General features: G+C 37.4%; 1 protein-coding gene across 3 annotated transcripts; it reads right to left on the reverse strand.

Annotated features, from left to right (window-relative positions):
• Positions 1–8,195: 8,195 nt before the first annotated feature.
• Positions 8,196–47,649, reverse strand: LOC134342381 (bcl-2-associated transcription factor 1-like). 3 transcript variants are annotated; one of them, XM_063040435.1, is made up of 12 exons: positions 47,478–47,649; positions 36,069–36,213; positions 33,340–34,242; positions 31,691–32,428; positions 27,035–27,207; positions 20,511–20,616; positions 19,997–20,081; positions 18,324–18,505; positions 17,758–17,935; positions 13,199–13,354; positions 12,149–12,361; positions 8,196–8,631 (listed from the first exon to the last, which is right to left on the reverse strand). In XM_063040435.1, the coding sequence occupies exons 2-11, from the start codon at positions 36,176–36,178 to the stop codon at positions 12,152–12,154; spliced, it is 2,841 nt and encodes a 946-aa protein (XP_062896505.1). In that variant the 5' UTR covers positions 36,179–36,213; positions 47,478–47,649; the 3' UTR covers positions 8,196–8,631; positions 12,149–12,151. The 3 variants fall into 3 exon arrangements, with proteins under 3 accessions (XP_062896505.1, XP_062896504.1, XP_062896506.1); XM_063040434.1 differs by having other exon boundaries at positions 33,340–34,260; positions 47,478–47,648; XM_063040436.1 differs by lacking the exon at positions 12,149–12,361 and having other exon boundaries at positions 33,340–34,260; positions 47,478–47,647.
• Positions 47,650–51,335: the final 3,686 nt, after the last annotated feature.

Genomic DNA, 51,335 nt, shown 5'->3' on the forward strand with positions numbered 1-51,335 from the left:
ATAAAGATGTACGCAGCAGTCCATCTGGCCCTTGAATGTGTTCTGTCACTCGTTGGATAACATAACGCACTTCAGTTAGTTCTACTTAGTCAGGGACACGGAAATGACAGCTCGAGATTTCTCCAGGTACTCTGGTTTCGATCAGCAAACCAAATACGTCCTGTAAGTTAAATTTCACGACACATGGCGGTGATAATAAACCTGATTCTGATTCTAAATTAACCTTATGGGTGGCATAGTAGACAACAGTGTCTAATCTAAGGCAAGTACAGTATATCCCTTTCTAAATAAGGAGACGAAAATATGGCATTAGGTTTCATAAAATTGCTGTTATTACGGAATAGAAGATGGTTTGTGTCCCTTTGACCCAACTTATCCATGCTGACCGTTGGCCTGCGAGCTAGTCCCACTGTTGAATTTGTCCCATAGCCTTCTAATCCTCGCTTATCCTTGCACTTATCTGGATGGTTTTTAAATGTTGCAAATGTGCCCTCTTCAACCACTATTTGGCAGCTTACTCCAAATACACACATACCACCCTTTGCATAGAGAAGATGTCTTTATGGTCCTTACAGACCTTTTGCTTCTAATCTTAAATCTGTGCCTTCTTGTTTCCAGCATCAAGTTCCCCCCCTCCCCCCCATCACCCCAATCCTCAGGAAGAACTGTTTTCACCCTGTCTGTGTCCCTCGTGATCTTATATACCTCTATCAAGTCAACTCACAATCTCCGAATTTCCAGGGAATAAAGTTCTATTCAACAGTAGCTTTCCTTGTGATTCAGACCCACAAGTCCAGATGCCATACTTGTAAATCTTTTATGCATTTTTAGTTTAATAACATCTTTTCCATAACCAGATGACAAAAACTGTACCCAATTCATCAAGTGCAACTTCAACATCTTGCTTCAATGCAATTCCCAACTTCTATACTGAGCGCCCTGACTGATGAAAGTCAGCATGCAAAACGCCTTCTTCATCGCCACAGTGACAGTGATTTAAGTAAACTATGCACACGCAGACCTGGATCCCTCTGTTTCATAACACTCTCTGGTGCCCGCCCATTCATTCACGTTCATCCCTGGTTTTATCTCCAAAAATACAATACTTTACATATATCGCGATTGAAAGCTATTTGCCAGTTCTCAGCCTAAATATCTAATTGATCAAAATCCACCTGTATTTTTTCACGACCTTCTATGCCATCCATAAAACTGCCTATTTTAGTATTGTGTGCAAATTTACTAACCAAGCAACATTGACATCTAAATCATTAAAATAAACAACAAAGGTCCCAGCATTGACCCCTGTGGGACACCACTAGACACAGGATTCCAGTCTGAGAAACAACCCTCAATCATCATCTTCGGACTCCTATCATTAAGCCAGTTTTGAATGCAAATTGCTAACTCTCCCTAGATCCGGTGCAATTACAAGTAAGGTAGATAAAAGAGATATAGTAGATGTGGTGTACTTGGATTTACAGAAGGTCTTTGACAAGGTGCAGCACATGAGGCTGCTTATTAAGATAAGAGCCCATGGAATTCCAGGTAAGTTACTAGCATGGGTGGAGCATTGGCTGATCAGCAGAAAACAGGGAGTGGGAATAAAGGGATCCTATTCTGGCTGGCTGCCGGTTCCCAGTGGACTTCCACAGGGGTCGGTGTTGGGACCACTGCTTTTTATGATGTATGTCAATGATTTGGACCATGTGATTAATGGTTAAATTTGCCGATTATACAAAGACAGGTGGAGGAGTGGGTAGTGTTGAGGAAACAGAGAACCTGCAGAAAGACTTAGACAGGGGAATGGGCAAAGAAGTGGCAAATGAAATACAATGTTGGAAAGTGTATGGTCATGCACTTTGGTGGAAGAAATAAATGGGCAGACTATTGCTTAGATGGGGAGAGAATTCAAAATGCAGAGATGCAAAAGGACTTGGGAGTCCTTGTGCAGGATACCCTGAAGGTTAACCTCCAGGTTGAGTCAGTGGTGAAGAAGGCAAAACCAATGTTGGCATTCATTTCCAGAGGTATAGAATATAAGAGCAGGGATGTGATGTTGAGGCTCTATAAGGCACTCATGAGACCACACTTGGAGTATTGTGTGCAGTTTTGGGCTCCTTATTTTAGAAAGGATATACTGACATTGGAGAGGGTTTAGAGAAGATTCACGAAAATGATTCCAGGAATGAAGGTGTTACAGTATGAGGAATGTCTGGCAGCTCTTGGGCTGTATTCCCTGGAGTTCAGGAGAATGAGCTGGGGGGATCTCATAGAAACATTCTGAATGTTAAAAGGCCTGAACAGATTAGATATGGCAAAGTTATTTCCCATGGTAGGGGCGTCTAGAACAAGAAGGCACGACTTCTGGATTGAAGGATATCCGTTTAGAACAGAGATGTGGAGAAATTACTTTAGTCAGAGGGTGGTAAATCTATGGAATTTGTTGCCACAAGTGACTGTGGAGGCCAAATCATTGGGTGCATTTAAGGCAGGGATAGATAGGTTCTTGATTAGCCAGGGCATCAGAGGGTATGGGGAAGAAGGCAGGGGAGTGGGGATTACTGGAAGAATTGGATCGGCCCATGATTTAATGGTGGAACAGACTCGATGGGCTGAATGGCCTACTTCTGCTGCTATATCATATGGTGTTATAGTCTTATAATCTAATCTTCCAAACAAATATGCTATGAGGAATTATGTCAAAAACCTTGATAATGTCGATATAGACAACATCCACTTCCCACGTGCTCAATCTTGTACTCTATTGCATTTACTATAAAATTTAACCTTGTTTGCCACCTAATTACTTGTTGAACCCACATGCTAGTTAGTCATCTTACCAAAGATATAAAATCTCAATTCTCTTACACTATCTGCCACCTTTTGATCCATTCATTTACCTTTCTAGATCATGTCCTCCAATTTTCTGATCTTCATCAAAAAAATGAAGAATTACACTTAGTAAATTTGTTGATGATACAACCATTGTTGGTAGGATCTCAGATGGAGATGAGAGGGCCTACAGGAGCAAGATATACCAACTAGTGGAATGGTGTTGCAACAATCTTGCACTCAATGTCAATAAGACGAAAGAGCTGGTTGTGGACTTAAGGAAGGGTGAGACGAAGGAACATATACCAATCCTCACAGAGGGATCAGAAGTGGAGAGAGTGAGCAGTTTCAAGTTCCTGTGTGTCAAGATCTCTGAGGATCTAACCTGATCCCCAACATATCGGTGCAGCTGTAAAGAAGGCAAGACAGCAACCGTACTTCATTAAGAGTTGGAAAAGATTTGGTATGTCAACGAAAACAGTCAAAAACTTCTATAGGTGTGCTGTGGAGAATATTCTGACAGACTGCATCACTGTCTGGTACGGGGGCGGGGGGGCTACTGCACAGGACCGAAAGAAGCTGCAGAGGGTCATAAATTTAGTCGGCTCCATCTTGGGTACTAGCCTACAAAGTACCCAAGACATCTTCAAGGAGTAGTGTCTCAGAAAGGCAGTGTTCATTATTAAGGGCCCCCCAGCACTCAGGACATGCCCTTTTCTCATTGTTACCATCAGGTAGGAGGTACAGAAGCCTGAAGGCACACACTCAGAAATTCAGAAACAGCTTCTTCCCCTCTGCCATTGGATTCCTAAATTGACATTGAATCTGTGAACACTGCCTCACTTTTTCAATATATATTATTTCTGTTTTTGCACAATTTTAATCTCCAATATACATATACTGTAATTGATTTGTTTATTTATTTTTCTTCTATATCATGTATTGCATTGAACTGCTGCTGCTAAGTTAACAAATTTCACACACATGCCAGTGATCATAAACCTGATTCTGTTTCTTAGTACTTCAAGGTCATTAATTTATAAATAGCCAAGGTCCCAACACAGATCCTGAGAAATTTCTCCAGTTACATTTTGTCATTTTCTCAAAATGATGTTTATTCCCAATTACTATTTTGTGTTTGCTAGTTGATTCACACTAAAATGAATTTCTGCAAGCTTTTTGGAAATTCAAATGTGATTACCAAACTGGCTCTCCTTTGCCTCCACTAGCAACTACTAATTACCCTTTCATCAGACCAACTACACATTGCCAAGTCTTCCTGTTATTTTAGTTTCCCAACGAATGTTATGAATGACTCTGCTTCCGTTTTATTTTCACTTCCTTCCATGTTTAGCAGTATTCATACTTAATATTTTCTGATACATTGAAACCAATCCAGATGGAGTATGATGGAGAAGATGGCAGTGCGTGCGGCCACTCCGGTGAATTATATCTGTTATGTGTCAAGTAGGGTACCGTGCACAATTCCGATTTGATGGAGACAGACGTGAGAGTACAGAGGAACATCTAGAGAAACTTCTGAAATGCTCACTTCACTGCTGCTGCTACTGTGTGGTCCAGAATCTCCAGAGGAGAAGGCCCCGAATCCTTGGCTTTGCTTGGTTCGACGGCCAGGACGAGGTGGAAGGCGCTTGGCAGAGGATGATGCTTGGAAGGCTGTATCGATGGGGTTGGTTGGAGGCTCGAAGTTTTCGGATGGACGGACTCAGTGTCAGCTGTAGTCAGGTGCTTCCAATGCATCGGCAGTTTATGGTAGGGAGTTTCTCCCTTTTGCCGCCTGCTATCGGGGACTATCGAGACTTTGAGACTTTTTTTTACCGTGCTCATGGTCTGCTCTTTATCAAATTATGATATTGCTTTGCACTGCTGTAACTATATGTTATAATTATGTGGTTCTGTCAGTGTTAGTCTTTGATTTGTCCTGTTTTTCTGTGATGTCACTCTGGAGGAACATTGTATCATTTCTTAATACATGCATTCATTTCTAAATGACAATAAATGAGGACTTGAGTGTCCTCATACTCTAATCTAAATCTCAACCAAGCATTTGTTTTCTGCAGAACTTAAGGATGCATAATAATAGATGTAAATGTTATCTTACTTTGATTTTAATAGTTGTAAGTGGGAGAAACAACACTTTATATTCCGTCTGGGTAGCCTCCAACCTGATGGCATGAACATTGACTTCTCTAACTTCTGCTAATGCCCCACCTCCCCCTCATACCCCATCCGTTATTTATTTATATACACATATGCTTTCTCTCTCTCCTTTTTCTCCCTCTGACTTTACCCCTTGCCTATCCTCTGGGCTTTTCCTCCCCTCCCCCTTTTCCTTCTCTCTGGGCCTCCTGTCCCATGATCCTCTCATATCCTCTTTGCCAATCACCTGTCCAGCTCTTGGCTCCATCCCTCCCCCTCCTGTCTTCTCCTATCATTTTGGATCTCCCCCACCCCCTTTCAAATCTCTTACTAGCTCTTCCTTCAGTTAGTCCTGACGAAGGGTTTCGGCCCGAAACGTCGACTGTACCTCTTCCTAGAGATGCTGCCTGGCCTGCTGCGTTCACCAGCAACTTTGATGTGTGTTGTTTGATTTTAATAGCTGCCTTTAGGGCAAATATTTTTAAAGGAATCTAGGACAAAATCTGCATCTTTGGAGTTTCAGATATTTTACTATTCAGATAATGTGAATGAAGTGATTCCTTCCAACACTAACATGAGCATGAGGGAAGTCCTGTGAATTTCATGTGAGCAGGAGCACCTACTGTTGCTCCAACCAAGGCACATAGGACACAAGCAGAGCAGCTCGTATGAGCTTCAAACAGGCTCACAATGCCAGTTTTAGTGAATTGCAAAATGAAATCACTAACCATATCTTAGTAGGCAGAATGAAAATGGCAACACTTGAATAGATAGGAGTACTTTGGGTAAAGAGAGAATAATCAGTTTTGAATATTTAAATCATGTACTCTCATTTTATAGGTCATGATTTCCCTTATCGTGGTACTGAAGTAAGAGAAATCCTGAATCTGCCTGATGATCTTCCTAAAGCTAAGCCAAGAAAACAAGCTATTTCACAAAGGAAAAAGAATTGGGATAAAGGATGACACTTCCACTTAGGTTTTGTGGGTTCTGAAGTATCCACTGAGACCAAATAAGAATTGCAGATACTTCTACATATAGTGTAATGGCACGGGCATGCGGTTTTGCATCTCCATATAGCTTAGGAGGTGGTGAGATCCAATTACTGTTTTCCAGGGCTTCTCTCTGGTCACAGGTCACATCCCTGGCCTTCTGGATTTGTAGTTAATTTAACATTATTTTCTAAAATGCAAAATGACCAAAGTTCTGGACACCTGTAAACCAGGTAAGGTTAGAGATGGAGGGGTGAGGGAATTATATCAATATCTTAATGGTTTCCACTTGCAGTAACTTCATATAGTAAACATTTATATATTCCCTTTAGACAGTCCCTCGGGCCTGAGGAGCTTATCAAAGCCTCACTAGCATTCTCCTGAAGTCTGAAACCAGCAAAATCATTGTCATTATTCCTCAGTCCTATCCTAATAAAGTGTATAGTACACTCAGTGGCCATTTTATAAAGTACACCACCTGCTTATTTCATTCAAATATTTAATCAGCCAATGTTGTGGCAGACATTCAGTGCATAAAAGCATGTAAACATGGTCAAGGGATTTAGTTGTTCTTCAGATCAAACATCAGAACGGGGAGGAAATATAATCCAAGCGACTTTGTTGAATGATTTTTGATGCTAAATGGGTTAGTTTGAATATCTTAGAAACTGCAGATCTATTGGGATTTTCAAACATGGCAGTCTCTAGAATTTACTGAGAATTGGATAACAAACTTCCAATAAATGGCAGTTCTGAAGGCATAAACACCTTGTTAATGAGAGAAGTGAGAGGAGAATGTCCAAACAGGCTCATGCTGACAGCAAGGCGATAATAACTCAAGTAATCACATGTTATAACAGTGGTGTTCACTGAATGCACAACATGTCCCACACTGATGTAGATGAGTTACAGCAGAAAACCACAAACATACATTCAGTGGCCACTGATTGTATATTTCCACTGCTCTATGTGGGAAAGGGTTGTGGGGAGTTAGGGTGGCTCTCAATGGCAACATCACAAATGTTGCTATAATAGTCACTGTATTTCTTAGTTAGTGACATATTTTCCCCCATGGTTTAATTACATAATGTCTTACCCGGTGTATTTATATGTTTGGACTTGATTTGAAAATCCATGATGACCACCAGACACCTATTTATACTAATAACATTAATCCCATTCATTCTCCATACTTTATTGTCTCACCTCAGTTTCTATCACTCACCTATATTACAGACAATATTTACAGTAGTGATTAATCTATCAACCTACGTATCTCTACAATGAGAGAATACCAGAGCACCCAGATTCCCAACCCACACGGTCACTCAGGAAACATGCAATCTCCATAGGGAGGAACCAGTCAGAACTAAAAATGGGTCTCCAATCACAAACACAAGAAAATCTACAGATGCTGGAAATCCAAGCAACACACACAAAATGTTGGATGAACTCAACAGGCTAGGCAGCAGCTATGGAAAAGAGGAAACAGTCGATATTTCGGGCCGAGACCCTTCATCAGGACTGGGGAAAAAAGATGATAAGTCATAGTAAGAAGGTGGGGGGAGGAGATACAAGGTGGTAAGTGATAGGGGACACCAAGGGTTGGGGGGGGTAAGGGTAAAGTAGAGCTGGGGAATCTGATAGGAGAGGGTAGAAGACGAAGGAAGGAAAGGGAGAGCAGCACCAGGGGGAGGTGATGGGCAGATAAAGAGATAAAGTCTCTCATGCTGCGAATCATCAGTTCTATTTGCTGCACCAGTGTGCCACCCATGAGTTATTTTAAGATTCTAACTACTTGAATTCTATTCAATTAATCATACAGCCTATCACTACTAGTTCTTTTGAATAAATTATTTTTACTATAGAAATAGTTCGAGACTTTATTTCTCCTAACACTGCAAAGAATCTTTTACTGTATCCATGCATATTTTGACTGATGAATCTGCAGTCTGATATCTAATTACAGCATTTGCAACACCCAATGAAATCTACACAATATGTTTGAATTCCCAAGTAGTGTCAATTAGTTTACATACTTTATCACTTTATTTTATGAACCCTACTTATTTTGCATGGATGCAAGCAAATAATTGTCTTACTGGACAGAGACAAACACATTCAGCCTAACTTTAACTAGTGAGAAGTTATGTAAGAGCACCAGAAATTCATTGGCTGGACTGAATGAAAAACAGTATGCAAGAAAGAGACTAGACAAATGTTTCAGTAAGTAAATATTATTTAGGAAGCAGAGAACAAAATGACCAAGGATAGTCAATGACATTAAAAAACATGTTTTTCTCCAAATGCAAGATGTTTATTTTCTAAAATGTGCTTTTATGCCATACATCAACCAGCCATGCAGTTATCAGCATCTAAAAAAATACTGCTATATGTACTCAATAGAGTTAATAGCCAACAATTAAGGCAGACAAGTCGCACATTTGTACCCTTCAAAACTTGAAGATTTTGAATTCTGGTTTACAAGACTTTACAATTAATGTTAGAAATTAATTCAAAGGCCAACATCTTACAATAAATCAAAAGGTGAGTAAATAACAGTAGATGGATAATCCACTCGTGTAATTCCAACCAAGGGGCTCATTTCATTTTCTGTGGCGAAACAGATTTAAATGTGATGTTCCTGTGAAACAAAAGGAAAAACTGAATGCATGCAGATTTATACTGAATACCATCTACCACATTTAAGTTGTTGAATTTGAAGTTTTCCATTGTAATAGTTGGGAGTCATTATTTTCTTGGAATTTATTTTCAAGATTTAAATCTCCCAGTGTGTTAATGTATAGAATTAATAGTTCAATGATGCCTAAACTCTAGTTATGAGTATTAATGGAGCTCGCACACTAAAACTATTTGCTGCTGTCTTCCAACACATTTCATACGATAATCTGAACTTTTTAAAAGATTTTTCCATCATTGCTACAGTTAAGTACAGTGAGGTCTACCATGGTCATTCTCTTCAACAGTTATAAATCACCGCACACAAATTTGAGCATGATTCTTGATTATACTAATTGCTATGAACTCAAGAAAAACTCCATCTTATTCAGCACTTTCCCATTGTAATGACTATGTAGTTAATTATTGAAATGAATATAAAACAACCCTGTTTAGTTTTACAGTAAACATGGTTAAAATATTGGCAAACAACAATAACAATTAATAAAAAGTACATATTTTGTCAAATATTCCAGTCTTATCAATAGCAGACCAATATAATTTAGTACGATAAAACACTACAATATTGCAGAACAGATATTTAAGTAAACTCAAATCTTGAGAAATATTGGATAACTGGTGCGAAAAAGGTACTGAATAACCATTATTTGGAGTTAAAAGTTCAACACTGTTGTCTATTGTTAACACAAACGTAACTACATAATTGCACAATATTACCAGTGCTTAAATACAGCTGCACTGATAGTGTATTTTAATTGTCTACTACCTATAATTACTTAACAAAGAGACACATTAACGTAACTTTACCAATCTACGTGTGCCATAGCATTTTGTTATCCCTATTTTATAAATTTATTTATCTTCTAAACTTTATAGTAAGTAGATTGCTAAACATCCAATAGTGGAGCATATGCTAAAACTCTGTATGACAATGTCTAGATCCATTGTGTCAAATGTAATGCTGCATATGTTTTGAACAATATGCCCTCAAAGTAAGTTCTTCCCCCATCCCCCAAAAGTCTGAGAAAACCAACAAGCTTCTAAACGTTGTGGTACTGTAGTAGCTTCCTACCCCTCCCATGAGGCAATTCCAAAACTGGGACCAAGTGGTTGAGTGAAAGAAGTTAACTGAGGAATTGAGATTAAAATATGAGCACCCGTAAATGAATTAGTATTGTAGATAAATAACGAAGGGCAAATGCTAAGTGAGGATCAAGAAGAAGAATGTGTGAGTGTTTCAGGAGCATCATATGCTTCAATATTGGTAGGTCAAATATGACGGCGGAATATAGTATTAATGGTAAGGCTCTTGGCAGTGTGGAGGATCAGAGGGATCTTGGGGTCTGAGTCCATAGGACACTCAAATCTGCTGTGCAGGTTGACTCTGTGGTTAAGAAGGCATACGGTGCATTGGCCTTCATCAACTGTGGGATTGAGTTTAAGAGCTGAGAGGTAATGTTACAGCTATAATGGACCCTGGTCAGACCCCACTTGGGAGTACTGTGCTCAGTTCTGGTCACCTCATTACAGCAAGGATGTGGAATCTATAGAAAGAGTGCTGAGGAGATTTGCTTGGATTGGAGAGCATGCCTTATGAGAACAGGTTGAGAGGAACTTGGCCTTTTCTCCTTGAAGCGGCGGAGGATGAGAGGTGACCTGATAGAGGTGAATCAGATGATGAGAGGTATTGATTGTGTGGATAGTCGCTTTTTCCCAGAGCTGAAATGGCTAACACGAGAGGGTACAGTTTTAAAGTGCTTAGAAGTAGGTACAGAGGTAGGTCAGGGTAAGTTTTTTTTATGCAGAGAGTGGTGAGAGCGTGGAATGGGCTGCTGGAGACAGTGGTGGAGGCGGATACGATAGGGTCTTTTAAGAGACTCCTGGATAGCTACATGGGACTTAGAAAAATAGACGGCTATGGGTAACCCTAGGTAATTTCTAAAGTAAGTACATGTTTGGCACAGCACTGTGCGCCAAAGGGCCTGTATTGTACTGTAGGTTTTCTATGTTTCTAATATATTGAACAGCAAGATGCCGAAGGACCAAGTTGTACTATGATGGAGGAGCCATCTTGTAATTCTGCTTTCTATGGAATCACCAAAGTACCCCTATTTCCTCAACAAATCCTTTAAGTATATTTAGGCTGCTGTGTAAATGAAAAAAACATTAGTTTTGGACACATGCTCTGCCTAGTTTTACTATGTCACACAGATTGTGAGCAGATACAGAGTTCTTTGCATATTTAAACTGATCTGCTTCTAGTTATGGCAACCATCTAATGGATCTAAAAAATAATTAGGATCAATGTGACTAGAATATCAAGCAAACAATAGTATAAAATGAACTAATCTTACATTCTTGTCAAAAGGCTAAATTTTATTTCAATTTTCACCATTTTATATAAATAATACTGGTTTTGACCGATACCATATGCCAAAATTTGTACAAGGGATGCTAACTAACTGCAAATTTGGCATCGCAGACTATATAATATCAAAAATAAGCTCAGGACTTTGTTTATATTTGTAGAAACATTACTGATAAATTTCCAGCACAATTAGATATCGTAGATAAATCAACAAAGTGATAATCCCCATTTTCACACACAAGGTTCCCAGACAATTTACATGACATCTCTGAAAATGATCATTCCCAAGGTTACTTAAAGGTCTGCTAGTGTTGTTGCTGTTCAGAATGTTATACATACCACAACAGCTAGTATTTAATGAGCTGTGAACCATGTGGTACAACTATCAGATCATTGTGATACTCTGCACAAACTCAAATTCACCTGAAGTGAGCATCTCATGTTTTGGAAACAACATGAACATGGAATATTTTAAACTCTGGACAAGAGTCAAACATTGATGACAATAAACTGGATCTTATGAATTGAGTCTTGAATTGAGTTCTGTTGTTATTCAAAACAAGTTAACAATTTTCAAAGTTCATGCAAACATTCGTCTAAATGATGTTAAGGCAGTCATGTTTCTGCTGACAAGGCATGAACATAATCTTAGCATTATAGCCTAAAAATTACTGTTTGCATAAATCCTTAACTGAATTCAGATATAAGACTGTTGAATTACACTTATGAAATGAACCTAAACATGGTATACCACTACCTTTATATATGGCAAAATTCTTGATGAATAGTTATTAATCACTAAAGTTTATTTATCAAACTAAAATAATCTTAATTTTAGCCCTGCTACCAGTGCTCTCCCTTTGACGGATAGATCTCTGACAATAATCTTAAAAGGACAACTGATCTATTTGGATGGGTTTGTGGGTTGGACTACCTTTCCTCCCAAATTTAGGTGAAAGTGCAAAGTGAAATATATATATATATGTATATATATATATATATATATATAAAGAAAATAATGCTTGTCTAGGCATCTTTAAATACAAGTTTTAGAAAATCCAAGCATTAATCCAGCTCTCATCAAAAGGTATACCTTTTACTCTTTGTGTCTGTCCTTTCTCTCCTCTTCATCTTCTATTCCTCCATTTTCTTCCTCCTTTTCATCGCTTCCCTGATATTTGTCATGTGTCCACTTTGGACTGCTGCTCGATTTTTTGAAAATAAATCGCCCACGTCCTCTTGGAAAAGTACCTCGCCCCCTTCCCCTTTTGGCCCAGTAATCCACCCCATCATCTCTGTCATCATGCTACCATGAAGAGAAAAGAGAGGAAACACTTCACCATTTTATCAGGTTATGTCTTTTCTTCTGGAATTCCCCAAATTATAATATACTCAGACAAGTAAGGCACATGCAAATCAGCATTATAAAGTGTACCAAAAACTGTAACAATCTAAACTAGTTCTTCAAACATAAATAAGCTCCTACAAGCTTAGGTAATATGCGTCTGAATAGCCACTAAGCAGAATGTTGCAGATGAGCCATCTTAGGTCAAAATCAGGTAGCCGTAAATATATGAAGAGACTTCTTGGAACATGAATAAACAAATGAAGAATTGAAAATTCAGCAACCAGCAAGTTCAAATATTAGAATGGAAGGTAATTTCTACTTTACTAGATTAAAATATTTCAGAACTACTTTAGTTAAACCAAATATAAAATAACACCAGAAAGATCTGAAGAATTTTAGCCATCCTGGAAACATACTTTATTTGATGATTCATGCATTATAGCAGCAACACTGATGCTAGTAAAATAGTTTTTTTAAATGTTTGCATAGCAAATTTTTAGAATTTTGCATATTTTTCAAAATCTGCCTAATAATTCTGCACTGGCATTTCAAGTCTTTTTGATCACAGTACTGTGCAGTGTCTCTCAATGACTGAGTAAAAAATATAATGGATATAAATGAGAGGAGCTAAAAACTGATTTACCATTTTAAATATGAACACTAATAAAATCCCAGTTTAACTAATAAATCATTAAATATGAGAAAGTATGTGTGGGTGTGTTTGTTATTGTGGGGTGGTTGAAGGGAGAAATAGAAAACAGCAAGTTGTAAAGAACAGACAATGACCATACCCACCAAGAAGTATTTTTTGCTCTTTGGAGTGTATTCAGGATCCCACTCCTCCTCCTTGGATCGCTTTTGAAAATTTGGATTTGTAGTAGTGGTGGAAACAGTACTCAAACCAGAGAAAGCTCCCCTGGCTCTCCCTCTGCCACCTTTTATTCGAAACTGCTAAATATTCAAAGCACAGAATCTGTTAGACATGACCAATTAGCAATATCTGCAGATATTTCAGGAAGTGAGAAATCAGTTGAGAGGTGACGGGGTGTAAAGATGAAAAACCAAAGCCAATAAGTTTGAAGCTAATATAAGAAAATAGGAACCATGCTGATTAGCTACCTAATTTACATTATTGAAAAAAGACTATTTACATTGCTCTTAAGTGTTCTAATCTTTTCATTCATTTATTCACATAAATGTTCACCTTCCTTGCATGCTTCTTGATTCATCAAGATCTTAGGATTCAAAATATGCAACAGAAACTACTAACTTTTACTACAATCTATTTAATTTTCATGTTAGTCTGAAGGTTTCTTAATCCTAACCCTAAAAATAAATAGTTTCTTTTAGAGGTAATGTTTGTGAATGCAACACGGCCCAAGGATATTAACAAAGTGTTCCCAGCAATTACTTCCTGCAATGTTGCAAACCATAACTTAAAAAAATATGTAATTTATATAAATGCACCAATAATTAGCATATTGCTTTTTTAGTTCATAGAAAAGGAACATAGATACATACCATGCAACCAAACACAAGGAAATATAAAATTTATAACTTTAATTTTGTTTAATTCAATTAATATATAACTCCTAGCAGTTACCACAAACAGGTTTAAAGCTTATTAAAAGTGCTGCACTCTAAAGCAATTTTACATGTACCTAGCAAGCATTTTTCTTACATGGAGATATACGAGATTGCAGATTACCTGAAATTCAATGTTCCTACCAGGCAGAATATGAAGCATTGTCTCCCTAGTTTGCATTGAACCTCACCCAGGCAGTGAAAAATGCCGAGGACACCCAGGTCAGTGTGGGAATGGGAAGAGAATTTGAAAAAGTATGATGGCTGCTGCAGACAGAGCAAAGGTGCTCTGTAAATTGGTTGCCTGGTCTGCACTTGGTCTCACCAATGTAGAGTAGGCCACACCAGGGGCAGCAAATGCAATAGGCAAGGTTGGAGAAGGTGCACATGTATCTTTGTCTCACCTATGAGGATTGTTTAGGTCCTTGGTCTTGCACTTCTTGCAGTTGCAGGGCAAAGTGCAGGGTTCAAAGATTGAAAGAGGGAGTGGTCACTGCAGAAGGCAGATGGGGTGGAGGGGGGGAAAGACATGGCTAATGGTGGAACTGTGTTGCAGCTGGCAGAGATGACAAAGAATGAGAAGTCTTGTAGGGTAGACCACAGAGAGCAAGAATTTACTAGATTTTTTAAAAAATCCTGTCTCTAGAAATTTAAACACCTTCAGAAAGACAACAAATACAAATATCTCCACAGCCTTTGTCAGTTCGCCAAAACAACAGATCTTCCCACCGCTATCCTCTCTCCATGATTCCAGTGGCAAATTTGTTCCTCTCCATTAATCTATCTCAAGTTCAAAGTAGAATTTATTATCAGAGTACATACATGTCACCACATACAAACCTGGGATTCTTATTCTGTGGGCATACTTAGTAAATCTACAGAACAGTAATTATAAATAGGATCAACAGGCAACAAGCTATACAAATGCAAATATTAAAATTAAATAATGAGCATGAAATAACAAGATAAATAGTCCTTAATGTGAGACCATTGGTTGTGGGAACACCAGAAATAGAATGTGTAGTCCTTGAACCTGGTGCTGCAAGTCTTGAGGCACTTCTACCTTCTATCTGATGGCAGCAGCGAGAAAAGAGCAAAATCTGGGTGATGAGGATCTTTGATGATAGATGCTGCTTTTCTACAGCAACATTTCACGCAGGTGTGCTCAATGGTTAGGAGGGTTTTACCAGTGAGGTACTGGGTTGAATCCACTAACTTTTGTAGGATTTTCCACTCAAAGACATTGGTGTTCCCATACCAGGTCATAGTGCAGCCAGTCAGCGCACTTTCCACCACACATCTATAGATGTTTGCCAAGGTTTTTGATGACATGCCAAATCTCCGCAGAATCCTAACAAAGTAGAAGCACTGTTGTGCTTTCTTTGCAATTACATTTATATGATGGATCCACGACGGGTCCTCTGAGATAGTGACACCCAGGAATTTAAGATTACTGATCCTCTGATAATTACTGGCTCATGGACCTCTGGTTACTCTCTCCTGAAGTCTACTATCAGTTCTTTGGTCTAACTGACATTGAGTGAGAGGTTGTTGTTATTACACCACTCAGCCAAGTTTTCAGTCTCCCTCCTGTATGCTGATTCATCACCAACTTTGATACAGTCCACAACAGTGGTGTCGTCAGCAAACTTGTATATGGTGTTGAAGCTGTATTTAGCCACACAGTCATAGGTGTAAAGTCTGTAGAGCTGGGGGCTAAGCACACATCCCTGTGGTGCTCCTGTGCTGATTGAGATTGTTGACGGAAATGTTTTTGCCAATGTGAACTGTCTACAAGTGAGGAAATCTAGGAATCTAGGATCCAATTACCCAAAAGGGGTTTTGAGGCCAAGGTCTTGGAGTTTACTGCTAAGGTTTGAGGGGATGATGGTATTAAATGCTGAGCTGTAATCAATAAAGAGCATCCTGATGTATGCATCTTTGTTAACCAAATGTTCCAGGTTTGTGTGAGGAGCCAATGAGGTGGCTCCTAGCACTTAACCTTGCAAGCAGAAAAAGTGCTATCCTGCCCATTCACCTCAGCCCTCAGGAGTGAGTAATCCCTATCTACTGTCACCTCCATTCAGGACCCCTCCAACTTTCCTTCCAAGTGAGGTAACACTTCACCTGCAAGTTTATTGAGATCATCTGTTGTATCTGGTGCTCCTGATATGGCCTCCTCTGTATTGGAAAGACCTAACATAAATTGGGGGACTACTTTATGAAGCACCTTCCACAACAAGTAGGATTTCACTGTGGTCCACCATTTTAATTCCAACCCGCATTCCCATTCTGGCATGTCGGTCCATGGCCTCCTCTACTGCCACAATGAGGCCGTTCTCAATTTGAAGGAGCAACACCTCATATTCCATCTGGATTGTCTCCATCCTGATGGCATGAACATTTATTTGAATGAATGAATGAAATTTATTTCAGTCAGTACAAACATAACAAAAAGCATCATTTTCAACGATGATTTCATAGGATAAAATTACAACAAAAAAAAAGATATTCTTTAAAACAGACCGAAAGGGTGTAGGCTGAAGCTACAGCTTATTGCGCCTACCCCTCTTACTTATAAAACAACATATTTGGCGTCAATCATCACATCAAAACAAAAAACTTAATAATCTTTTAACACAAAATCCAATTCCAAGTATCATTCATTTACATTACTCCTATTCATTTAAAATCATGTATTTTATATTTGTTCATTAAATTACTTTAAAACCATTTCTTAAACTTGTTAAGTGTGGTGCATGTTTTTAAATTCTCACTACAACTGTTCCATAGATTCACCCCTCTGACTGAAATACAATGATTTTTTACATTTGTTCTTATCCTTTGTTTTTGAAATATACATGTTCCTCTCAAATCATGTTGACTTTCTCTCATTTCTCTAATGTCCTGTAATTTCTCCCCCTTCCCCCTCTTATTTCTTCACACCTGCCTATCTCCTCCCCCAGGACCCCTCTTCCCTGTCTCTCACGGTCCACTCTCTTCTCCTATCACACCTCCCAGCTTCTTACTTATTCCACCTTCCCCCACCCCCCCCCACCACCTGCCTTCACTTATCACCTTCTAGCTTGTAGTCCTCTCTCTCCACCAACCTTCGTATTCTGGCTTCTTCCCCTCTTTGTTTCCAGCCCTGATAAAGGGTCTTGACCCAAAACATCTACTTTTTATTCCTTTCTATAAATGTCTCCTGACTTGCTGAATTCCTCAGCATTTGGTACGTATTAAACTAAATAAATTTTTGTTCCTAGCTAAGTCCCATACTCTGGATTCGCCATTCTGAACTCTCACTGCTTCTCAAGAACTCCTTAAAGCTCACCTCCCTGGTGTTGCAATCTTATTGTTATTAATTGACTTAGCAATCATTTGCATTCATAATAGTATTTTTTTTAAATAATTTGATATTTATCTACATTAAAAGTGCTCTTTTATTTTTTTTTACTTTATTTAATATTTTCCCTTCATTTTCTTGTCCAGATTAAGTCAATAAGCCATCTCCTGGTTCAAAGGAAAACAAAACTTGAATGATTTATACAAAGTCAAACATCATTCTGAACTTAATTTAAAAATTAGTAAAAGTTAGTAGTGACCAGATTCAGTAGTTAATCCAAATGAAGCTACAAAATTTAAAGAAAATTTAAGCCATTAGTTGGCAAATTAAATTAAGCAGAAGATGCTTAACCATTTAGTAAATTAAAAATATTACAGTATTAAATGCTGATTAATAAACCTATTCAACATCATGCTTCACTTACAAAATTTCCTCTGGATCTTCCTCGCCCTTGAAAAACTGCACTATCTGTATGTCCTTGGAACGACTTAAAGCCACTTGGTCCATCATCCCTTTCTTTTCTGACTTCTCTATCTTCATGAGGTTCAGGTGAAGGTGATGATGAGCAACCGGAATGATCCCGATCTTTATTTCTGTACTTGCTGAAGGAAACATTATTAATAAAAATCGTAAATGCACAAAGACCACGCACTCGTTATCAGAAAATCTAATTGTTACTACCAATATAACACCATAAATAAATTAACTAAAACAGCTATTCAAGATATAGACAAGACAATTGAAAATCCCATTTTCCTATAATTCTCTTCTCTAAATAAATTCAACTTGGCAAAGAATTCTGACATAAAATTACATATTTGAGTTAATTTGCCATTTTCAAGGTTGACAGACTATTTCCAGATTGTTTGTACTGAAAGATCTGCATTTGAAAACGTGATGTTTATCCAACTACAGGCAAATGCCAAACTCCAGGCTAAAATAAATCATGTGTAAATTAACAACAGAAAAAGTTTAAAAAGACAATCTCACCTTCCCTCCTTGAAGGATTTGACATCTTTGTACTCTTTTTGGTCTTTCCCTGGTTTTTCTAAGGAAAGTTTCTTTGATGTACTGGAGTCTAGTGAACCTTCACGTTCTTTACTTTTCTCTTTTCTGCGTCGATCAATATCAAGGCGCAAGTCAGCTGCATCACATTTCAATTTTTTTTCTGCCTATTTTGGAAAGAAAACATGCAAGTCTTTCATTTGCCTGGAATGACAATGACACTTAAAAAAAAGTTATATTCTTTAAAACTGTGACTTTATAATTAAAGGATATTACAAACACTGCATGTAACTTAATTCTACTAAGGTATCCAGAAGGTTAGTAAATAATTATCTGGTTTCTACTCCCACTCCCAACTTACTATAGCCAACTACATCAAAATAGGAACATGCAGAAAGTTTTAAGCTAAACAATTTTTTCCAACAATAAAGTGAGGTATTAAAGATGACCCGAAGAAAGGAGGGGGTTTTGATGCACTCTAAACAAAAAAAAATCTCAAAAGATACAGAACACACAAAAATACATGCATACATTGGCACCAGAGCATCAAGGATGCACATTCCTACAGTTTAAAGGCAAATGAATTTGTGAACCAGTCTCTGATGCAGGCTTATACAAAAATCAAATTATTCAAAATTGAGAATCCATGAGAGAAAAATGCAACACAAGTTCATGATAGCAAAGAAAATTTTATATAAGAGTTTGAAATAGTAAATGTAAGGTGAACTAATGAAATGATGTTCACTTGAAAATTATATTCTGAAACTGGAGATTAGTGCAGATAAATTAATTACTTCACATTCACTTCATTTATAGGAAAAAAAAGTGCTGAAGACAATTAACAGATTTCCAAAATGAGTGCAAGATTTAAGAAAACAATTCTAAGCCTAGAGGCTTTAGTAAAAAATGAAGTCTTAATATCTATCCAAATGTACGAGAGATCTCAACTGCCTGCCGACTAGCATCCAACCATATGAAAGGCAGGGAGGCTTGTAGACATGACTCGTTTCTCAACAGTGGCAGCATACAGTCCAATCCTTGGACAGGTGGGTCAGAATAGCAACTTGCTTGTTGGATAAGTGTAAGAAGGTATGTGGGTTTGCCTTGGGGGATTGTGGAAGCAGGTAGGAAAAGTCCTCTTTTTCCTAACCCATAAGGCCATACTGACAATACAATCACTTACTGAGACATGTCATGTCCCTTCAGGTATCCTGTTTACCAAAACCAAAGAAATTTAGCAACAATGAGAAATTTCTTTACTCAACAATCTTTTGAATTTTCTAGAGAGCTGAAGTCTCAGCACATTCAGGAAAGGCATCGATAGATTTTAAGATCTTAAGGATATTGAGGGAATATGAAGTTACAATGTGGGGAATTTTTAACGAATCTCATGTAACCAGTATTGTCCATTCCCATTTGTCATTTCCAAGGAAAGTCAGACCAATCTTTTTCATCAGACTGTCAGTTACGCCAAAATAAATTACAAAGACCATTAAACCGTATTATATAAACAGATTGAACTGTTGGAACAAGCCTTTTGAGTTTAATGACTGTTTCCTTTTCAAATGATTTTTAACAAGAACATAATTAACATCAAAAATACACAAAATATAATTAAGACCTGATAATAAAATTGAAAACCTAGAGAGAAATGCTACCTTTCGGTTCTCTTCCTTGGAGCACAAGTCTTCCTCTGTGATGCAAGTATGTTTTCGTAGAGAGTTGGGAGAAATGTCAATTCTCCTAAAAGTCAACAAAGGCAGTGGGTGAACCCTCAGCAACAGCGCTTTGATCTTTCCTTCATTCTATACCCACCCTCATCAACCCTTCATGCAATATGAAGACCAGGAATGAGATGTTAAGGTAAGTGCACCATGAGATTGTGATGCATTCTCAGGCATGCCTTACCAATAAGGAAGGTCACAAAGGATACCATCTCCATGCTCTCACAGGAGATCATGACCTCCCTTCTGAAGGCCATGTGCATTTTATTACATAGTTCAGAGTGATATTTCCATTTGAATCAACTGCAGTTTAGTATTTATCTATGAAATGCTTTAAGAATATAAATCCTCCTTGGAATTTTACTCAAAGATTTAATAACAATAATTAGCAACATACAGTCTATGACTTTTCTATAATGAGAACAGTATGAAGTTTGAAATGTTATACCTATGGATTTCAGGACTTTTCTGCCTAGGTCCATGATCTCCTGCTGTCTTCTGATGCAATGTAAAGCGTTCATTTATGGTCATTCCTGATGACTTGAAATAATGCTCTGTTGATTTTAAAGAAATGTTTTTCCATTAGTTCAATTTCATACTGGACAATATTTTTGAGACGTGTTAGTATCTACACACACAAGAAACCTGGCAGATGTAAAAGATAAGTGAAATCATGCAGTAAATGTAATGGCTGCAAATTAACTTTCTTAGCTGTATATGTTAGACTCCTTGTGATAATCTGAACCATGTACGTACACATCCTTCAATACGATTTTCATAATATAATGCATTACAGCAAAAATGGTTCCAATTGCCTTTATCTCAATTGCGCATCACATGAAAGTAACAATGCAACATTTTGATTTTACAGTGAACACACCAGCTATTTACAACATAAGATTTTTATTGCTTGACCCATATTGTATACTAGTTTGCAAACTGAGTAGAGATTGATAACCACTGTGCTGAAAACTTATCCTGGATCTGGATGAATTATCATGTCTACTAACTCCTCAAAAACAAAACAAGAATATTTCACACTCATGTGACTTTTCAACTTAACAATGCCAATAACACCTTTTTATTTTGAACAATAAATCCCATTATCAACATGACAAATTTGGCTATGGAATAAAATCTGGTTAATAAAATCACAAGTACAATATCTATGGGAAAACTTACCGCCTGAAATCCAGAAACTGCCTCACAACCAACCATAAACACTTCAATGGGTCACTACAACAGTAGTGCCTCGATCATAATTCCATGAAACCCAACAAGGAGTGCAGAGGAATTTTGTTGTTAGCAATTCAGTTATAAGCCTTTTTTCCAGGAAGACAGAAGCTTCAACTTTGCCTGTGATTTTTGCATCTGTATCTTTCAACCGTTATTATATTTTTTAACATGGGAGTTGGCATTTCAATACATGAACACATCCCAGGATTGCCATGACCTATTTGCAATGAAAAAGAAAACATCACTGGGCTTTTAGCTCAGCACAAAAATTGCACCTGTAACAGTGTATTGGTGTACTAACATTATTATGTATTTGGTTTTCATAACTGTTTCACGAGAAAATGATTAAGGTGACTAAAGATTGGTGGACTTATAAAGCACTAAAGGCTCAACTTCATGTACATTTGAGATTAATAATATTGGTAAAAGTAGGGAGCTTCAAGTTTTCTCTGCTTTCCTGTAGGTTTCTGTCAAGCATGATGTTCAAAAACAGCAAAATAATAAAAAGCTTATGATTATATACTATTACATTGTACATGCAAGGGGAGTGGTAAATCAACTTACACTTGTTTCAAAGCAGTGTGATGTTAATGGTTTCTCCGAATATATGCAATTGTAAATTAAATATTTTAACTGAATCACAAGTTGCAGTTATTTACATCCAAACAGAAAAAAAAAACCAAAATTCCAACAGTGAAAGATATTTACAAAGGCGATTGAACAGATTTGATAAATAGTCACTGGAGAGAGAAAAACTTTTTTCTCCTCCCTTTCCTTCCATCTGTAAAGTTGGTATTATTATTTAATAACCTTAAGCAATATATATCAGCGTGTTAAAGCTAAGGCCGTTTCTAATGACTAAAGAAAATATATTCCAAAAGAAAAATGCTATATTTTAAAACAGTTCCAACAATGGCAAAATTAGACCCTCATATCAAGAAGGCTTAAAAAGTAACATTTTACCTTACAGGCTAGGTCAATACAAGTTCTTGCTTAATCATTTACTGTGTGCAGGAAACTTTCCACTTCTCTTCAGGAAGAGCAGTTCTCATTCAAACTGCAATACTAGCTGAAGCTAATTAACTGTTTTATGGTATACCACTGTAATTATTTGACTTTTATAAACAATATTCCTTTTGATAATGAAATTTCAATATACAAAAGGAAAAATGTTTTCCTATTCATTTTAAGCTTCATAACTGAGTAATAATTTGTTGCCTCATCATATACATAAATCTACTCAATAGCAATGAATTTTACAATTATTTGTTGTACTTTTCCTTAAAGCTATTTTTTAAAAGATTCAAATGTAATTATACTGAAATCCATCAGTTTTAAATGGTGATATATCATTAATTGCAATTACATTTACATTAACTACAAATTAAAATCTATAAACCACAAATAATGATTAAAAATTACTTAGACACTGAATCCACTATCAATTCATTGTGGTCTTTTTAAACTAACAGATTTGAAATCATAGTCATACTCATAGTTTATTGATCTGGGAATGGATCATTCCCAGATTCTTGATTGAAAGCTAATAAGAAAATGGTTTACTATTTATTCTATACAAAGTCAATAAAGTGATATTAGGGTTTAAAATTGAATGCCTACATAGTTCGACCTAACACGCCACATCATTGCTGAATCATGAAATGTTGGATATTGGTTCAAATTGGTGTCATCAATGATAACAGATACCTGCCAATGATGTGAGCATTACACATTCTTGATTTAATAAACCTGTGTTCTCAGAAGTTTATGAAGCACCATGTTCAGTATATGATGCAATTCAAGGGCTTAACTGGATTATTTATGGAGTATTGTGAGCAGTTTTGACCCCTTTATCTAAGAAAGGATGTGCTGGCATTGGAGGATCCGGAAGAGGTTCATAAGAATGATTCCAGGAATGAAAGGGTTAACATACGAGTACCGCTTGATTGCTCTAGGCCTGCACTCACTGGGAGGGAATCTCACTGAAATCTATCAACTATTGAGAAGGATAGATAGAGTGGATGTGAGAGGATGTTTCCTATAGTGTGGTGGCCTAGGATCAATGAGCATAGACTCAGAATAGAAGGACATCGCTCTAGAACAGGGATGAAGAGGAATTTGTTCACCCAGAGGGTGGTGAATCTGTGGAATCCATCGCCAATGACCTGCCTGTGGAGATCAACTCTTTGGGTCTATTTAAAGCAGATGTTGATAGGCTCTTGATTAGGAAGGGCATCAAAGACTATGGAGAATGGAGTTGACAGGGTAATAAATCAGCCAAATGGCCTAATTGTTCTCCAATGTCTTACGGTCTTAAATATGGTTGGAGTATTTCATTTCACAGCTTAGCTCTGAACCACAAAGAGTAAATAAAATTATATACGTTTTACACATAAATTCTTGACTGATAATTAAGAATTTATTTAATGCATACTCAATGACAAATAAACCTACAAATAGCATTGTTATAGTGACTTTTCAAAAGGCACATAGCTTAGTTATACCATATTACGATCAATGCAAGCAAAATATGTAACATAACAAATTTTGCAAAGCACAAGACCCTGTTCATATCTACACAATACCTTCAAAAACAATGTGAATAAACTTTACAAACAATAAAAGCTACTGTCCTACAAATGCAAGGAAAATGCAACGAAAATATCAGTTGTGCAGCTAAATCTATGAACTTGAATACTCACTCATTTTTACCAATCGTAGGGAATTAAAGGTAGTGCTATTATGTGATTGTCTTTATTAATAAAACTAGGGACAAAACTTACTGAAAATTTTACTACTAATTACCCTTTCTACTTCAGGAATATATTATAGTCTATACCTACAAATGGAATATACCTTTACTCAATCCGGATAGAAATTGTATCTCCTTTAGAGAGCCTTTGATATTATCCACAATTTTGTCATGGTAGAAAAAAAAAGGAACAGCAATACTGTAACTAACAATTCTGAATTTCCAGTGCCTGGCTCCAAATGGTTAACTAGCAGTCTGTTTCATTATAAAATTTACATGACATTGATACATTTCAAAATGAAATAAGCAACATACAGAACCCGTAGTAATCTTTCATAATAAAACACTCACCATCAGTGGAGATTATTTGACAATCACAGTATTCACTGGCTACTGACAAACAGTGTCAGCATCCTTCCAACAACTCATCCTTCCCAATTACCAGCACACCCATCCCACCACCCTCCCCCCCAAAAGACACTAACTTCTAAACAGTAGCTTTCACTATTAAAGGCTAAGTGGCAAGGATACAAGGCTGAAATATCATATTTCAATGGTGCTCAACACACGGAATTTAATAATTTTTAAGTATTCCTCTATGCCTGAATGATAAAATTTGAAACCAACTTCTGTCAGCAGCAAACTAACTTAGAAGCAAAGTAATGTGTTTTCAACAATTCCAACATCATAAGAGTCATCATTTCTGCTCCTCCATTCAATCATGGTTGATTTATTATCCTTCTTAACCCATTCTTCTGGCTTCTCCCCATAATCCTTCTTAGCCACATTAAAATGATTTAATAAAATACCTATGTATCTAAGTATCTTCTAAAATTGAGATTTTTCCCAAATAATCATCATCCTTCCAATCATTTGTATTAAGCAAAAAACAGAATTTAAAACAGAAAAACAGTAATTACAAGTCAAACAGTTTTTGATATAGTCTCAACATTAGTTATTCTAACATACAAACACCAATATTATATTTAGCAGTTCTAACATTTCAAAATAATTGAAATGATATTTTCTTCCAAATTTTGTATGGCACATAAGGGAACTTCAAATCTATAGTTTTACTTTCACATAATTTACACATTTCCAACTCAACTCACCCTCCTGGAAAGAAAATGAGGAAACTGAAACAGTACACCCTACAAGTATAGCTAATTAGAATTTTTTTTAAATCCAAATGAAAGCCACAAAAGTTTGTTAAACTTCATTTTTTAGTATGTGTGACTCCAAAAAGAGTTTGGGGTTTTTTGTTAATCTTACTAAATGATACATGTAATAGTACAGATGTACATATCAAATGACAGCCGTGTTAGATTTGTTCAGCATAAATTGTCAATTCTTTTCAAGAATTACCAACATGACTGCTTCATTGTGCATCAATAAATGATAGAATATTGAAAGAAATTATGGAAATCAGTGTAGCCTCTGGATACCTGAAAACATTTCCCATAAAATGGTGGTAATGTAGCAAATGTGCACAGCAGGATACCAAAAACAATAATCAAATAAAAGAACAAAATTTCTTTAGCAATACTTAAGAATAAAGGTTACTGAGAAAAATGGTAGAACTTCTATTTTTCAAATTGACTTTCAAGTTCCACCAGACTTCTGACCACATTTATCCTTTGATCAATAATCAGAATATAAAATTGTTTATTCTTTTGATTAAGACGTTAAGGTAAAAACAACTAGCTCCTCAAAACATCAGTTATTTCATATAATAACCATGGAAGTATTTGAGCCCCTTTTCACTTCAACAATGGGTTTACTGTTCAAATGTTCTTCTCAATCTGATTCAATATTTATCCGTATTTTAAAAGAATTGTGGAAGTCTCTCTCCTTGGAGATCTATATACAAAATCACAAATTTAAAATTCCCATTCCAATAGTAATCTTGATGAATTCTAACATCTTATAGTTCATCAATTAATATAAGAAGTTAGTTATAAATAAATCTTTAAATGTCATACCAGTTCTTCTTTTTAAAAAGAGAGAAATTTGCAAAATATGAAGACAAAATATTATCACCTCAAAATGGTTATACAGAATTTAAGAAAGTCAGCTTTGACAAATAAGTACAGAATTGAATTCCTACCTGTCTTTTGTTAGGATAATAGCACATTTTCCAAATTTAAAATGTGACAATCTAATTCAAAATTGCAATGATCTGAGAGTTCAGTGGTTTAAAGCAGCAAATAGGTAACAGCCATAGGATCTGTATTTTACCACAGCTATCTCAATATTCCTTGACAGGAAGATGGAGCCAAGATCCCTTATTCGCAGTATTATTCATACAGGTGATATTACACTTCGTTTATTATGACAATCCATGTAGAACAGACTACCAGCATTCACCATACACCATTACATATTAAAACAGAGTTAAGGACAATATACAGACCCAAAGATTATTTTCTGTCTCGAAGTATCAAATGTACAAAAAAATTGATTTGTCCTGGGAATGATGCAACGCTGTTGACCTGGACATTATTTTTTTACTTAAGGTCTGGTTGACAAGTATTTCCAACATTTTCTATTTTACTTTCAGATTTCTAGTATCTCCAGTGCATTGATTTTGAAAAAGAAGAAAGGATGAGTAAGTGAAAGGCAAAGAGGCAACTCAAATTGTGAACAACAGTGAAAGCTTGTTATTTTACTGAAGACCAAATTACTGCACTCAATACTATAAACAATAGATTACAATGTTATTTTCATTTCCCTGACCTTCAAGGAAAGCAATGTTTCAGAACAAATAAATGGCTCTTTATAGGATGTCAACATCGTGCTAAATATCAGGAACTAAATATGCACATATACTTTTTCTTAAACTGAACAGCAACACAAGAAAGACTTGAGTTTATCAATCTAAATGCTGTTCCATTACTTTTAATCTTGTGCAATAAATATTAAAAGTAATAAAATACTTCTGGCATGCTGTTTACAGTGATGCTTCTATCCAGGTACCAACATACCTTTAACATGATGAACCAGGGTCACAATATGATGAATAAATGACTCTGATGAACTTCTGTAAAACTGAGGAAACTTAAGGTGATCAAAGATAGAACGGAATCCTTGCTCTTTCGTGTTGGAGTGGACAAGAGCACTGGATAGTAGTCTTTCAGTTGTCAAAGAACTTGCAGGTCTGCAAAAATAAAACTATATTCTAATGAACGTGTGCTGTACTTGAATAAAACTATACAAATACCAATGTACATTCTGAAGCAATTTCTTAGCAGGCACAGAAATCAGCACTAGTCTACTGGTCTAGTAATCCACAGGCAGCGCATTCAAATTCCAACAAGGAAAGTAGGCAAAATTTAATTTAATCAATATAGTAATTTAGGAGACAGCACTTAAATTGGTATAAAATAACTTTTCACTAGGGAACTAGTAACCTCTAAGCTAGCATGATTGATTCTGAACTCCAGTGATGTCATATAAGATTACTTTTAATGGGAGGCAAAGACAGAAAGAAAAGAAAAAGTAAAATCATGCTCAAATCACGCACAGCCTCAAAATAGAAGGATGTCCCTTAAGAACAGGGAAGAAGAGGAATGTCTTCAGCCAGGGGTAGTGCATTGTCACAAACAGCTGTGGCCATGTCATTGGCTAAATTTAAAGCAGAGGTTGATAAATTCTTGATTAAAAAAGGTGTCAAAGATAACAGAAAGAAGGCAGGAGAACGGGGTTGAGAAGGATAAGAAATCCGCCATGGTTGAATGAGACAGCAGACTCGATGTAGCCTAACTCTGCTCCTATGTCTTATAAGCAGACTAGTTGTCATAACCTGATGGTCTCAAGGAAAAAAAGCTTTAGAAACAATGGAGCCATTAGTTGACTTCCGTGAGGGTGCCAGTAAATTAGAAAGCCAAATATTGATCCCTTGCCTGTCAGCAGGAAGGCAAAAAGAAGGTAACTATAGGCAGGGTGCTTAAGATCCGCCAATGGCATTGAGTCATGGCTGATTTATTTCTCCCTTTCCACCCTATTCTATTTCCTTCTTCCTGTAACCTTTGACACACTTACTAATCAAGAACCTGTCAACCTACACTTTAAAAAATTCCAATGGCTTGGCCTCCACAGACACGTGTGGGAATGAATTCCTCTGCCACCTTCTAGCTAAAGAAATTCCTCTTCATCGCTGTTCTAAAGGGACGTCCTTCTATTCTGAGACTTGGCCCTACACTCCCCAATCACAGAAAACATCCTCTCCACATCCACTCTATCTAGGTCTTTCAAAATTCAATCGGTTTCAATGAGACCCTCGCTCAACCTTTTAAACTCCAGTGACATAGGCCCAGAGCCATCAAATGCTCCTCATATCTTAACCCTTTCATTCTTGGAATAATTCTCATGAACCTCCTCTGGACTCTTTCCAATGCCAGCACATCTTTTCTTGGATAAGGATCCCAAAACTGCTCACAATACTCCAAGTGCAGTTTGACCAACACCTTACAAAGCCTCAGCATTACGTAATTGCTTTTCTATTCTACTCCTCTTGAAATGAATGTTAACATTGCACTTGTCTTCCTTACCCTGAACAAGGACTCCCAAATCCCTTTGCACCTGGATTATGAATTTTCTCCCAATTTAGAAACAAGTGCATAACCATACACTTCCCTACAGTATATTCCAGTTGCCATTTCTTTTCCCATTCTCCTCATCCAAGTCCTTCAGCAGACTCTCTACTTCTTCAATACTACCTGCCCTTCCTCCTATCTTCATATCATCCACAAACTTGGTCACAAAGCCATCAAATGTCATCCAAATCATTCATATACAACATGAAAAGAAGCAGTCCCAACACCAACTCCTGTGTAACAACAGCAACTAACCAGAAAAAGCCCTCTTTATTCACAATCTTTGCCTCCTGCCATTCAGTCAATCTTCTATCCACGCTAGTATCATCCCTGTAATATCATAGGCTATTATCTTGTTAAGCAGCCTCATACGCGGTATCTTCTGAAAATCCAAGTAAACATTATGCACTGAATCTCCTTTATCTATCCTGCTTATTATTTCCTCAAAGAATTCCAATGGATTTGTCAGGAAACCACACTGACCTATAGTCCAATTAAGTTGTCCAATACGTTGCCCTTGCGGTAAGCATTCTTACAAGTTCTTCTATGTTATTTGAATCTAGCCCTTCTTTTACCTTTGTGATATTTTAGTATTGTCTGTGGTGAATGACACATAATATTGACTTAAGTTATCTGCTTTTTCCTTCTTTCCCATTATTAATTCTACAATCTCATCCTCTAGGGTTTGCATACTCATTTTGGTACCCCTCTTCCTTTTTATACATCCTTAGAATAGCTTGCTGCTCATTTTGATATTGCTTGCCAGCTTTCTCTCACAATCAATCTTTTCCCTCCTTATTACACCTTTTGTGTTTTGCTGCTGATTCCTGTAAAGATTTTCAGTTTTCTGGTACACCACGAACTTGTGCCACCTTGTATATTCTAGTTTTTGATTTACTATTTTCTTTGACCCCATCTGTTAATCACAATGTTTGCCTTTCTCTTTGGATTCCTCTTTCCAACTGGAATAAATTTCTGAACATTGTGTAAATATCTAACACTGCTCATAAACCAGCCTATTTTGTTCACAAGTTCATTTTCCGCAGTACCCTTTTGAATTTAATTAGTTCAATTAACAGGCAGATAAATGTTTGTAAAATCATGCCTACAATAGGAAAAAAATCCTTATTTGTTCAATCACCTTCATTTCCAGCTTCCCTTTTTTCACTATACAGTTCTTTATCCAAACTACTTTCACACTCCTGAAACCTACAAGTCCTTCCACTCACACCACATAATTAAATGCACAATTTTCAACATACTTTTAAAAAAGTAGGAGCTTGAGATGTCCTGCATGAGTCTGAAACTTCCTATTCCTTTGTTAAGTAACATTTCTCAGCAGTTCCTTTTATTCACACCCATGAACAATTCCTAGTTGCTCTTTGGCCTACTGAAATTTCCAAAAACTGATACATTGGAGCTGTTTTCTCCTTGGCCTATTACTGTCATTCCATTGGAATCTTTTTGCCATGGTATGAAGTCTACATTATGTGAAATGAAACGTCTTGCTTGGCTAAGGATGACTTGTACAGGACAGTATCCAAAAATTTTCTATAAAGAAACATGTAAGATTTTGTTCTAAAGGTTTCTAAGCAATAGCAAGTAAGATAGATTGTTTAAGTTTAATATATGGTAAAGAACTATTTAGTCTAAATAATTCAAAATGAAAGGATTATTACGAGATTCTTTTTCCAGAGGAACTGTCAACCAGTGCTGCTTTTATTCAGGACAGATCTGGACTGGTTCCGAACAAATGTGGAAACTGTGTTATAAATGATCTTAATACAAAAACATTGCCTCCATATTTTTCTCTAATTAGCTTTTAATTGGTTAAGGAGTTCAAGAGGAAGATAATGGTGGGTCCTTTGCTGACCTTTGAATATTTTCTATTTGCAGGCCTCTCCTACACACTTATATCACTGCAAGGACAGAATGGAAAAAGCATTCAGTTATTATTATGCAGCCACCATGGTGTAGGGAGACTCAGGTGGTCTACTCCTGCTCATCCACCATATATGTTTTATTTTTCAGAATAGCACTATTAAGTAACCAAAGGCTGATTTTTGAAGTGACAATTAATTACCCTCATTATTGGGGATCTGTCCATTTATGTTTATGTTTACACTGAATGGCAAGAGAAGCAAATACTGAAATCACACAAAAATAACAACATAACTTATAATTTTCTAAGTTAGTTCAAAGACCAATTTTTGTTTAAATAATCACAGTTCATTAAACACCGGCAATCATTTCTTATTAATAAACAATTTAAATTTTCATCTTACCTAAAAGGATTAAATTTTAATCTTAACTAAAAGGATACAATGGAGATATAGTGAGCACTTTTGGGCCTCTTATCTTCGAAAGAATGTAGCTGAATCTGGAGAGGGTTCAAACGAGGTTCACAAAAATTATTCCAAGATTGAATGGCTTGTCATAAGAAGAGCGTTTGATAGCTCTGGGCCTGTATTCACTAGAATTCAGAAGAATGAAGGGTGACCTCATTGAAACCTATCGAATGGTGAAAGGCCTCGATAGAGTGGATGTGTGGAGCAGATGTTTCTTATGGTAGGAGAGTCTAAGTTCAGAGGACACAGCCTCAGAATAGAAGGCATCCTTTTAGAACGGAGATGAGGAGGAATTTGTTTAGCTGGGAAGTGGTAAATCTGTGGAATTCTTTGCCGCAGGAAATTGTGTAGGCCAGAATGTTTATGCATACTTAAGACAGAGGTTGGTAGATTCTTAATTGGTCAGGGTATGAAGAGATACAGGGAGAAGGTAGGAGATTGGAGCCAAGAGGAAAATTGGATCAGCCATGATGAAATGGCAGAGCAGATATGGTGAGCCAAATGGCCTAATTCTGCTCCTGTATCTTATCGTCTAATAGTCTCATAAAGGCATGTTTTGAAAACTACAAATTGGTAACTAAAATCACAAGTAGATTTTTCAAAAAATTGCATTTTGTAAGCATGCATGCAACAATTCAACAGCAATCTGTTGCAAACAAAACTAAAGTATACCACTAACGTAAGAGTGCTGACTTACAGGACAGAATCTTCTAGCTGGGAGGATGGCATTTTCAATTTCACTTCAGGTTGACAGGATGCAGCAGGCAAGGTTTTCATTCTAGGCGGGCTTTCCTCTGTGAAAGACATTTTATCCCTTTCTCTGACATCCATGGTTTTTGATTGTGGCAATGAAGAGCATGGATCAAAGAACTCTTTGAATATTTCACCTTTCACTGGCTCAGGTGAGATAGAATCTTTCTTTGGTGCTGTTCTTTCCTCATATTTTTTCTCTACGTACTTGTCATCTTCCCTAAGCTTATCTTTAATTGCACTAGATGAAAAGCTAGCCACATTAAATTTAAAAAATCTATCATCTTCAAACCTATCGTGGTCTTTTGTTCTTCTGATTACAATTTTTGTGTTATATTTATCTTCCTCACAGCCAGTATCCCAATGAGATTCATAGTCCTTTTCCTTTTGATTTGTCACAGTATATTGAAATTTAGATCTATAATTATCTAATTCAGCTATTTCGTCAGATAACCCAACTAAACTAAACTGTCTGCACTTCTCTGGAGACTCAGTTAAATGTATTTTTTCAGCTTCCTTCCTCATATACTCTCCTTTAGAGCTACCATAATCTACTCCTCCTTTATTCCCCCATTCCCTTCCCTTTGCCCTGTCTTTCTCCAAGCCTTTTTCCTTTTGAGCATCTTTCTCTCTTCCATCTCCTCTATCCAGCACAAAGGTTCTACTCTCCTCTTTCTCGACATATCTATATAAAAGAAAAAAAACAATGTGAAATACAGAACATACCCTTCTGCAAAAGTACATGCAAGATTTCAAAAAGTTTGAATGCTATTGAAACAAGAATTAAAGTCCATAATAGAATAAAATGTCCTGGCAGCTTATAAAATTCCCAGCTCTTCTGCAATGTGTTTTACCCCCATAATGAATTAATATAAAATCGAAAAAACTGATACCCTTTTAATTATCAGTGGAAAATTTTAAAGCCTATTTAGCACAACTTACACACATCTAATTTGATGATTTACTAACTTCTCCAATTTACACACAAATTATTACTCTTATTATGCAAAAGAGCTTTATCAATGTTAACCACAGACAATAGCACCCTAGGTTTAAAATGAATTCCAAAGGGCCATCAACACAAGTAGAGTTGCATAAATACATGTATTTTTATTGTTAATTCATGCACAGGACATGGACACTGCTGGCAAAGCCAGAATTTATTGTCTATCTTGAGCAGTCCGAAATAGAGGCCAATTGAGAACTAGTTACAGTGATGAGACTCGAGACTTAAAGCCCAAAATGGCAGCAGATTTCTTCCCTAATGGACATCAGTGAACCAATTAGCTCTCTGCTAATCCACTAGCTTCGTGGTTTCTATTAATGACTTTGTTCATGTATAACAATTGAATCAAATTACTGATTAACTTCTGATTCCAGGCAAGACTGATTAGAGAAAGTATTGCTAATATGAAAAATCTTGTTCACATGAAGTAAAATGATATTTTAGCCAAATGGAATCCACCAAATTCTATAATAATTGTGATAACATCAGCTTTTACCATTTCTCTTCTACAACAGTTCTTGAAAACAAACTAAACTTCTTTTGAAAGGAAAGATTGCCAAAGATCAAGGTAAACAACAATAATCGGTTACCTTTTCAGGTACTTGGATTTACTGAATTTCAGGTCCAGGGCATCACCAGAAAAGGCAAACTGTTTCAGTCGAGCATCTTCTCTAGGAACACTGTGTTGAGCTGAAACAACTTTAGTAGGACTTTTTCGTATTGGACTGCACTGAGAAGGGCTGTATTGCGATGCACTGTGTGCTGAGGAGCTATGCTGTTCTGGGCTGTGTTGCAAACTTGAGGATGGTGGACTGGTCTTAGATGTACTCCTTCTAGGTGGCTCAGTCTGTGAGAAACTGTGCTGAGAAGGAACAGAACGTGTAGGACTAAGGCTACATGGACTGGGAAGTGAAGATAAACTGTGATGGGATCTTGGACTATTGTCATTGTAGGTTGAAAGCCCTGCCCAGCTTTCACTTCGAATGGGAGGAGTTTTACGAAACTCACTGTGCACCTTAGTAGAATCAGAATCACATTTAACATCAGTGGCAAGTGTTTCTATTTGCTTGTTCTTTCCAGATTCCCCTTGTGGAACAGATACATCAATTTTCTTTGTATGCTTGTCAGTAGACCTGCGCTGTTTTGAAGTTACTGGAGATCTACTATGACGTGAAGAAGAACAGGAAGATGATGAAGCAGCTGACCTTGCAGAGGACGATCGGCGTGATTGTCGAGATCGACTTCTGGATCTTTGAGATATAAATCTATGTTTTGGCGTTCTTGATCTTGAACGGCCTCGCCGTGGACTACGAGACTGTCTTCGATTCTGCCAGTTAAGCCTATAGCCACCTCGATAATATCGAGGTCCTCCTTGATAATAGCCTCTCCCTCTTGCACGATGACCATAGGGACGTCTCATTCCTCGGTTACCACGAAAATCTCGATAATCTCGGGAATAGTTACGATCCCTACTGCGAGATCGAGAGTAGGATCTAGAACGAGATCTAGAGCTGAGAATCCACAGAAAAGATGTCGCAACAAATAGCATTATTTAATCCAAGGAACAGTCCAGAATACAAAATATTTAATTATAATACATACTTTTCATTATACTCTATTTCTGGGCTGAAACTTTTTTGAAACTTTTTCCCACTTAGAGCAAGAGGGCTTAATATCATAGAAGAGCATTAAGTGATGCACAAGACTAGTTTTAATTCATGTACTTCAGGGCAATTAGATAAACAGCAGCTAAACTGCTATAAAAAGTTTAGTAACCAACTATCCAACACATTAAATATAGCACAGCAGAAAAAACCCTGAGTTTGCATTCATTTTCTTTTAAACATAAATCAGCTGTATGAAAAAACTGAAAAAATGAGGCATATAGTAATAAAGAGAGCAGTAATAGACAAGCAGAATGTGAGGACCAAATTTAATATAGCAAGATGTCAAATAGTGGATTTTGACAGAAAACAAGAAAGGATAATATAGATTAAATAGCAAAGTTCTAACAAGTGTGCAAAAAAACTTAATAAAGGTCAGACATGTTCAAGAGTATTTAGTTGAGCATATGCTATTCTGGGCTTCAAATATATATAAGGAGCAGAAGCAGAAAGTGTATGTTAATTCTTTAGAAAAATATACATAAATTAGGCATATGTCTATTTTTCTCTAAACAGTATTTTCTGCTGCCTTCATTGTTATGGCTAAAATTTAATTTGTTACATCTTGCCTAAGATAAATTGTTTAGTCCATGATCCTCTCACATCTTTTCAAAAATGACAAATATTTATCAACATTTCTTTTCACCATTATTGTTGATTATGATTCTACCATTGTACTGAGCAAAAAAAAAAATCAGGTAGGAGGTACCCTTCTCTGTTGCTTTGTGCAACACAGAAGGTGAAAGTCTGCATCTGACATCAGAATACTATATGCTGACCGCAGACAATGAAAGGATAGAGCCATCCTATTTCCAGCTTCATTCTTCTAAAATCTATGTTCATCAAAAGAAGCCAAAGTTTTGTAAACCTTTGAGACCTACAGTTCTACTTATATAGAACCTAGAATAGTACAGCACAATACAGGCCCTTCGGCCCACAATGTTGTGCTGACCCTTAAACTCTACCTCCCATATAACCCCCCACCTTAAATTCCTCCATATACCTGTATAGTAGTCTCTTAAACTTCACTAGTGTATCTGCCTCCACCACTGACTCAGGCAGTGCATTCCACGCACCAACCACTCTCTGATTAAAAAACCTTCCTCTAATATCCCCCTTGAACTTCCCACCCCTTACCTTAAAGCCATGTCCTCTTGTACAGAGCAGTGGTGCCCTGGGGAAGAGATGTTGGCTCTCCACTCTATCTATTCCTCTTAATATCTTGTATACCTCTATCATATCTCCTCTCATCCTCCCTCTCTCCAAAGAGTAAAGCCCTAGCTCCCTTAATCTCTGATCATAATGCATACTCTCTAAACCAGGCAGCATCCTGGTAAATCCCCTCCGTACCCTTTCCAATGCTTCCACATCCTTCCTATAGTGAGATGACCAGAACTGGACACAGTACTCCAAGTGTGGCCCAACCAGAGTTTTATAGAGCTGCATCATTACCTCATGACCCTTAAACTCTATCCCTCGACTTATGAAAGCTAACACCCCATAAGCTTTCTTAACTACCCTTAAATATCTTTAGAATTTAGGATAAAAATATTAATGGTCATCCCGCTGAGCAGAATTTTGAGGCTCATAATTTACCATACTAAACAACTACCACAACCATCAATTTAGAAGTAAACAATATCTAAAACTATTACCTGTATCTCTTTTTTCTAGAACGGGATCTAGAATGTGATCTTGACCTAGAACTAGAGCAAGAACGAGACCTTGATCTCGATGAATGAGATCTGGAATTAGATCGAACCATTCTGATCTTCAGGTTCACTTCAAAATGTTGCACACCTACACAGGAAAAGTAATCATGTTATTGTATTTCATGTGCTAAAACATTTATTGTACCTATGACAATCTCACTGAATACTGCTCAGCTTTTTGAAGTTATGCACATTTAAGGATGATACTAAACACCTTGTGCATATGATGCACTTCCCATCCATACATAACAATGCATCTTGTCACGAGTTACCACTGCATTTTTACTGATCAAGGCAGTGGGTTATTGCGGGTGAAAATAAGTTCTGCTGATATTATATACATCCAACAATGTGGCTAAAATCTCATTACTATTTGCTCCCTCGATGAATCAGTATATCACAGGAAATCTTCAAGTCATACTAAATCATTGTGGAGGAATGAACAGAAATATAGACTGTATAGTTACAAAAGATAGAAACGTAGAAAACCTAAAGCACAATATAGGCCCTTCAGCGCACAAAGTTGTGCCGAACATGTCCTTACCTTAGAAATCACACAGGGTTACCCATAACCCTCATTTTTCTGAGCTCCATGTACCTGTCCAGGAGACTTTTAAAAGACCCTATCATATCTGCCTCCACCCCTGCCGCCAGCAGCCCATTTCACGCACTCACCATTCTCTGCATAAAAAACTTACCCCTGACAACTCCTCTGTAACTACTTCCAAGCACCTTAAAACTGTGCCCTCTCGTGCTAGCCTTTCCAGCCCTGGTGAAAAAGCCTCTGACTATCCACACAATCAATGCCTCTCATCTTCTTATACACCTCTATCAGGTCACCTCTCATCCTTCATCACTCCAGGGAAAAAGGCTGAGTTCACTCAACCTGTTCTCATAAGGCATGCTCCCCAATCCAGGCAACATCCTTGTAAATCTCCTCTGCACTCTTTCTATGGCTTCCACATCCTTCCTGTAGTGAGGCGACCAGAACGGAGCACAGTACTCCAAGTGGGGTCTGACCAGGGTCCTATATAGCTGCAACATTATCTCTTAGCTCCTAAACTCAATCCCACGATTGATGAAGGCCAATGCACCATATGCTTTCTTAGCCACAGAATCAACCTGCGCAGCACCTTTGAGTGTCCTATGGACTCGGACACCAAGATCTCTCTGATCCTCCACAATGCCAAGAGTCTTACCATTAATACTATATTCTGTCATCATATTTGACCTACCAAATGAACCACATCACACTTATCTGGGTTGAACTCCATCCGCCACTTCTCAATCCAGTTTTGCATCCTATCAATGTCCCGCTGTAACCTCTGACAGCCCTCCACGCTATCCACAACACCTCCAACCTTTGTGTCATCAGCAAATTTACTAACCCATCCCTCCACTTCCTCATCCGGGTCATTTATAAAAATCACAAAGAGTATGGTTCCCAGAACGGATCCCTGAGGCACACCACTGGTCACTGACCTCCATGAAGAATATGACCCGTCTACAACCACTCTTCGCCTTCTGTGGGCAAGCCAATACTGGATCCACAAAGCAATGACCCCTTGGATCCCACGCCTCCTTACTTTCTCAATAAGCCTTGCATGTGGTACCTTGTCAACTGCCTTGATGAAATCCATATACACTCCATCTACTGCTCTACCTTCATCAATGTGTTTAGTCACATCCTCAAAAAATTCAATTATTGACAGACAGGTTTAGATTGCTAGAGGATTAATTTTGATGAGTTGAAATATTTCTCTGTGATCTTTCTTCTGTCCTTTTGAATTTGTAGAATACAGGCATTGCTCTATCAGAGGTTATCAGATAAAGAACCACAAGTCCACAATTGGTCACTGTAAGTGGAACCATTCCAAGTAACCAGAAAGTGTAGTTTTAAAAAGTTGCAGAGCAGATAGCTGACAGAATGGTATTAACAGCATAGAAAAGAAAGCCACTAATCTCACTCCTTATGAACTTCCAATATGTTCATAGCACTGGGAGTACAAGTTCAAGATATCATGTAAATGTCATTCGTCTCCCTAACATTATGCAAAAATCTTTAGGTCATATATTAAAGGGAATATCTGTAAAGAGTGTTCCCTTAAGCCCAGAAAGTCTGACTGACATAAGCACCCACAGAATTTAACCATCCCTTAGATACAGTACTCAATGCTGGAAAAGGCCTATTAATTTTAACTTTGGATCAGCAAGTTGAACACATGGAGTACAGTGATTAGACACAACAATAAAATTATTTTGCAACTTCTTTGAAACATTCTCAGTTTTGTGGAGATATTCTTTACGAACTCATTTAATGTAAAGCATATACTATTATTAAATAGACAAGACGGCAGTTAATTTGCATACACCAGTTAACAATAAACAGAATGATTAATTGTTGTAATTTTGGGTATGTACTGGTTGAGGAAGAATGCTGACCAGGATACTGGAAGGATTTTTTATTCTTCTTCAATAATTCATGGGACCTTGTATAGGCAAATTATGTCTCAGCTTCATTCCTTTAGTACTTAAATTCTCAAAAATGGGACATGGTAATATTTAGTCAAAAATTCGGCTAGATGGACATGAATACTAAGCTTTACATGATTAGGAATGTCACAATGTAGAAGATACAAGATGCTTCAGCTGCCAGTACCATTCCCTCTAAGCTGTGTGGGTGTGCAGCTGCACAGTAACTGAAATGCTCCCGCTCACATAGCCTTTGTTGCCACGCAGCTGGAATTTTTTTTAATATAATGTTTATTTGTTGTTTCTGAGAAAATTAAGACTAGTTCCATTAAGATGTTCATTGATATGTTGAACTACGTGCTTAGAAACAAAGAATTTGAAGAATTTCTAGTGCTGATTGTTAACATGGATTTATTCTTATGAATTCAAAGTCCAGAAACAGATTAGAAGTGGCACATTTGGATAATCTAATGAAGATTATGATGTATATTTCATCTGGATGCAAAATTAATCTGGATAGTGTTTATAAACAATGGATTTCTAATAAAGACAAGCAAGAAAAAGTTTATGAAGCTTGAAAAATTTTCTTTGTTGTACTATATTTCATTATACCCTTCAATTAATAAATAAAATCACAAGTGTGATTTTTCAATTTTCATTTTAAATATTCATAGTATGCATATTACCAAAAAAAATTGTAAGTCCCGCACAGTTTTCAGACCCTGTAAAAAATTTCTGCTCAGAACAATGGTTGGACCGCACAGCTGCAAAATAGAGGGAAAGTTGGCTGCCAAAAATGTTACATCTTCCTTTCAGATCTCAAATTAATGCAAAAACAATTTAAACAACATTTTAAGTGAAAAATATACTGAGGAACATCCGTAGAAGAAATCATTTTTAGCCTTCATGTTGGAATACAGAGGGAAATCAAGCACAAGTCCTGACGAAGGGTCTCGGCCCAAAACGTCAACTGTACCTCTTCCTAGAGATGCTGCCTGGCCTGCTGCGTTCACCAGCAACTTTTATGTGTGCTGCTTGAAATTCCAGCATCTGCAGGTTTCCTCGTGTTTACAAGTGAATTAATTTTTTTTAAGGGTTTCTAAGTTGGCATTTAAGATTTTCTGGGCCAAATGATTTAACAAAAACCTAGATTATCAGTGGTGTTCAAAAATTAGAACTGAGGAATGGATGCAAATACCAAAGTTAGAGCACTGAATGAGGCTGCCAATTGGATAAGGTAAAATTCTTAAAGATCACAGCTTTGAAGAAAATACATGAGAGAGAAAACTATTTCAAATCAGTAGGGCTCAGAGTAAAGTGCATGTGGCCAAGCGCTGAAGAATTTGGAATTTTTGTAAAAAAGTTGCACTAAAGGTGATATGAACATGGTCAGGTGCCAATGACAAAATAGCGGCAATACGGAAAATAGACAAGGTCATTCAAAGGGTTTTTCTATTCAGCTAGAGATCAGACTTGGGTTTATTCATGGTGAGACAAAACGACTATTAAGGTGATGATACTCAGATGATTCTTCCCTGCAGATTGCAAATGGCTACTTTTGTTTCTTTCTTTAAAAAAAATGGATGGCATTCATCAACTGAGCGAAGCAAAGTGGAGCCAATATTAACAACTCCTTACATGGACATTTGAAATGCCCACCCTTTCTTATCATTGCTGCAAACGAGCATTTACTCTCTGCAGCACAACAGATTAGGTATATAAAATATAGTTGTTCCATTTACGAGGGCAATGCACTCATATGCAGTGGCCACTCCAGGTCCAATCAAAAGGTGTATTTGTTCAACTTGTATATCTTTTTTTACAGTTTGCAAGACATTGCTGGATATTAAGAACAGCAGGACTATCCCATCAGCATGCTACTCGATATCGATGGAGCTGGACGTATTGTTTACCTTTGTTGTGTTGTCACCTAGACTTGTTGTGCACCATTAGACATTAGACATTAGACATCCTCTATGTGGATGCTCGAATCCGTTCTGGATTGGGGGCTGCCTTTCAGTGCTCACTTGGTGGAAGAACAAGCTGAACACTCAGGGACTTGGCCTATAGTTTTTTTTTCTTTGTGATTGTATGTTTTTCTGAAATCATAACCATATGTACTACATATCTTAGCCCTGGAGGAACTCTGCTTTATTTGGCTATATTCATGTATGATTGAATAACTAAAACAAAATCTAATTATACCATGGAAGTCTCTCCCATACCGCTTTAGCGTCTCCTCCCCTGGGCGACTATAACAGATGACCCTAGGCCTAGGCCTCATCACAACCAAATCAATGCAGCTTCCCCACCGTGGGTCTTTCCAGTGAACCGGACTTGCAGTGATCTACGTTACCAATGTCCAACAGGGTTTATCCATAATCAAAAGAAAAATCTGGTTTTTAACACTTTCAAAGTTATTAAACTCGGTATTGATTAATGTTAGAAAGATGTACCCAAATAGTGGATTAATTGCATCAGTGCTCCTCCCCATTGTTTCATCATCCACCTATAATTTTGCTTATAATACTATATATAAATAATATAACAGAGTATAAGTTCATTTAATAGTCCTAGTGAAAGGGAAATAAAGGAAATTCCTCTCTTAATTATGTGAACACAAAATCACAAGTGAAAATACCACAGAAATCCATTTAATATTGAACTCAGTAAAATAATTGAAAAGCAAGATAACTATGCTGACATGACAAAGGAAAACTATACCTGTTATTTCTCCCAATCCCTGCAGCCCCATAGCCCCATTCTAACAAAGTGAGTTTAATTTTGTTTACAGCAAATGTATACAATATGTGTTTTAAATCTCATTTTGGCTTCTCAGTTCAAGACGGATCAGTGTAAAGAGAATGGTACAGAAAATAAGCATTGTTTGAAATCCTAAGTAGATGTCAGATGCAGAAAATTCATGGGAATTTGAGATCAACATAAGAAAACCCTAAGAATTTAAAATTCGGCAACACAACTAATATTCAACTGCAACGATAATTAAAATTAATTCAACCGCCAAAATAACAAATTGATGAATCTAGCATAATAACACCATACAAAAACAGTACTTGCACAAAATGTGGCTTTGCTTTCCAAAGTTCAGTTAAACAATTACTTTTCTACTACTCTTCCTGTTTGCCTGAAAATGAGGTCCTCTAACCCAAATTGCCTCTCACCATGCTTCACAACTCAGGAAGGTTTTACACCACTTGACTCCTTAAATGACACACACAAAATGCTGGAAGAACTCAACAGGCCAGGCAGCATCTATGGAAAAAATTACAGTCAACGTTTCGAGCTGAGACCCTTCGGCAGGACTGGAGAAGTTTCACATTGTGCCTTTTTTTTTTACCTCACAATCTCTCTGCATAAGTTTCAGAATACAGGAATAAAAATAAATGAAACCCACCTGGAAAAGTGGATTACCTCAGTACCAAAAAGGCAATTTCTTTCACCAACAACTTATGATAATTGCGAGTTAGTTTTATTCTAACCTCAGAGAATATCACATTTAATCCTTAATAGAATAATTTTGAAAATTCAGCAAATAAAACTTAAGAACATAAAAAGTAGCAGCCCACTTAGCTCTTTGTGCTCTTTCCACCTTTTAGTAAGATCACAGGAATCTTTTAAATCTTTTACAAAATAAAAAACTACAGTTGCTGGAACTCTAAGAGCAGAAAAACATTAAGAAACACTCAGACCTGGCAACATTGATCATTTACTTCGGTACACTTTGCTGCATTAACCAAATGTTCTTTGCTTCCCTTAGTATACCAAAGTCCATCAAACTCTGTTTTGATTACACAAATTAGCTGAGCCTTCAAGAGTCTATGGGCAGAAAATTTCAAAGACCCACTTTGCTCTTGCTGAAGCAATTTCTTCTTATCTGTCTTGAATGGCATTCCTTTACATTGATACCATGATCCCTATATCTAGACAGCCTAACCAGAGAAGACATCAGCCTCACAACCATGTCAAGCTCCCCCAAAAAATTACGTTTCAAAGAAATTCTCATTCAATATTCAAAGAGAATATTGACCAGTTTGCTTAATATCTCTCCTCCTGCAACCAATGCACTAAAACAAAAACCAAAGAACCTTCATTACAGAATCACTATTAAGTTTTTTTAAGTTGGAAAATCAAACCTGCACTCATACTCTGAATAGATTTCACCAGGCTCCTATATAATTGTAGTAAGGCAACTCAACTCAATCCACACGCCTGGAAGGAAAATCTTAGTATGTTCTCTTCAACATTCTCAACAAAGCGATACATTTACTGAATAGGTCAAATCCCAATCTTTAACAAAGACCTTCTGCCAAATCACCTCATTTTCAGTTTATTGGTGTGTGCACAAAACTTTCTACCTGCACAGATGTTAATTTAGAAAAATTAGGTTGCTTTAGTTTTTAATAATCAACCAAGGTTTTACTTCTGCAGACAAAATATAAATTTTGTGTTCTAATAACTAGACTAAAATTAAACATTAACTGTTATAGTTAATTTATTCTTTCAATACATCAAATTCTATTTTAGTTGTACAGATTATTTCACTACTGTTACCAATTTACTTTCATTGCATGATTAGTTTTTCCAAAGTGATTTACCCACATGATCAACATCTGTAATTCAAAAAAGAGGGTGTAACTAAAAACCCAAATGACCAAAGCTAACATATAATTGTTGAAATTGGACCATCCTTCAAATTATAATTTAGTTCAATGTAATCCAATCAAGTTAAATGTAAAATTAAGTTTTAAACTGAATATCCAAAATTACACCAATGACATCTATAAGAGACAAAAAGGAATCTTCTCCCAGTTCCAAATTTAAAATAGACCCCAATGCACAAGATAAAGTAGCATGCAATATTGAGTTTCCGCCAATTTCAATCTACCAAGTTAATTAAGGCAATAAGACTTTTTTTGTATGTGTCATCCACATTTGCATGACTTCAGGCACCTTTCAAACAAAATCATAAATTATATTTGTGTGCATGCCTGCTTGCATTGTGGAGAATTGGAAATTCAATACATTCTAATTTGCTTAATTGCAGAACAAAACAGTATTTCAATTCCAATCAGGATTTTAAATGAAGAGAATCTTTTGCCACTCCTCCAATCCAAGACATACTCCATACACCAGAAAAAAAGGGATCTTCTAGTGGCCACCCATTTTAATCCCACTTCCCATTCCCATTCCCATTCCCATTCCAACGTATCAATCTACGGCCTCCTCTACTGTCGCAATGAGGCCACTGTCAGGTTGGAAGAGCAACACCTTGTATTCTGTCTGAGCCTCCAACCTAACGGCATGAACATCGATTTCTCAAACTACCGCCAAGCAAACTAATTAATTGCTCAACAGATTTATTGGACAAACTAAGTTTAATAAAATATTGACAATAAACTTTCACACTGTAACATTTGAAGAGGAAAGAAATTTTAAGTCAAAACTTAAGACAGTGTCTTGAAGGCAATGTTAAACTAAACTCAACATGGCTCAATGTTATAAGAGCTTGGAAGTTAATGATACATACCTCCTTTCAGACGATATAACCTGTTCAAAATGGATTATTAATAAAAACACAACTAATAAGTAAATGCTGTTTCACATCATTTCATCTGTAACAAATGCCACGTGCACTAATTGGAAATTTTGGACAAATATTGCCATTTAAATAGAATAGCTCAGAGTGTGAGCCTTCTCTTAATGGCTCAGTATTTCTCTTGTGAGTAGCTGTGTCATGCAAATCCTGACAACTGCAGGTATAGATCTTAGATTACGCTGAAATAGTTTGTTTCACTTGAAGATGAGTGTAAAAGGAAGGTCAACCATATTTTCATTCATGATCACCTTTAATAAACATGTATCACCCCATTTAGACACTGAGCGAAGGCAGAATTAATATTTGTAGGTACCCAGAACAGAACAGCTTTGCCTAATCACACACAAAAGCCATTAGGACAATGAAGCCATCGGATAGATCTGAACCTGATCCATTGTTGGCTGGCTCTGGCATCACAATTTTCTCTAATTACACAAATTTTTACGAGAAAACATTTTACATGTACTTCATGTACGTTTTCTCTTAAAAAATAACAACACTGCCTTCAGAATGAGAAAATGCAATATTATGATAGCTAAACTATTTCACTAGTAAACATCAACATTGAAACATTACAATGCAATGAAGATTTCACATGAAGGAAACACCTTTTAAGTGAAAAGGAGTACTCAAAATAGTGTATTTTGAATAAGGGAGCTTCCTGCACATTTGTTCTCTCTGACTTCATAACATGTCAATCACAAATTCATATTTATCATTTCACATGAAAATCACAAACTGTCACTGATCTAAAATAATTTTAAATTTTAAAATTAAGTCAAAGGCAAACATACCAAATCGACACATCCTGTTGATTCACAAAGGGCTGATGAAACTAAATTTATGAAAGTGTCCATGTGGGTTCACTGAATTCCATGCAACATTCATAAATTGCCCTTGACAATTTATGGATTCCGGCTAAATGGAACACATCGAGATAAGTACACTTTGGCCCGATTAAACGGCTGCTCCAAATATCCAAAGTTTCATGGAAACAGTTAAAAAGGTATTAAAAAAGAGATAAACTACTTTTAACTGAGTAACAAATTATGTATTTAAATGAAATACAGAACAAATAAGAACACTACCAATATTATCACAGTACTATAAAACTGTGTATTAGTTCGTAATGTTTAATGATGGACAAATTCATCAAGAGTATGCTTTTTGATTGACTGTAAATTAACAAAACCAGCATACCTAGTGCTGAAAGTGGACTGCTTTCATTGTCTTCCTGCATGAAGTAATGTTGTAATCCAACAATAAATTTCCTGACATCCTGTGTAGTCACTAGCTCAGGTTCAATGTGTCATCCTCATTACTTTCTTCATCTTCATATTCCTCATCTTGGTGTTTTGATACAATATTTTCGACGACTGCGTTGCCCAAATCTTCACTTTCATCGTAACATTCAAGGTGATTGATCCCTTCAAATTTTTTATAGTTCCTAACTTGAAGTAGTGCATCTGCAAGCCAGTGAGCAAAACACCTCTGAATTGACTTGCTGCTTATTTTTCGCCAACTATCACTGACAAACTGTACGGCTTGTAAAATGTTAACCCTTGCACTCACTTCCTTAGCTGTGAAAGATGTGAGTAGATTCTCTTCAATTGCTGGAGAATGTAGTTCACCAACTTCTCGTGATACACCACCTTTAATTTTTTTATGATTCCCATATCCATTGGCTGTACCAAGGATGTTGTACTAGCAGGCAGAAATTCCAGGTGGATGTTTCTCAAACATTCTACATTAGGATGTGCTGCACAATTGTTAACAAGCAGGAGAATTTTGCTTGATTTCTGCTGCAGCTCCATATCCCAACTCATCAGCCATCTCTTAAACATTTCAGAACTAATCAACATAATCTTATTTGCATACTCAACTGGCAAACTATCTATTCTTAGCACCTTAAAGCACCAAAGTTTAACGCTAATCCCAACCACCAATAATTTCTTTTATCAGTTCCTGACATATCTGAACAATGTGATCCATTGCTTTCCTCGAACCTAATATCATTTGCACGTTTGTAGAAAAGGAAGCCAACCAGCGAGGCACAATAGAAAAGGTCTTTTCATCAGCATTGTAGAAATCATCCACGCTAACATTTTGAAGCAAGTCTAAATTTCCATGTTTCTGCACTTACAGCATCAGCACGACCTATTTTGTCATGTGCCTACATTTCCATCGAGATAACCAACCATATATTGTTTAAAATTTTTCGTGATCCAGCTTCTTCGCTAACTCCTGACTTGTTTTTCTAACATTGGTCCACCGACACGTACACCTCGTCCAGTTACCAATGATTGAGGTCCTCTTCAACATCTGGATTCTTACCTTCAAACACGATCTGTTTACGCGAATGTTCCCTGTTGTCCCTCGAGATATGCCCATTCTTCTCGCAGATCATCTTACTGATGAATCAAGCGTTAAATTGTAGATTTCGGGACTCTGCCAGCTGACGATGAATGGTGTTGGAAGGATGGCTTTTAATTTGGTCCAATAAAGTAATTTTTTCGACTAGTGCCAATCTTCTCGTGGCATCTTGGCCAGGGTCTCAAAATGTTAGTCAAATTTTAAAAAAGCAATTTTAAAATAAAAATCACTACGTATTTGAATTGACGTCCTTCGGCCCAAATGTTTAACACAGCAAGTAGACATAATTTTTCGTTCTCATCACGGTGCAGTCTAACGGCCATACTGACTGACCGTCTCCTGCCCCCAATGAAGCGGTAGACTGTCCCAATAAGAGTTATCCCAAATTAATAGTAGATATATATTTTAACCGCCTGTTGAAAGAGCTTGAACTACTAAATTGCAATAATTCATGATCAGTCTCAGAACTGACAATAAGCCCTTAAGTCAGGCCCTAGCATCAGTAAATAAAAGCCAATTATTGCAAGGGAGTGCGTCAACAACAAAAAAAAAGCTTGTGTATGTCAGGATAAAACGCATTTTGTTCACAAACAGCATTTTAATCCCGCTTCCCCTTTTCCCCGAGTGCCCCGGCGGGCTTGGCTGGAGGTGGTGGAGATCGACATTTATTTCGGCATAAAATCGACCCCAGGCGCAGGCGAAGAAAGGCCATTTTGAACGGTCTGATCCGCACAGCGCTGCGCCTGGGAGGGAGCAGAGCTGAGCTGAGCGCCTTTTACCTACAGCCCACCGCCAAACCGACTCATTTCACCCAGTCGTCGGGTCCTCTGCCCACGACTGGTGAGTCTTCCAGATCCACCTTTCCCTGTCGCGTCTTGGCACAAACCTACCGATTCCTAATATCCATCAAACGCAACCGCACACCATCTTAATTCCCGAGCAACAGGGGTGAAAGGGCAGAGCTTCTCGTCGCCAAGCCGGGGCAGTTCCCGCTCCTGCCAGGGAGGGGCGCTCCGGGCGGAGTTTCACGGCGGTTCCCGGTCCTCCCCGACGCCGACCCCGTCTCACAACGGCCTCATCACCCACCCTGAGGAAATCCGACAACATTCCAGAGAAAAGCTGGGAGCAGTACCAGCCACAACTCTGGCCTTACTAAAGCTGTTGAATCCATCAATCGAGAGGGACTGGGGAGTCAACCTGTAGTCCATATTCATGATGGCCTGTAAGCCTTGATCCGCGGCAGACACAGTCTCAGTGCTGACTCCTATCCAGCGGGCGCCCGTAAATAGCTGTACCACCGGTGAGAGTAGAAGTCCAATCTCTTGATGGCTGCTTTAGGAAATATTTGCTGCTACTTTTCATGGTTGTGTATCAGTGAGTATGCACATACTGTTTTGCGTGCACCTGGTTAGAAACTGTGGCCTTGGAAATATCAGGATCAAATAAAAGCTAAATACAAAACACGGTAGCACGAATGTCTGCACCAACCACGATACTACTCTGAACTAACCCTATCTGTCTTCATAAGATCCATTGCCTCCTTGTACATGTGCCTACCTAAAAACCTATTATCTATCTACCTTATCCCTTGCACACTCTGTAAAAAAAATCTTGTTCTGAAAATCTCTTGAACATTCCCACCTCAGTTTAAACCAACGTCCTCAAGAATTTGATATTTCCACTCAATTAAAAATAATGTTTCTACCCTGTCAATGTCTCTCTTAAGTTTATATGCTATCAGATTGCTTCTCAGTCTTCAATGGTCCAGAGAAAACAATTCAAATGTGTTCACCATCTTTATAGCTCATGCAATGCAAAACAGATAACATCCTGATAAGCAACACACACACATGATGTGTTGCTTGAATTTCCAGCATCTGCAGAATTCCTGTTGTTAACATCCTGATAAGACTTCACCCTCTCCAAAGCCTCCACATAACCAAGCAGTGCACAATACTGCAAATGCAGCTGAACCAAACTTTTATATATTTACAATATGACTTCTCAACTATTCTACTCAGTACTCTGATGATGAAGGCAAACTGCCATCTTCTGAATCTGATTTATTATCACTGTCTTATATGATGTTAAATTTGTTGTTTTGCAGTAGCTGTACAGTGCAAAGGCAATATTACTATAAATTACAAAACAAATGTGCAAAACAAAAGGAATAATGAGGTGTTCATAGGTTCATGGATCATTCGGAAATCTGATGACAGAGGGAAAGAAGTTGTTCCTGAGCATTGAGTGTGGGTCTTTAGGCTCCTGTATCTCCTCCCTGGTGTGGTAGTATCAAGAAGAAGGCATGTCCCAGATGGCAAGAGTCCTTGAGGATGGAGGTTGCCTTTTTGAGGCATCGCCACTTCAATGGTAAGGTAGCGTTTGCCTGTGATGGAGCTGGCTGAGTCTATGATCCTGCGCATTGGAGCAGCAACACTAGGCTGTGATGCAACTAGTCAGAATGCTCTCCACCACACATTTATAGAAGTTTGCAAGAGTGCTTGTTAACATACCAAATCTCCTTCCTCATACTCCTAATGAAGTAGAGCTGCCTGTATCAATGTTTTAGGCCAGAACTGATCTCAGGTGTTGACACCCAGGAACTTAAAGCTGCTCATCTTTTCCATTGCTATCTCCTTAATGAGTTTGGTGTACTTCTGATTTTCCTTCTTGAAAGTCCACAATCAATTCCTTGGTCTTGTTGACATTAAGTGCAAAGTTTTTTTATTGTAACACCACTGAACCAACCAATCTATCTCACTCCTTTTCACTTTCTTACTCCTGTCCAATGGTGTTGCTTCTCTCAAGGAGCTGTGGATTTGCACCCTAAGATTCCTCTGTACATAAGTGCTCCTAGAGGTCCTGCCATTTACTGTGTACTTTCCTCTTGCATTTGATTTCCCAATATGCATCACCTCACACCTGTCCAGATTAAACTCTACCTGCCATTTCTATGTTCTATTTTGAACTTTTGAACCTTTGCTTTATTCTTTGACAACTTTCCTCATTATCAACAATTCCACCAATTTTCATGCCATATACAGACTTACTGATCTGACCATCTACATTTTCACCCAAATCATTAATATATATTGCAAACAACAGAGATTGTAGGCACCAGTAGTCACAGACTTACAGTCGTAAAAACACACTTCTTACTGTTACTCTGTCTTACATGGCCAAGCCAGTTTTAGAGCTAATTTACCAACTCACTGGATCCACGTGAATTAATCTTCTGGTTCAGCTTGCTGTGAGATGCTTTATCAAATGCTGTATTAAAGTCCATATAGACAACACACACTGCCTTATCCTCATCAATCATCTTCATCGCTTCCTCAAAAAACTCAAATCTGATTTGTGAGATAGCGCCCTCAAACAGAGCATGCTGACTATCCCTAATAAATCATTTCTCCAGAATCTCCTCCAAAAATTTCCCTACAATTGATGTAAGACTCGCTGGCTTTTTAGTTTGTCCCTTTTGCCCTGCTTAAACAAAAGAAAACATTGGCTATTCTTCAGTTTTCTGGTACCTCACCCATGAGACAAGATGATACCAAGATCTCTGTGAAAGCTGCAACAATCTCCTCCCTTGTATCCCTCTGCATCCTGGGATAAATCTCTCAGGCCCTGGGAATTTATCCTTCCCAATGTTTTCAAAATACCCAACACCTCTGACTTCCTAGCAACCGCAACCTAGAATATCAGCATACCCTTCCCTGATCTCACCATCACCAATGTCCTTCTCCCTGATGAATACCAATGCAAGCTGTTAACTCATGCCCAACTCTCCGGCTCCTCACATGATTTCCATGCTTTGTTTCTGAATAGGCCCGGTTTGCCTTCTTGCTGCTAGTATATGCATTAAATTGGAATTCTTCTTAATCATATTTTTCAAAGGAATCTCGTGGCCCCATTTTAGCCCTTTTGAATTTCTTGTTTAATCTCTACTTCCTTTGTATTCCTCAAGGGCCTTGTCTGATTTCCTAAACCTTTCATGGGCTTCCTTTTTATCTTTGACTAAACTTTAAAAAAAATCTTTCATCATCTAAATCTCCTGAACTTTGCATTCTTATCTTTCATCCTCACAGGAACATGGCAATCCTGAACTCGAATCAACTGGTTCAAAATACATGTCAGATGTGGCTTCACCCTCAAAAAGATGCTCCTGATCTATTTTTGCTCTTCCTATTATTGTTGAGATTAGCCTTCCCCAAATTCACCATTTTACCCAAGGATCTGAGTAATCCTTATCCATCACAATGTTAAACTTTAGGGAATTAATGGTCACTGTTCCCAAAATGCTCAGCTTCTGTAACACCTGGCCAAGCTCATTTCCCAATATAAGGGTGGAATGGTAGTATAGTGGTTAGCGTAATGCTTTTGCAGTGCCAGGTGTAAGTTTGGGGTTCAGTTCACTGCTGTCAGTAAGAACTTTGTATGTTCTCCCTGTGACCGCATGGGTTTCTTCCAGGTGCCCCAATTGCCTCCCACATTCCAAAGACATGGGGTTAGTCTCATTGAGTTGTAGGCTTGTTATGTTGACGCTGTACGTGTGGGGACACTTGCGGGCTGCCCAGCACAATCCTCACTGATTTGATTTGACGCAGTGGTGCACTTCTCTGTATGTTTTGATGTAAGTGTGACAACTAACAGATCTTTTTAATAATCTTTAAAGTTGAGTATACATGCATCCCTAATAGGGATCTATTATTTCAAAAAACCTTCCTGAATGCACCAAGCAAATTCTG

Source organism: Mobula hypostoma, chromosome 2 (assembly GCF_963921235.1).
Source record: "Mobula hypostoma chromosome 2, sMobHyp1.1, whole genome shotgun sequence".
NCBI classification, from domain to species: Eukaryota; Metazoa; Chordata; class Chondrichthyes; order Myliobatiformes; family Myliobatidae; genus Mobula; species Mobula hypostoma.

Bases quoted from the DNA above. Each gene is read 5' to 3' on its own strand.
- LOC134342381 (XM_063040434.1), bottom strand. From the start codon at position 36,178: ATGGTTCGATCTAATTCCAGATCTCATTCATCGAGATCAAGGTCTCGT. The intron at 20,617-27,034 runs GTATGTTGGTAC...TAAAATCAACAG, and splicing joins CCTGGTTCATCATGTTAAAG to AGCATTATTTCAAGTCATCA. The intron at 17,936-18,323 runs GTGAGATTGTCT...TGTTTCCTTCAG, and splicing joins AAATCCTTCAAGGAGGGAAG to CAAGTACAGAAATAAAGATC.